Source organism: Phoenix dactylifera, unplaced genomic scaffold (assembly GCF_009389715.1).
Source record: "Phoenix dactylifera cultivar Barhee BC4 unplaced genomic scaffold, palm_55x_up_171113_PBpolish2nd_filt_p 000566F, whole genome shotgun sequence".
Classification (NCBI taxonomy): Eukaryota; Viridiplantae; Streptophyta; class Magnoliopsida; order Arecales; family Arecaceae; genus Phoenix; species Phoenix dactylifera.
The window spans coordinates 131,490-203,578 of NW_024067971.1; the positions used below are offsets into that span (position 1 = coordinate 131,490).

Below are 72,089 nucleotides of genomic sequence, written 5' to 3' on the forward strand. Positions count from 1 at the left end.
GACCTTGGTAGACACCGAAGGATTTTCCTGACAAGTCACTGTTAGTATAGTTCTTGCCAAGGCTTTTTAGGCCATTGACAATATCAGTAAACCTAGTGAACATGCATGTATTGTTTCATTAGAATCCATTTTAAATAGTTCATATTTATGAACCAAATATTTATTTTGGATTCTTTACTTGATTCGTGCCCTCATGGGTCACTTCAAGTCTGTCCCAAATCTCTTTTGCAGAATTGCAAGTAGAGACCCTATTGAATTCATTACGGTCTAAGGCACAATAAAACACATTCATAGCTTTAGAGTTTAATTGTGCCTTCCTCATGTCATGTTCATCCCAATCCTTTTCTAGTTTGGGTACCTTAACACCTCTACATATGTGGATGGGATGTATGGGCCATTTACTACAATGGTCCACATCTCATAGTCTTGGGCTTGGATGAATATTCTCATCCTAGCCTTCCAGTATGAGTAGTCGGATCCATTGAAGAAAGGGGGTCTTTGGGTGGACTGACCCTCAATGTGAGAAGATCCAAATGGGGTTGTCATTTTGATCTTTTAACTCTTGAGTGGAAGAGTTTTTGGCTCTGATACCACTTGTTGCCCAGATAGACAACCCAAGAGGGGGGGTGAATTGGGTTTTAAATAATTTGGCTAATTAAAACTTTGTGGATGATTAATTAAAAACTATTGCAAGTTATTTAATTAATGCTAAGTGCTGTGAGTATGTGCGGGGAAGAAGATGAGAGACAATCACACAAACACAAAGTTTTATAGTGGTTCGGAGCTAACCCTTGCTCCTACGTCCACTCCCCAAGTCTCACTTGGGAATTCACTATAACCCCCTTGGATTACAGCCGGTTGTTTTCAAGCTCACAACCAAACTTGTTGTTTTACGAGCTCACAACGAACTCGGTCGGTTTTCCCAGGCTCACCGACTAGAACCAACCCCGATTGTTTTCCGGGCTCACAATCAAACCCTTACACACGTTGGTTTTAACTTGGCTCACCAACCAACCTTAAACCCCTTGATTCAATCCCCGATTGAATCAAGTAAATACAAGAGATAGAAAAACAGAAAATAGCTTCTCAAAAAGCAGATTTAAAACAATATAATCGTAAAGGAGTTAGAAGCCTCAAACGCTTTTAAGCTGGTGAAGAGGTATGGCTTCTGGAACTCCGGTCTCCTCTTGAAAGAGTGTCGACTTGAATGCAGGAGGAGGAAGCTTTATTGTTGGGAAGAAGTTGTTGGAGCAGTAAATGCAGATCTTCCTTTTTCGTTTAAGAGCACTTGGAGAGCTTGAAAACTTGAATGCTTGGAGTGGAATGTTGTTCTCTGCCTTGCTACAGTCCTCTGTGGCTATTTAAGCCAACCCCCGGAAACTAGCCGTTACTCTGCTTTTTCTGCCGTTCTGCACACTCTGCGCAGCCTGACAATATGACCGTTGGTGGGTTGGAGTCGACTCGCGCGATCAGGAGTCGACTCGGCTGTAGCGGAGTCGACTCAAGCTTTTCCGGAGTCGACTCGGCAACTGTTCCAAATTTGAATTAAAGTTGCCGTCTTGACTGGGAGTCGACTCGTCTTGACCTGGAGTCGACTCGCCAACTTCTGGAGCTGACCTGGCAATTTTGGAGTCGGCTCATCCACTGAAGTCCGTGGATCCAATTTTGAATTTTGTCCACTCGAGTCGACTCGACTGTCCTGGGAGTCGACTCGAATCTCAGAGCCCGAACTCCCGATTCTCTGTCTTTTGGCTCATCCAGTCTTGGAGTCGACTCGAACTCCTTGGAGTCGACTCGGCTCTCAGTTTCCGAAAGTTGGTCTTCTGCCTTTTGACGTGAAGCTTGTCTTGGAGTCGACTCGAGCTGTCTGGGAGTCGACTCGAATCTCAGAGGCAGTAACATGGTCTTCTGTCTGTTGATGGTCGCTCAGTCTCGGAGTCGACTCGCGTACTGCGGGAGTCGACTCGAATCTCAGAGTCCGAAAATCGTCTCTGACTTTTTCTTGTGTTCCTCTGAGAGTCGACTCTTACTTCTTTGGAGTCGACTGCCAACCATCGGAGTCGACTCGCGTTCCACTGGAGTCGACTCGAATCTCAGACCCGAAAACTGCTTCTGACTTTTCTTGTGACTGCTTGGAGTCGACTCTTACTCCCTGGAGTCGACTCGTTGAACATTGGAGTCGACTCGCGCACTTCAGGAGTCGACTCGTTGACAGGTTCTGAGATGAGGCTTTCTGTTCTTCTTTCTGTTCTCAGTCGGAGTCGACTCGTACTAGTCTGGAGTCGACTCGAGCTCGTGCCAGTGAACTTGATATGCTTGGAGTCGACTCGTGATACTCGGGAGTCGACTCGAGTCTCAGACATTGGTTCATGCAGACTTCTTAACTTATCCAAAATACTATGAACCAAGTCTAGAAACACTTGGACAGGTTTTTCACTGAAACACTCAATTGAATTCATTAGTAATCACAAGATATACTCAAATGCTTTGAGCTCATCAAAATCAAATGGGGTTTTAATCAATCATCCACACCACTGCTCTATTGTTAGTAGCTGTGCGTCCACCAGCCGTGGGCTGTCGTTAAGGATGGCATCTCAGTCCACTTTACTTTTAAATTTGAAAATTGTAGTGATCCTCACCAGGGAAAAATATTCAACCTCATACAGCTACTTGCCCTTCTCCTTCAACACACGAGCCACCTAATCTGTCAAAACTTTATGACCAAAGCTCTGAGGTATAACTGTCGTGGTCTCCTAGGTGCACCTGGATGCTTCAGTTTTCTCCTTTGGCAGCTCCAACACCATGGTGAAGTAGCATTGTAAGTTTTTCAACTCCTCTTTGCTAACCTTATGGCTCATTCCAACTACATTCCAAGGGTGGGCTTGTGCCTCCTTAGCCCACGATTGGCCATTCTCGCAACCTTAGGAGATGCATGGCCCTCATTGCCCAGAGAACCTTTTGTTGTCTCCCTACTTTGGTCACCCATTCTTCATAAGATGGCATGAACCTCAAAGCAACACTCAGTACTTGGAGTCTTTCTAGACTCTTTCACCTCCTTGAGCATTGTTTAAGCTTTTTTATGTTTCAACAAACATACTCCATCTAATGGAATGAGTTTGAAGTTATCTAATAACAAAGTATCTAGTAATTAAATCATGAGGAAGACAAGCAGAGAAAGAAGGTTATACATAAAGAGCATCTCATACTCAAGCCTTCTTTTGCTTTTGTTGATAATAAATAATTATGATTTTAAGGCAGATCAAATAAACAAAGAGAAATTGTTGTATTTGGGAAAGGATTGTGATATTCTTTTTTAGGATTAAGATTCTAGTATTCATATACAATAGATGAAGAGTATCTGACTCAGATTATGAACATGAGTGATCAAGACATGAGATATCAAACCATTCCTTACAAAAAAATTTCTGAATGATGAGACCGAAAGGGAAGCTACAAGATCCCCACTTGCTTGAGAATGAAGCTACATTAAATTTTGAGTATGAAACTCTTTTAAGGAGACAAGAATGTGAGGCTTAGCCCATTTGGACTGGTCGGATTTGGATTAATCTAGCCCACAAGTTAGGCAATATGTTCCTACATGTGCTAGACAACAACAAACTCCCGACTCCTGGTGGAAGTCAAAATCATGAAAGCCATTAGAGGCTAGCAAACCCTAGCCTCTGCTCTATAAAAATGCTCTGCCAGCCATCTAGGCATCCACCATCCAACACTATCGACCTCCACTACCTCTTTCTCTCCTTCCTTCACTTGAGTTGTGCATGCCTTGTTTTAGTGCCCATCAAAGTATTGGTTGATTCCCATTGGAGATTGTAGTCGAACCCTTCCTAAAATCCTAGGTTATTACCCAAATCTATTTCCATCACTCTCTAGCACACAAGCTCTGCCACCGGCTAAGATTTTGTTGGAAATTGACCAAGAAAAATAGCCTTTTCTTTTCCTATTTTCTTCCTTGATAATGGCTTCTCTCTCTTCTTTTTCTCGCCGACCATTGATGTGTTGGTTGCACAAATTACCAATGATGGTACAGATTGTGTCCTTCGGCCACCACCACCAAAACCCTCTTCTCGTTTGGTATTTCAGCCAAAATTTTTATGTGTCGATCCCTTGTTTTCTTATATCTTTGACCTTTCACCAGTCATTTGTTGTCGGTTGTGACCTCCTGCCACCAGTTGTGACCATCAACATCTCGAACAGCAACTCATTGGTCATTTATCTTCGGCCATGACCTCTTGCCACCAACCGTGTCCACCAGCACCTACACAGCAACCCCGACCTCTCCTTCCTCTTCTAAGAGTGGCAGCGAACATCCTTATCCAATTTCCATTTCTCTTGCTTATCCTCTCTAATGACATCTCTCTTTCTCTTTCTATTGCCTAGATTTGCAACCCAAGAGTGGGGGTGGATTGGATTATTTAGAATTTTAATGCGTAATGAAAAACAACTTTTGCAAAGTATTTATGCGATATGTGAATAAATATGTGCAGCTAAAGCAATGATAAACACATACAGACAATATTGAGAAAATGCATAAGCATGAAAAATACAACTATTTTTATAGAGTTCTAGAGCCTACTCAACTCCTACATCCTCTACCTAAAGCTCCCTCCCTGGGAATTAAATCCACTATTCATTAATCCAACGAATACACAAACTTTAGTTCCTTATCAACTAAACAACCCAAGCTTATCCCCAAGCTAGTTTACACTTCTTTTCAAGACACAGATTAGTCTTTCCCAAGTTTCAACTTTTCTTGAAACATAACAATCCCAAATATAATCAAAAGAAATAGAAAACTTATAGAAATTGATTGCTCCTTGTTTGAGCTGATTTGAACCCTTTTAGCATGCTCGAATATTAGAGGGAGGCTTTGAATGATCACTTTTCTTGGTGGATTGAAGCCTTTTCTCTTTCTCTTCAATTGATTTTGGAGGCTTTTAAATTATGGACAGTTGGTGGAGAATGAGTTTTGATCATTGAAGTCCATTAGAAAGTTGTTGGGATGTATTAATTGCAAACTGCTCTATTCGAAACTAGCAATTATATTGCTGCCAGAATAGAGAGGTCGACTCCTCCTCCATAGGGGTCGATTCCTAAAATGGTCAGAAAATGCAGTCCTCTATTTTTCTCACTAAGGCATCCTAAGGTCTACTTCTACTCTTTAGGGGTTGGCACCTGAAGTCCTGGGGTCGAAGTAGATGAAATTTGGTTCCTTCTATTTTTGGCATTTGGCACTTTAGGGCACAACTCCTGCTAACTTGGGCGTTAACTCCTAGTTTGTGTCACTTAGCTTCTGAGTGCTAGAATCAACTCTTGGAGTGTTGGTGTCAGCTCCTGAAGTGTTGGAGTCAACTCCTCCCCACCTGGGGTCAACTTCTAGTGCTCAAAAAACTTAAACTTCTTTATTTGACTTGTGGGCATGAAGGGGTTGACTCTTCTTATGCTAAATTCAGATCCTCTACGACAGAAGCACCCAAATGACTTCAAACTTATCTCCAACTTCGAAATTTCATCCTTTAGGGTTCTTCTTAATTCTCTAAGCGTTCAAACTTGTGAAGCCTCTCTATAAAATAAATCAAACCTTTTCTTTCTTCTCTAACCATGCGTCTCCTTCCTTACTCAATTATTTTGTGATCATCGAAATCAATCCTTTAGATCAACACTCCCACTCTTGTTTCTCGCTCTACTCTAATTCTTCCTCTATTATCTTTCTAGAGTTTGGTAGATCCTAGTAGAGGATCCCTCCTTAGTCTCCTCAATCAATCTCAATAAAGGGGTCTGCAACTATCCTGTTAGTTGGGTAGCATGTTGAGACCACCTTGGTCTTTGTTGAGCACCATAGGATTTGGTTCTCATTGATCTCTTTTGAGTTCTTCATCTTAGCCCGATCTTTGATCCAATGAAGTTACTTTGATCGGATAGGCGTGGCATCGAACACCATCACCTGACTAGCCCTATCTTTTTCTATCCTAGTTTGCATATCCTCAGAGTACCCCGATCTTAACCTATTTGGATTTTTCAAGATTTTCTATTTTGTTGGACTTCTACAATGTTGATAATAAAATTTATTAGATTTTAATGAACTTGAATTGGGGTAGCTAACCTGCTTAATTGAAGTAAAAATTTAAAGCGAGAATAGGTAAGTTACCTAACACTTCATAATATTTTTTGGTAAAAATTTGTTAAAAAAATAATGGAAAATAATAATTAGTTTATTAAAATTTTTAAGGTCTTTACTTGATATTTGATAAAATGGGTCAAGCATGTTATTATTACTCTCCTAATTTTTGTACATTGAAACATTTATAAATAAATTATTTTTGAACATATGCCCTATTTTGAGTAATATATTTAAAATTTTGACTAGGTAATTTGTGAAATTTGCTTTTATATATATATATATATATATATATATATATATATATATATATGTATGTATGTATGTATGTACGTATGTATGTATGTATGTATGTATGTACGTATGTATGTATGTATGTTCGAAATTTGTGAAAAGAAATACATAATTTTTTAAGATTTGATGCAAATAAAGATTTCTTTCCTAGTTAATATTATGCTTCAATTTTTTATTTTAATTATTTATTTTTTAGCATACTTAGATGCCATTTGAAGCGTTTATGTTGTTTTGTCGATGCTAGTATGGCTCATTACCTTTCTTTTCTATTTTTAGATTTTGAACCCACGAATGGCTCGGGACATGGGGTAGTGCATTCTAGATTGCTTGAAATTGTAGTAGATTTAGCTATCTTTCATTATTCATGTTATTCGGATTTCTTATTAGTTTATTTTTTTTAGCAGTAATTTAGTTTTATGATATTTTTATTTGACGTGAATGCTATAATATGTTCGAACCTTATGACTCTTATTATCTTGGAATGTTTGTGAACGAGAATGATTTGATTGGATTTTCATTATTATATTAATTTTTGAGAATTGAAACTAGAAATCTTTCTATTATTTTGAAATTATTATGATTTGATTTAGTTGGTTAATCAGGTATCTTTGGTCTGCCTTATAGTATAAGTTATCCGTTATGCTGTTGACTCCAGGTCTATAATGAGGTGAGACTCGTATTTTGGTGGTGCTCTTTTTCTCTTTCCCTCACGGTGAGGTGGATTGGAATGTAGGCCAAAGGATCGGAGAGGCATGAGCTACACGCAAAGTTGAGAATCAAGGTCTTGGCCAAGAGAAACAAACAAATCTACTTGCATAACTGATTTATCTGGCGCCATGAAACGGGAAAAGTAATGAAAACTCTCACCGCCCGCAAACTGGCCAAACGAAAAGTTTGGACCATTGCTCTACCAAAAAGGATCCTATGGACATGAAAACAGGAGAGCAATTTGAGAAGAAAAATTCTTCCTAGTTCCAACCACAACGTTACCCATTGGAGAAGAAAGCCTGCCTACGCAAGTAGATAAGACTTGAGAATTTCGTTGCTCCAATGTTTGTGCATGTGACGATGGGTGACGCTTTCATTGTTCCATCATCAATCTAAGAAATAACGGAATCCTCACAATCCAGTAAAAGCCCTAACAATTGTTCACGACAAAAAAAAACTACCAATGAATGACATTTTCTGCTACTTTTCCAGTCCTCCTTCTCCCGTTCTCTCACATGCACGCAAAAACTTCATGCTTATACGATTCAGTGCACGTAACAACACCTTGTTAGTTTCTTGCTAAAAATTTATTCTAGTTAGTTAAAAGAAATATTTCCTTTCTTGTCTTGCAGGATTCTAAACTCTATATAAACCACCTAGATGATCCTCACTGATCAAAACCCGTGGTCTCCACATCCATAAAACACCTCTCAACGGTGGAGCTTCGATCTTGTTTGAGTTCTGAACAAGCTAAATTACTCTTATAGCAATCTCCAGGCCTTCCCTCAACCTTTGGTTTCAAAGATGAAGGGAAAGCAAGTGTTCTAACCTGCTTATCTCTCTTAGTTCTGCTAGCACTCCAAAATGGGGAGTGCATATGGTGGCCACGGGTTTTGTGAAGCCCAATGGAAATCATTTTTGTTATAGATGGCCAACCATTCTATTCGAACGGGTTCAATGCAATATTGGTTGAATGTACATGGCATCTGACCCGAATGATAGAGCGAAGGTGTCGCCTACTCTCCAGCAAGCTAGTAGTCTTAGTTTGAAAGTGATAGGACTTTGGCTTTTCAATGATGGGGGGTCCTAGAGCCTTGCAAGAATCTCCTGGCCAGTATATGAGGCTACATTCCAGGTATATATGCCTTTAGAAGCTCATCAAGGTTATGCCAACTCACAACAATTGAATACATACATGTAGAATTTTTGTTAAATATATACTGCATGTTTTCTTACAGGTCTATTAAAATATAAATATATATATATATATATATATATATATATATATATATATATATTTATAAGTTCATTATAACCTTGACGGATGTCATCTTCAGTTTCTCTTTGCTTAAAATGATATTATTTCAGGGGTTAGACTATGTTATAATCTGAGGCCAAGAAGAATGGAGTCTATCTGATTCTGACACTGGTTAACAACTGGGGTGATTTTGGAGGGAAGAGCAAGTACGTGGCAATGGGCAAGGGACCAAGGACAATCCATAAGCTCTGATGACGACTTCTTTAGGCAATGAGGTTGCTAAAGAAATGTACAAGAACCATATTAAGGTGCCAATTAAGCTTCTTTGCATAAGTTCTAAAATGTTCTCCCATGGGTTACCATTCCAATTAGACTTCATTTTCTTTAACATTTGGAATGGTTGCTTATCAATCCAACATTTAAACCAGACGGTTCTCACGAGGGTAAACACAATAACGGGAGTAGCATACAAGGATGAGCCTGCGATATTTGCATGGGAGCTCATGAATGAGCCCCGATGCCAAAGCGACCTTCTCTGGCAAAACCATTCAGGTTATTCTCACATTAACAAAATAGCCAGAGAAAGTAAAAAGTTTTGCCAAAACTTAGCTACTGTTGTCTGGATTGACAGGCTGGGTTCAAGAAATGGCTTCTTATGTAAAGTCCATTGACAGCAACCACATGCTTGACATTGGGCTTGAAGGGTACTATGGGGATGCGGCTCCAGACAGGAAGCAATATAACCCTGGTTACGAGGTTGGTACAGATTTCTCTCCAATAACCAGGTCCCCGAAGTTGATTTCACTACCATTCACTCCTACCCTGATCAATGGTAAGTGCTAATTAGGACCTTCTTCTTTAATTGTCCTCGAAGCTTAACCATGTTATCGAATAATTTTATGTGTTGGAAAGTATCATCTTTCAAGCTTGATACTTATATTGTTTCAAGGGTCATAAGGCCAAACCTATTAGCTTAATAATTTTGGACTTGGTTTGATTGAAAACCCCCCGGCAAACATATTGCCTTGCCAATGTACGTGAAAAGTATATGGGAATACCTGCAGAATATAAACTATCCATTCTTTGTGGCTGGTAGGGATCATGTTGATATGTATTTTATTTCTTATTGCCATCCCTCATTTTGCATTAGCTAATTTTTGAATTAAAGATAATTTCTTAAATTTTTTGTCCCTAAATCTTACAAATTTTTGAGATTGTAACATCTCCATAAATCTTCAAATTAATACCCCAAGCCATATTAGTCCTAAACACCACACTTTTAACCATACGTGTTTACCAATTATTGCAGGATCCCAGGATCAAGTGATGATGCTCAACTTGCTTTCATGAAGAGTTGGATACAATCTCACATTGAGGACTCTGCAGGCACTCCAAAAGCCATTCATAGTCTCGGAATTTTGGCAAATCTTCAAAATCATCAGGATATACTGTGGGATGCTGAGGGACTTCTACTTCAAAACTGTTTATTGATTCAATCTATTCATCAGCTAAATCTGGGGGCCCTTGCACCGGTGGACTATTCTGGCAAGTATTGGCAGAGGGGATGGATGGATTTAGAGATGGCTATGAAGTCATATTTTCTGAATCTTCATCGACAACAAGTATTAATCTCCCAGGAGTCTAGTATGATATCTAGCCTTAATAGCCCATCCATGTTTAAAAGAGGTGAAGCTTTGAGGAATTGAACACTTTGAAGTGATATGGGATATTGAATCTCCTACGAAGACACAGAAGAGAAATATTATATGCCTACTCGATAAAATCTCCATTTAAGTACTAAGAAAGAGATGAGCCTGATTTCATCAATGTGATGTATTTATTCTCTGAAATAAAGCCAAATGAGGAAAATAATATATGGTTTCTTATTGAAGCCAAAAAGGCAAATATCAACTTCAAATTTTAGACTTTGTTAGACAATTTGCTTTCACTTGCTATATGGGATTGGGAGACAAGCATTCAATTAAGATGCGTGCATAAATCAATGATGTTTTCTTCTCCCTTCCAGTTTTCTTCATCACTTATTGTAACAAGATTACTTATATGTTATACATCATAGGCATTAAGATATCTAGGACTAAATCCTGCCATTGTCGCGAATGAAAACTCTTACTAAGGTAGGAGCTATAGCAAATAAAATGTCACATAATAATTGTCTCATTAAAAATAATGAAGTTTACTAAACATGCTGCTTAATATTTCTAAGTGATGTCTAATCAAAGTATTGTTGTGTGTTTGGTACTTTTTTTTCTTTTGGAATGCTAAATGCATTTATGCAAGTTATATATGAAAAGTCTTAGTATCATCTATGAATCCACATCCCACGACAACAAAACCACTAATCAAGTTTGTTCTCTTATGAGATATAACTTGATCCATTAATGGTATATCTTTGTTTGATGGCCGACATAGTATTAAATTTAATTGAAAGGCTTTTTCATTATTAGCACATGATCTACTCTAAGAATGAGATATATTTTCTTCTATAGAAAAAAATTACTTATGTATTTTTTAGTAAGGTATTGGAAAAATGGTTGACATCATCACTTGTATCAAGAACTATAAAAGAAAATGGTGGATGTCTTCATCTCAGTATATATGTAAATTTGCAAGGACTACATAGCTTGGTCTAGCCTCATTTAACGATATATAACATGCCCAGAAACTTTTCACATTTGAAGCGCCTCTTGCTACAAAATTCCCAAGATGAGTGTGTGTTTTAAGTGTGATCTATTCATACATTGAATTAAAAATATTACAATAAAGTTTGTATAAGATATACAAATCTTAAGAGCTTGACAATTCTGCTATGAGGATCTAGTAGAGGTGCAATAGAATTAGGCATCTTAGGATCGCAAGGACTAGTGAATAATCAACTACCTAAAGCTTAGTCAATGCATTTTAAACATGAAAATTAGAGTATTTTATTAGCAAATTTTGGGCTAAACAAGCTATATTAGCGAATCAACTTAGCTCACTCAGTTCAATAACATTCTTCAAAAGTCAATGTTGTTTTTGTTCTCCGGTAAAGCAGATTTGTTTACTCAAATCCATTCAATCAAGGGTACTTGATAATGTTCCTTTCTTATCTCTTCAATCAAAGGAATGAGATTCTATATATGCTACAAACAATCCATGGCAATTAACTATCTAAACCTCTTCTAAAATTTATCATGACATCAAGGCCAGTTTTGAATAACATTTGGTCCATTTTCTCCTACTCGTTGTTGATCATTTATTTGACTCACTCATGCTTGTTGTTAACTTTTTGAGTCTAGTAGATAGCTAATAGTGATCCTATAGGATCAGGTTGGGTCATTTCAAAAATAAAGATCTATTGTACTTTATCCTATTGTATCTTATTATGGATATCAATTTCAACATCTGTACATATTATATCTATATTTGCAACCCCATCAGTGAAAAGTAGATACATACATACATACATACATACATACAATATAATACACCAAATACACCTAAATCTATTTTCGGCTATATATAGTCTCTTATAGCTCTTATATTATAGAATTTGAAGGTAATAAGTGACAACACCAATAAGTTTCCAACATTATTTTCCTAGGAAAATACTAAAACAACATAGAAATTTCATTAAAAAAAAATTACGTGGATGCCTTGTAACTTTTCTGCTAGATCTTTTACTAAGAATCTATCAGTGTGTTATGGTACTAGTAGGCAATGATCTTTTAGATTGCGAATGTTTTAAGGTAGCCAAGGACCCGACATGGTTACCTTTTGGGTTATGATTTTGGATCCAAGCAACTAGTTGGTTCAAAAGATTGGGTTAGATGTGGTCAATGAGAAAAAAATGATCAAATATGCCATTTTAAACTAGATTCAAATCAAACATATCCAGATCCAAACCTATATTTTTTGAATCTAATTTACGACCAAATAAGATTGGATTTTAGTCTGGTTAGCATTCAGCGATCCTTTTAATAGCTATAATTGTATAAATCAATGGTCAATATTGTAGAATCATTAAATATTTTCTAATAAAAATAAATATGACACTAACTTAAACATAAGTTCTCATTCAAATAAGAATTCCTTTAACAATGAGCTATGAAAATGAGCTTCTTAATGAACAAAGTTTCAGGCTATAATTTTGAATAACAAATACTTAATCTATTTTCCATCACTCGCTAAGCACACAAGCTCTGCCACCGGCTAAGAATTTTGTTGGAAATTGACCCCAAAGAAAAATAGCACTTTTCTTTCCCTATTTCCTTTCTTGATAATGGCTTGTCTTTCTTTTTTTCTCGCTGAATCGTTGATGTTGTTCGTTGCACAAACTACCAACGATGGTACAGATTGTGTCCTTCGGCCACCACCACCAAAACCCTCCTCTTGTCGTTTGTATTTAGCCAAAATTTTTTATGTGTCGATCCGTTGTTTTCTTATATCTTTGACTTTTTACCAGTCATTTGTTGTCGATTGTGACCTCCGGCCACCAGTTGTGACCATCAGCACCTTGAACAGCAACTCATTGGTCATTGTCATCGGCCATGGCCTCTTGCCACCAACACCTACACCAGCAACCCCCGACCTCTCCCTTCCTCTTCTAAGAGTGGCAGCGAACATCCTTACTCTGCTTACCATTTCTCTTGTTTTTCCTCTCTTATGATATCTCTCTTTCTTCCTTCTATTGCCTAGATATGCAACCCAAGAGTGGGGGGTGGATTGGGATTATTTTTGGAATTTTAATGCGTAATGGAAAACAACTTTTGCAAAGTATTTATGCGATATGTGAATAAATATGTGCAGCTAAAGCAATGATAAACACATGCAGACAATATTGAGAAAATGCATAAGCATGAAAAATACAACTATTTTTATAGAGTTCTAGAGCCTACTCAACTCCTACATCTCTCCCTAAACCTCCCTTCCTGGGAATTAAATCCACTATTCATTAATCCAACGACATACACAATCTTTAGTTCCTTATCAACTAAACAGCCCTAGCTTATCCCCAAGCCTAGTTTACACTTCTTTTTATTGAACCACAGATTAGCCTTTCCCAAGTTTCAACTTTTCTTGAAACTTAACAATCCCAAATACAATCAAAAGAAATAAGAAAACTTATAGAATTGATTGCTCCTTGTTTGAGCTGATTTGAAACCTTTTAGCATGCTCAAATATTAGAGGGAGGCTTTGAATGATTCACTTTTCTTGGTGGATCCTCAACTTAATGATCTAGAAGTGGTGGAGAGGGTCATTTTCAATGCTTTTGTATTTTAAGATCTTCAATGTAAAAGCCTTTTCTCTTTCTTTCAATTGATTTTGGAGGCTTTTAAAATTATGGAGAGTTGAGGGAGAACGAGTTTTGATCATTGAGTCCATTAGAAAGTTGTTGGAATGTATTAATTGCAGACTGCTCTTACTCGAAACTAGCAATTATATTGCAGCCAGAATAGAGAGGTCGACTCCTCCATAGGGGTCGGCTCCTAAAATGGTCAGGAAAATGCAAGTCCTCTATTTTTTCTCCACTAGGCAATCCTAAGGGTCTTACTTCTACTCTTAGGTTGACACCTGAAGTCCTGGGGTCGAAGTAGATGAAGTGGAATGAAATTTGGTTCTTCTATTTTTGGCCATTGGCACTTAGGGCACAACTCTACTAACTTGGCGTTAACTCCTAGTTTGTGCCACTTAGCTCCTCAGTGCTAGAATCAACTCTTGGAGTGTTGGTGTCAGCTCCTGAAGTTTGGAGTCAACTCCTCCCCACCTGGGGTCAACTTCTAGTGCTCAAAAAACTTAAACTTCTTTATTTGACTTGTAGGCATGAAGGGGTTGACTCTTCTTATTGCTAAATTCAGATCCTCTGCGACAGAAGCACCCAAATGATTCAAACTTATCTCCAACTTCGAAATTTCATCCTTTAGGGTTCCTCTTGATCTCTAAGCGTTCAAACTTGTAAGCCTCTCTATAAAATAAATCAAACCTTTCTTTCTTCTATCTAACCATGCGTCTCCTTCCTTACTCAATTATTTGTGTATCATCGAAATCAATCCTTTAGATCAACACTCCCACTCTTGTTTCTCGCTCTACTCTAATTCTTCCTCTATTATCTTTCTAGAGTTTGGTAGATCCTAGTAGAGGATCTCCTCCTTAGTCTCCTCGATCAATCTCAATAAAGGGTCTGCAACTATCCTGTTAGTTGGGTAGGCATGTTGGGACCACCTTGGTCTTTGTTGTGCACTATAGGATTGGTTCTCATTGATCTCTTTTGAGTTCTTCATCTTAGCCCGATCTTTGATCAGACGAATTACATTGATCGGATAGGCGGGCATCGAACACCATCACCTGACCTAGCCTATCTTTTTCTATCCTAGTTTGGGCATGAGACAAATCCTCAGAGTACTCCGATCTTAACCTATTTAGGGTTTTTCAAGATTTTCTATTTGTTGGACTTCTACGAGTTGATAATAAAATTTATTAGATTTAATGAACCTTGAATTGGGGTAGCTAACCTACTTTAATTGAAGTAAAAAGTTAAAGCGGAGATAGGAAAGTAACCTAACACTTCATAATACTTTTTGGTAAAAATTTGTTAAAAAAATAATGGGAAAATGATAATTAGTTTATTAAATTTATTTTCAGGTCTTTACTTTATATTTGATAAGAATGGGGTCAAGCATGTTATTATTACTCTCCAAATTTTGTACCTTGAAGCCTTTATAAATAAATTATTTTTGAACATATGCCCTATTTGTAGTAATATATTTAAAATTTGACTAAGGTAATTTGTGAAATTCCTTAATATATATATATATTATCTGTAGTGGTGCTGTGTGTGTGTGTGTGTGTGTGTGTGTGTGTAATATGTGAAAATTTATGAAAAGTAAATTTGTGAAAAAGAAATACATAATTTTAAGATTTGATGCAAAAATAAAGATTCTTTCTAGTTAATATTATGTTGCAATTTTTAATTTAGTCTATTTATTTTTTTAGCATACTTAGACTCATTTTGAAGCGTTATGTTGTTTGGCGGCTAGTATGGCCTCATAACCTTTTATTTTCTATTTTTAGATTTTGAACCACGAATGGCTCAGGACATGGGGTAGTGCATTCTAGATTGCTTGATGTTGTAGTAGATTTAGCTATCTTTAATTATTCATGTTATTCGGATTTCTTATTAGTTTCTATTGTTTTGAAATTATTATGATTTGATTTTGTCGGTTAACCAGGTATCTTTGGTTGCCTTATAGGCATAACTTATCCGTTATGCTGCTGACTCCAGGTCTATAATGAGGTGAGACCTCGTATTTCGGTGGTGCCCTTTTCTCTTTTCTCTCAGGGTGAGGTGGATTAGAATGTAGGCCAAAGGACCGGAGAGTGCATGAGCCGCACGCAAAGTGAGAATCAAGTCTTGGCCAAAAGAGAAACAAACAAATCTGCTTGCATAACTGATTTATCTGGTGCCATGAAACAGAAAAGTAATGAAACCTCCCACCGCCACAAATTGGCCAAACGAAAAGTTTGGACCATGCTCTACCAAAAAGGATCTTATGGACAATGAAAACTAGAGAGCAAATTTGAGAAGAAAAATTCTTCTAGGTCTACTACAATGTTACCCATTGGAGAAGGAAACCTGCCTATGCAAGTAGATAAGACTTGAGAATTTTGTTGCTCCAATGTTTGTGTATGTGACGATGGGTGACACTTTCATTGTCATCATCAATCTAAGAGTATAACTGAATCCTCACAATCCAGTAAAAGCCCTAACAATTGTTCACGACAAAAAAAAACTACCAATGAATGACATTTTCTGCTACTTTTCCAGTCCTCCTTCTCTCTTTCTCGCATATGCATGCAAAAACTTCATGCTTATACGATTCAGTGCACGTAACAACACCTTGTTAGTTTCTTGCAAAAATTTATCTAGTTAGCTAAAAAGAAATATTTTCTTTCTTGTCTTGCATGATTCTAAACTCTATATAAACCACGTAGATGATCCTCACTGATCAAACCCGTGGTCTCCACATCCATAAAACACCTATCAACTTTGGAGCTTCGATCTTGTTTGAGTTCTGAACAAGCTAAATTACTCTATAGCAATCTTCAGGCCTTCCCTCAACCTTTGGTTTCAAAGATGAAGGGAAAGCAAGTGTTCTACTGCTTATCTCTCTTAGTTCTACTAGCACTCCAAAATGGGGGTGCATCTGGTGGCACAGGTTTTGTGAAGCCCAACGGAAATCATTTTGTTATTGATGGCCAACCATTCTATTCGAACGGGTTCAATGCATATTGGTTGATGTACATGGCATCTGACCCGAATGACGGAGCGAAGGTGTCACCTACTCTCCAGCAAGCTAGTAGTCTTGGTTTGAAAGTGATAAGGACTTGGGCTTTCAATGATGGGGGGTCTAGAGCCTTGCAGGAATCTCCTGGCCAGTATAATGAGGCTACATTTCAGGTATATATGCCTTTAGAAGCTCATAAAAGTTATGCCAACTCACAACAATTGAATACATACATGTAGAATTTTTGTTAAATATATACTACATGTTTCTACAGGTCTATTATAATATATATATATATATATATATATATTTATATATAAGTTCATTTCTAACACTTGACGGATGTCATCTTCAACTTCTCTTTGCTAAAAATGATATTATTTCAGGGGTTAGACTATGTTATATCTGAGGCCAAGAAGAATGGAGTCTATCTGATTCTGACACTGGTTAACAACTGGGGTGATTTTGGAGGAAAGAGCAAGTACGTGCAATGGGCAAGGGACCAAGGACAATCCATAAGCTCTGATGACGACTTCTTTAGTAATGAGGTTGCTAAAGAAATGTACAAGAACCATATTAAGGTACCAATTAAGCTTCTTTGCATAAGTTCTAAAATGTTCTCCATGGGTTACCATTCAATTAGACTTCATTTTCTTTAACATTTGGAGTGGTTCCTTATCAATCCAACATTTAAACCAGATGGTTCTCACAAGGGTAAACACAATAACGGGAGTAGCGTACAAGGATGAACCTGCAATATTTGCATGGGAGCTCATGAATGAGCCCCGATGCCAAAGCGACCTCTCTGGCAAAACCATTCAGGTTATTCTCACATTAACAAAATAGCCAGAGAAAGTAAAAAGTTTTGCCAAAACTTAGCTACTGCTATCTGGATTGACAGGCTTGGGTTCAAGAAATGGCTTCTTATGTAAAGTCCATTGACAGCAACCACATGCTTGACATTGGGCTTGAAGGGTACTATGGGGAGTCGGCTCCAGACAGGAAGCAATATAACCCTGGTTACGAGGTTGGTACAGATTTTTTCTCCAATAACCAGGTCCCCGAAGTTGATTTCACTACCATTCACTCCTACCCTGATCAATGGTAAGTGCTAATTAGGACCTTCTTCTTTAATTGTCTCGAAGCTTAACCATGTTATCGAATAATTTTATGTGTTGGAAAGTATCATCTTTCAAGCTTGATACTATATTGTTTCAAGGGTCATAAGGCCAAACCTATTAGCTTAATAATTTTGAACTTGGTTTGATGGAAACCCCCGGCAAACATATTGCCTTGCCTATGTACGTGAAAAGTATATGGGATACTTGCAGAATATAAACAATCCATTCTATGTGGCTGGTAGGGATCATGTTGAAATTATTTATTCTTATTGCCATCCCTCTTTTTGCATTAGCTAATTTTTGAATTAAAGATAATTTCTTAAATTTTTGTCCTAAATTCTTACAAATTTTTGAGATTGCAACATCTCCATAAATCTTCAAATAATACCCCAAGCCATATTAGTCCTAAACACCACACTTTTAACCATACGTGTTTACCAATTATTGCAGGATCCCAGGATCAAGTGATGATGCTCAACTTGCTTTCATGAAGAGTTGGATACAATCTCACATTGAGGACTCTGCAGCACTCCAAAAGCCATTCATAGTCTCGGAATTTGGCAAATCTTCAAAATCATCAGGATATACTGTGGATGTGAGGGACTTCTACTTCAAAACTGTTTATGATTCAATCTATTCATCAGCTAAATCTGGGGGCCCTTGCACCGGTGGACTATTCTGGCAAGTATTGGCAGAGGGGATGGATGGATTTAGAGATGGTTATGAAATCATATTTTCTGAATCTTCATCGACAACAAGTATTATCTCCCAGGAGTCTAGTATGATATCTAGCCTTAATAGCCCATCCATGTTTAAAAGAGGTGAAGCTTTGAGGAATTGAACACTTGAAGTGATATGGGATATTGAATCTCCTACGAAGACTACAGAAGAGAAATATTATAATCCTACTAGATAAAATCTCCATTTAAGTACTACGAAAGAGATGAGTTGATTTCATCAATGTGATGTATTTATTCTCTGAAATAAAGCCAAATGAGAAAATAATATATGGTTTCTTATGAAGCCAAAAAGGCAAATATCAACTTCAAATTTTAGACTTTGTTAGACAATTGCTTTCACTTGCTATATGGGATAGGGAGACAAGCATTCAATTAAGATGCGTGCATAAATCAATGATGTTTTCTTCTCCCTTCCAGTTTTCTTCATCACTTATTGTAACAAGATTACTTATATGTTATACATCATAGGCATTAAGATATCTAGGACTAAATCCTGCCATTGTCGCGAATGAAAACTCTTACTAAGGTAGGAGCTATAGCAAATAAAATGTCACATAATAATTGTCTCACTTAAAAAAAATGAAGTTTACTAAACATGCTGCTTAATATTTCTATGTGATGTCTATCAAAGTATTGTTGTGTGTTTGGTATTTTTTTCTTTTGGAATGCTAAATGCATTTATTACCAAGTTATATATGAAAAGTCTTAGTATCATCTATGAATCCCACATCCACGACAACAAAACCAACTAATCAAGTTTGTTCTCTTATGAGACATAACTTGATCCATTTAAAATGGTATATTTTGTTTGATGGCCGATCAAGTATAAATTTAATGAAAGGCTTTCATTATATAGACACATGATCTACTCTAAGAATGAGATATATTTTCTCTAATAGAAAAAAAATTACTTATATATTTTTAGTAAAGGTATTGAAAAATGGTTGACATCACTCACTTGTATCAAGAACTATAAAAGAAAATGTGGATGTCTTCATCTCATATATATGTAAATTTGCAAGGACTACATAGCTTGGTCTAGCCTCATTTAACGATATATAACATACCTAGAAACTTTTCACATTTGAAGCGCCTCTGCTACAAAATCCCAAGATGAGTGTATGTTTTAAGTGTGATCTATTCATACATTGAATTATAATATTACAATAAAGTTTGTATAAGATATACAAACCTTAAGAGCTTGACAATTCCGCTATGAGGATCTAGTAGAGGTGCAATAGAATTAGGCATCTTAGGATCGCAAGGACTAGTGAATAATCAACTACCTAAAGCTTAGTCAATGCATTTTAACATGAAAATTAGAGTATTTTATTAGCAAATTTTGGGCTAAACAAGCTATATTAGCGAATCAACTTAGCTCAACTCAGTTCAATAACATTCTTCAAAAGTCAATGTTGGTTTTTGTTCTCGGTAAAGCAAATTTGTTTACTCAAATCCCTTCAATCAAGGGTACTTGATAAGGTTCCTTTCTTATCTCTTCAATCAAAGGAATGAGATTCTATATATGCTACAAACAATCCATGGCATTAACTATCTAAACCTCTTCATAAATTTATCATGAACATCAAAGGCCAGTTTTGAATAACATTTGGTCCATTTTCTCCTGACTCATTGTTGATCATTATTTGACTCACTTATGCTTGTTGTTAACTTTTTGAGTCTAGTAGATAGCTAACAGTGATCCTATAGGATCAGGTTGGGTCATTTCGAAAATAAAAGATCTATTGTACTTTATTCTATTGTATCTTATTATGGTATCAATTTCACATCCGTACAATATTATATCTATATTGCACCATCAGTGAAAAGTAGATACAATTACTACATACATACATACATACATATATAATACACAAATACACCTAAATCTATTTTCGGCCATATATAGTCTCTTATAGCTCTTATATTATAGAATTTGAAAGGTAATAAGTGACAACACCAATAAGTTTCCAACATTATTTCCTAGGAAAATACTAAAACAACATAGAAATTTCATTAAAAAAAAATTTACGTGGATGCCTTGTTAACTTTTCTGCTAGATCTTTCACTAAGAATCTATAAGTGTGTATGGTACTAGTAGGCAATGATACTTTAGATTGCAAATGTTTAAGGTAGCCAAGGACCCGACATGGTTACCTTTGGGTTATGATTTTGGATCCAAGCAACTAGTTGGTTCAAAAGATTGGGTTAGATGTGGTCAATGAGAAAAAAATGATCAATATCCATTTAAACTAGATTCAAATCAAACATATCCAGATCCAACCTATATTTTTTGCATCTAATTTACGACCAAATGAGATTGGATTTTAGTCTGTTAGCATTCAGCGATCCTTTATAGCTATATTGTTAAATCATGGTCAATATTGTAGAATCATTAAATATTTTCTAATAAAAATAAATATGACACTAACTTAAACATAAGTTCTCATTCAAATAAGAATTCCTTTAACAGAGCTATGAAAATGAGCTTCTTAATGAACAAAGTTTCAGGCTATAAATTTTGAATAACAAATACTTAATCTATTTTCCATCACTCGCTAGCACACAAGCTCTGCCACCGGCTAAGATTTTGTTGGAAATTAACCAAGAAAAATAGCCTTTTCTTTCCCTATTTCCTTTCTTGATAATGGCTTGTCTTTCTTTTTTTCTCGCTAATCGTTGATGTTGTTCGTTGCACAAACTACCAACGATGGTACAGATTGTGTCCTTCGGCCACCACCACCAAAACCCTCCTCTTGTCGTTTGTATTTCAGCCAAAATTTTTATGTGTCGATCCGTTGTTTTCTTATATCTTTGACTTTTTACCAGTCATTTGTTGTCGATTGTGACCTCCGGCCACCAGTTGTGACCATCAGCACCTTGAACAGCAACTCATTGGTTATTTGTCATCGCCATGCCTCTTGCCACCAACACCTACACCAGCAACCCCGACCTCTCCTTCCTCTTCTAAGAGTGGCAGCGAACATCCTTATCCTGCTTACCATTTCTCTTGTTTTTCCTCTCTTATGATATCTCTCTTTCTCCTTCTATTGCCTAGATATGCAACCCAAGAGTGGGGGTGGATTGGATTATTTTAGAATTTTAATGCGTAATGGAAAACAACTTTTGCAAAGTATTTATGCGATATGTGAATAAATATGTGCAGCTAAAGCAATGATAAACACATGCAGACAATATTGAGAAAATGCATAAGCATGAAAAATACAACTATTTTTATAGAGTTCCAGAGCCTACTCAACTCCTACATCCTCTCCCTAAACCTCCCTTCCTGGGAATTAAATCCACTATTCATTAATCCAACGAATACACAATCTTTAGTTCCTTATCAACTAAACAGCTCTAGCTTATCCCCAAGCTAGTTTACACTTCTTTTTATGACACAGATTAGCCTTTCCCAAGTTTCAACTTTTCTTGAAACTTAACAATCCCAAATACAATCAAAAGAAATAAGAAAACTTATAGAAATTGATTGCTCCTTGTTTGAGCCGATTTGAAACCTTTTTAGCATGCTCAAATATTAGAGGGAGGCTTTGAATGATCACTTTTCTTGATGGATCCTCAACTTAATGATCTAGAAGTGGTGGAGAGTTCATTTTTCAATGCTTTTGTATTGTAAGCTCTTCAATGTAAAAGCCTTTTCTCTTTCTCTTCAATTGATTTTGGAGGCTTTTAAATTATGGAGAGTTGGGGGAGAATGAGTTTTGATCATTGAAGTCCATTAGAAAGTTGTTGGAATGTATTAATTGCAGACTGCTCTTACTCGAAACTAGCAATATATTGCTGCTAGAATAGAGAGGTCGACTCCTCCTCCATAGGAGTCGACTCCTAAAATGGTTAGAAAATGCAGTCCTCTATTTTTCTCACTAAGGCATCCTAAGGTCTACTTCTACTCTTTAGGGGTTGACACCTAAAGTCCTGAGGTCGAAGTAGATGAAATTTGTTCCTTCTATTTTTGGCCTTTGGCACTTTAGGGCACAACTCTTACTAACTTGGCGTTAACTCCTAGTTTGTGCCACTTAGCTCCTGAGTGCTAGAATCAACTCTTGGAGTGTTGGTGTCAGCTCCTGAAGTGTTGGAGTCAACTCCTCCCCACCTGGGGTCAACTTCTAGTGCTCAAAAAACTTAAACTTCTTTATTTGACTTGTGGCATGAAGGGGTTGACTCTTCTTATGCTAAATTCAGATCCTCTGCGACAGAAGCACCCAAATGACTTCAAACTTATCTCCAACTTCAAAATTTCATCCTTTAGGTTCTTCTTGATTCTCTAAGCGTTCAAACTTGTGAAGCCTCTCTATAAAATAAATCAAACCTTTTCTTTCTTCTCTAACCATGCGTCTCCTTCCTTACTCAATTATTTTGTGATCATCGAAATCAATCCTTTAGATCACACTCCCACTCTTGTTTCTCGCTCTACTCTAATTCTTCCTCTATTATCTTTCTAGAGTTTGGTAGATCCTAGTAGAGGATCCCTCCTTAGTCTCCTCGATCAATCTCAATAAAGGGGTCTGCAACTATCCTGTTAGTTGGGTAGCATGTTGAGACCACCTTGGTCTTTGTTGTGCACCATAGGATTTGGTTCTCATTGATCTCTTTGAGTTCTTCATCTTAGCCCGATCTTTGATCAGACGAAGTTACTTTGATCGGATAGGCGTGGCATCGAACACCATCACCTGACTAGCCCTATCTTTTTCTATCCTAGTTTGGGCATGAAGACATATCCTCAGAGTACCCCGATCTTAACCTATTTAGGTTTTTCAAGATTTTCTATTTTGTTGGACTTCTACGATGTGATAATAAAATTTATTAGATTTTAATGACCTTGAATTGGGGTAGCTAACCTGCTTAATTGAAGTAAAATTTAAAGCGAGAATAGGTAAGTAACCTAACACTTCATAATACTTTTTGGTAAAAATTTGTTAAAAAAATAATGGAAAATGATAATTAGTTTATTAAATTTATTTTCAGGTCTTTACTTTATGTTTGATAAAATGGGTCAAGCATGTTATTATTACTCTCCAAATTTTGTACCTTGAAACCTTTATAAATAAATTGTTTTTGACATATGCCCTATTTTGTGTAATATATTTAAAAATTTGACTAGGTAATTTGTGAAATTCTTATATATATGTGTGTGTGTGTGTGTGTGTGTGTGTGTGTGTGTGTGTGTGTATGTATATATGTGAAAATTTATGAAAAGTAAATTTGTGAAAAGAAATACATAATTTTTAAGATTTGATGCAAAATAAAAATTCTTTCTAGTTAATATTATGTTGCAATTTTTAATTTAATTATTTATTTTTTAGCATACTTAGACTCCATTTTGAAGCGTTATGTTGTTTGGCGGCTAGTATGGCTCATAACCTTTTATTTTCTATTTTTAGATTTTGAACCACGAATGGCTCAGGACATGGGGTAGTGCATTCTAGATTGCTTGATGTTGTAGTAGATTTAGCTATCTTTAATTATTCATGTTATTCGGATTTCTTATTAGTTTCTATTGTTTTGAAATTATTATGATTTGATTTTGTTGGTTAACTAGGTATCTTTGGTTGCCTTATAGGTATAACTTATCCGTTATGCTGCTGACTCCGGGTCTATAATGAGGTGAGACCTCGTATTTCGGTGGTGCCCCTTTTCTCTTTTCTCTCAGGGTGAGGTGGATTAGAATGTAGGCCAAAGGACCGGAGAGTGCATGAGTGCACGCAAAGTGAGAATCAAGTCTTGGCCAAAAGAGAAACAAACAAATCTGCTTGCATAACTGATTTATCTGGTGCCATGAAACAGAAAAGTAATGAAACCTCCCACCGCCACAAATTGGCCAAACGAAAAGTTTGGACCATGCTCTACCAAAAAGGATCTTATGGACAATGAAAACTAGAGAGCAAATTTGAGAAGAAAAATTCTTCTAGGTCCTACTACAACGTTACCCATTGGAGAAGGAAACCTGCTTATGCAAGTAGATAAAACTTGAGAATTTTGTTGCTCCAATGTTTGTGTATGTGACGATGGGTGACACTTTCATTGTCATCATCAATCTAAGAGCATAACTGAATCCTCACAATCCAAGAATGCCCTAACAATTGTTCACGACAAAAAAAAACTACCAATGAATGACATTTTCTGCTACTTTTCCAGTCCTCCTTCTCTCTTTCTTGCATATGCATGCAAAAACTTCATGCTTATACGATTCAGTGCACGTAACAACACCTTGTTAGTTTCTTGCAAAAATTTATCTAGTTAGCTAAAAAGAAATATTTTCTTTCTTGTCTTGCATGATTCTAAACTCTATATAAACCACCTAGATGATCCTCACTGATCAAAACCCGTGGTCTCCACATCCATAAAACACCTATCAACTGTGGAGCTTCGATCTTGTTTGAGTTCTGAACAAGCTAAATTACTCTATAGCAATCTTCAGACCTTCCCTCAACCTTTGGTTTCAAAGATGAAGGAAAGCAAGTGTTCTACTGCTTATCTCTCTTAGTTCTACTAGCACTCCAAAATGGGGTGCATATGGTGGCACAGGTTTTGTGAAGCCCAACGGAAATCATTTTGTTATTGATGGCCAACCATTCTATTCGAACGGTTCAATGCATATTGGTTGATGTACATGGCATCTGACCCAAATGAAGAGCGAAGGTGTCACCTACTCTCCAGCAAGCTAGTAGTCTTGGTTTGAAAGTGATAAGGACTTGGGCTTTCAATGATGGGGGTCTAGAGCCTTGCAGGAATCTCCTGGCCAGTATAATGAGGCTACATTTCAGTATATATGCCTTTAGAAGCTCATAAAAGTTATGCCAACTCACAACAATTGAATACATACATGTAGAATTTTTGTTAAATATATACTGCATGTTTTCTACAGGTCTATATATATATATATATATATATATATATATATATATATATATATATATATATATATATATATATATAAGTTCATTTCTAACACTTGACGGATGTCATCTTCAGTTTCTCTTTGCTAAAAATGATATTATTTCAGGGGTTAGACTATTTATATCTGAGGCCAAGAGAATGGAATCTATCTGATTCTGACACTGGTTAACAACTGGGGTGATTTTGGAGGGAAGAGCAAGTACGTGCAATGGGCAAGGGACCAAGGACAATCCATAAGCTCTGATGACGACTTCTTTAGTAATGAGGTTGCTAAAGAAATGTACAAGAACCATATTAAGTACCAATTAAGCTTCTTTGCATAAGTTCTAAAATGTTCTCCATGGGTTACCATTCAATTAGACTTCATTTTCTTTAACATTTGGAGTGGTTCCTTATCAATCCAACATTTAAACCAGATGGTTCTCACAAGGGTAAACACAATAACGGGAGTAGCGTACAAGGATGAGCCTGCATATTTGCATGGGAGCTCATGAATGAGCCCCGATGCCAAAGCGATCTCTCTGGCAAAACCATTCAGGTTATTCTCACATTAACAAAATAGCCAGAGAAAGTAAAAAGTTTTGCCAAAACTTAGCTACTGCTATATGAATTGACAGGCTTGGGTTCAAGAAATGGCTTCTTATGTAAAGTCCATTGACAGCAACCACATGCTTGACATTGGGCTTGAAGGGTACTATGGGGAGTCGGCTCCAGACAGGAAGCAATATAACCCTGGTTACGAGTTGGTACAGATTTCTCTCCAATAACCAGGTCTCCGAAGTTGATTCACTACCATTCATTCCTACCCTGATCAATGTAAGTGCTGATTAGGACCTTCTTCCTTAATTATCTCGAAGCTTAACCTTGTTACGGAATAATTGTATGTGTTGGAAAGTATCATCTTTCAAGCTTGGTACTATATTGTTTCAAGGTCATAAGGCCAACCTATTAGCTTAATAATTTTAAACTTGGTTTGATGGAAACCCCCCGGCAAACATATTGCCTTGCCTATGTACGTGAAAAGTATATGGGATACTTGCAAATATAAACTATCCATTCTTTGTGGCTGGTAGGGATCATGTTATATTATTTATTCTTATTGCCATCCCTCATTTCTGCATTAGCTATTTTGAATTAAAGATAATTTCTTAAATTTTTGTCCTAAATTTTTACAAATTTTTGAGATTGTAACATCTCCATAAATCTTCAAATAATACCCCAAGCCATATAGTCCTAAACACCACACTTTAACCATACGGTTTACCAATTATTGCAGGATCCCAGGATCAATGATGATGCTCAACTTGCTTTCATGAAGAGTGGATACAATCTCACATTGAGGACTCTGCAGCACTCCAAAAGCCATTCATAGTCTCGGAATTGGCAAATCTTCAAAATCATCAGGATATACTGGGATGTGAGGACTTCTACTTCAAAACTGTTTATGATTCAATCTATTCATCAGCTAAATCTGGGGGCCTTGCACTGGTGGACTATTCTGGCAAGTATTGGCAGAGGGGATGGACGGATTTAGAGATGGCTATGAAATCATATTTTCTGAATCTTCATCGACAACAAGTATTATCTCCCAGGATCTAGTATGATATCTAGCCTTAATAGCCCATCCATGTTTAAAAGAGGTGAAGCTTTGAGGAATTGAACGCTGAAGTATATATTGAATCTGCTACGAAGACTACAGAAGAGAAATATTATTATCATACTAGATAAAATCTCCATTTAATACTAAGAAAGAGATGAGCTGATTTCATCAATGTGAGTATTTATTCTCTAAAATAAACCAAATGAGAAAATAATATATGGTTTCTTATTGAAGCAAGAAGGCAAATATCAACTTCAAATTTTAGACTTTGTTAGACAATTGCTTCACTTGCTATATGGATTGAAGACAAGCATTCAATTAAGATGAGTGCATAAATCAATGATGTTTTCTTCTCCCTTCCACTTTTCTTCATCACTATTTTTACAAATTACTTATACATCATAGGCATTAAGATATCTAGGACTAAATCTTACCATTGTCCGAATGAAAACTCTAACTAAGGTAGGAGCTATAGCAAATAAAATGTCACATAATAATTGTCTCATTAAAAAAAATGAAGTTTACTAAACATGCTGCTTAATATTTCCAAGTGATGTCTATCAAAGTATTGTTGTGTGTTTGATACTTTTTTTTTTGGAATGTTAAATGCATTTATGCAAGTTATATATGAAAAGTCTTAGTATCATCTATGAATCCACATCCCACGACAACAAACCACTAATCAAGTTTGTTCTCTTATGAGCATAACTTGATCCATTAATGGTATATTTGTTTGATGGCCCGAAAGATCATAATATTTAAATTAATGAAAGGCTTTTCATTATTAGCACATGATCTACTCTAAGAATGAGATATATTTTCTTCTATAGAAAAAAATTACTTATATATTTTTTAGTAAGGTATTGAAAAAATGGTTGACATCATCACTTGTTATCAAGAAGAACAAAAGAAAATGGTGGATGTCTTCATCTCATTATATATGTGAATTTGCAAGGACTACATGCTTGGTCTAGCCTCATTTAACGATATATAACATGCCTAGAACTTTTCACATTTGAAGTGCCTCTTGCTACAAAATCCCAAGATGAGTGTATGTTTTAAGTGTGATTGAATATTAATATTACAATAAAGTTTGTATAAGATATACAAACCTTAAGATCTTAACAATTACTATGAGGATCTAGTAGAGGTGCAATAGAATTAGGCATCTTAGGATCGCAAGGACTAGTGAATAATCAACTACCTATAGCTTAGTCAATGCATTTTAACATGAAGATTAGGGTATTTTATTGCAAATTTTGGGCTAAACTGGCTATACTAGCAGATCAACTTGCTCAACTCAGTTCATTAACATTCTTCAAAAGTCAATGTTGGTTTTTGTTCTCGGTAAAGATTTGTTTACTCAAATCCCTTCAATCAAGCTTACTTGATACGGTTCCTTTCTTATCTCTTCAATCAAAGGAATGAGATTCTATATATGATACAAACAATCCATGGCATTAACTATCTAAACCTCTTCTAAATTTATCATGACATCAAGGCCAGTTTTGAATAACACTTGGTCCATTTTCTCCTGACTCGTTGTTGATCATTATTTGACTCACTTATGCTTGTTGTTAACTTTTTGAGTCTAGTAGATAGCTAACAGTGATCCTATAGGGTCAGGTTGGGTCATTTCAAAAATAAAGATTTATTGACTTTATCTATTGTATCTAGATATGGGTATCAATTTCAGCATCCGTACAATATTATATCTATATTTGTACTCATCAGTGAAAAGTAGATACATACATACATACATACATACATGCATATAATACACAAATACACCTAAATCTATTTTCCTATATGTAGTCTCTTATAGCCTTATATTATAGAATTTGAGAGTAATAAGTGACAACACAATAAGTTTCCACCAATAAGTTTCCAACATTATTTCCTAGGAAAATACTAAAACAACATAGAAATTTCATTAAAAAGAATTTACGTGGATGTCTTGTAACTTTTCTGCTACATCTTTCACTAAGAATTATAAGTATATGGTACTAGTAGACAATGATACTTTAGATTGCAAATGTTTTGGTAGCCAAGGACCCGACATGGTTACCTTTTGGGTTATGATTTTGGATCCAAGCAACTAGTTGGTTCAAAAGATTGGGTCAGATGTGGTCAATGAGAAAAAAAATGATCAATGGGCCATTTAAACTAGATTCAAATCAAACATATCCAGATCCAACCTATATTTTTTGCATCTAATTTACGACCAAATGAGATTGGATTTTAGTTTGGTTAGCATTCAGCGATCCTTTTATAGCTATAATTGTATAAATCAATGGTCAATATTGTAGAATCATTAAACATTTTCTAATAAAAATTAATATGACACTAACTTAAACATAAGTTCTCATTCAAATAAGAATTCCTTTAACATGAGCTATGAAAATGAGCTTTTAATGAACAAAGTTTTAGGCTATAATTTTAAAGAACAAATACTTAATAAATTTAAGAATGTTGTAAAGGAGCATCTAAAACAAATGATGAATACTTTAACAAAGTGAGAGAAGGTGAGGAGATGAGGCTTATGGAGTGATGGAGAAGGACTAGTTTACGCTACTAGAGTTTATTCAATAAATTGGAAAAAGACATTTAGGGAGAGGGGAAAGAAATATGATTCAAGTATACATATCAACTCGATCAATCAGCTTGGTTCATTTTTTATTGATCCAACTTAGACCTAGTTGACTTTAGAGCTAGGTTGCGTTAAGTGGGGTCAAAATTGTAAAATCCAAACCCATCCTATAGTGAGAATCCATTGGATGGGTTGCACTATAGGCATAACCTTTTTGAGAAATTTCTATGTCACCATGGCTTGCCATGATTTCCACGTAGTGTTTTCTTTACTTAGTGGGTTGGATTCTAGAACTACTAAAACAAGCTATTTAAGATAAAATTAGATCCATCAAAGATTCATAAAACTAAATAAACATAGTGATTTGTTGGTTATGTTTGTATAAGCATGTTATTTTAAAAATGTAATGAATCATGGCCACATCTAGAAAGGCTAGCAAGAAGTTGTAATTGTTAGATTATTGTATGCTTTAACAGCAATTTGCATGTAAATTGTAAATATTGAATGGATTAATGCATGGATTTTTCCTTTCTTACAGTTATGCGAAAGTATACGGATGCCATACATAGACCACAAAGCTAGAAAAAAGTCTAGTAGTATTCTAAAGGGTTTATACATGTTGATGGAGTAGTTTCCATAGGATTGGATTTATCTAGTACTTAAAATTTGTTCACCACAATGGATGACGTTGGGCACGCACCAATATGGCTATTGACGTGGACAATAACACTACAGAATTTAGCAACGAAACTTAGAAGTGATCACAACAAACTTTTCATCAAATGTTTTAATGATGAAAAGCAATATTGTTAGAAACAATAGCTCTTTTGTAACTATTTTTCATTTTGTCACATAGAAGTCGTCACTACATAGAGCTTTTTTAGGCGAAAAAATTATTTTGGAGCCAAAATGGATTTTGGTCAACTCACTAATGACGATGTTATGTTTCATCACTAAAACTTATGAATTTAATGATATTTTAAAATAGTCATTGTAGGTAGATACCTTTAATGACAAGCTTATAGAGTGGTCCTTAAAGTCTCTAACTTTAATGACGATACGTAATGTTGTCAATTTTGATGCCGAAGTCGATGTTGGTCAGCTCAATTGACAATTTCATAATTCATGACTAAAGCTTATATCTTTAGTGATGCTATTTCAAAATGGTCACTATATATATACCTTTTAATAATGTGCTGACAAGTGGTCATCAAAAATCTATATCTTTAGTGACGATAAAATATGTTGTCATAATTTTTTATACCAAAACTGATGTTGGTCAATACACTAATAATGATTTTATGATCATCACTAAAACATATATCTTTAGGGACTATATATTAAAATATTCACTATAGGTATATATTGTTAATGACAAGCTTATAGAATGGTCATTAAAAGTTTATGTCTATAGTGACAATATTATGTCATCACTAAAATATGATATATTAATGACAAATTGATGATATTCCTTTGCCGTTATCGCCAAAGATGACCACCCCTCCATCTTTTGACGTGAGAGAAATAAATTGTGATTCATCTCCTGTTATGTGTCTTGAGTAGCCACTATTCCAAGTACTATCTTCTATTTGACCCATGGCCTACTCGACTTACCTATAATAATAATAAAAAATCAAGTTTTGATTTAGGTTCCTAAGCTTTCTTTGGGTCCTCTTGATGGTTGGAAAATATGCTCCTTTAGGAATCCATATCCTTTTATATGTAACTTTACTTATGTTGCCACTTAACCTAGAATTACAATTGAAGGATTTGTCTAGCATGTTCTTCTATATTAATATGTTGTATTACTAGAGTGATTGCTTGATGGTTTAACAAACATATTTTTTAGAAGTTTCTATTCTTAAGGATTATAACCAATCCTACCTTGTTATAAACAACACATGACTCTCTAAGATCATATTTAACTTTTCAAAACTTAGGGTGAATTCATCGATAATTGGTTAGTTTATCTACTTCTTTTCTTAAGTTCTAATTTTCTTTCTAATGATAGTTTTCTTCTAAATTTTATACCTTTCATCAGTCAGAAGTTGATTTTTCAGATTTAGTTCTTTATTATTTAATTCGAGTTTCTTTAATTTATCTATCAACTCATAAAAGGCTTCTTTAAGCTCATTAAAAGTAAAGTCATCTTTGTGTTCATAGTTACCTCATCCTCATGCATCATGAGGCAAAGATTTGCAATTCTTGATCTTCCTCCTCTAAATTCGACTCGTCATTGTCACTCCAAGTCGCAACCATGGCCTTCTTCCTTGGCTTCTTCCGAGGCTTCTTGAGTAGTGGGGGCAACCTGCTCTGAAATAGCCTGATTTCTTACACTCATATCATATCAGGAGCTGCTCTTTTTCTGTTCTTTGCTTGGATCTCTCTAGCCATTGGCCTCTTTCTTGTTCCTTGTCTTTTTCTCCTCACCTGAACTTATTGGTGATTAATGCCATCTCCTCATCATCTTCAGCATCTTCTGTGTCCTCACTCTTCTCTTCCTCCTAAGCTACAGATTTGACGGCAATTTTCCTCTTCTTTTTGATGCAACATTCTTGGATATTGATTGTTAGTTTGGATTTGTTAATTATTAAATTTTAGGTTTAGTTATTATTTAGCTGTGTTGTATATGATATCAAGATGGAATGCATTGCATGCTTGTGAGAAAGCATTCCATAAGGACGAAGCAGTTGCTGCATCCCTCTCACAAATTCGGATCGGGGTAGTAACAATGATGCTCTTGAAAAACACTTAAAAGACCTCAATGTTGGCCTTAATTTAGCTAATCTAAAGTTCACCTCATCTTATATGTGGTACTTGAGCATTGTCTCACTCATTCACAAGTTTCAATTTCACCATTTCAACCAAAGTAGGTAAAAGTCATTTGCTAGTCAACTTTTCATTTGTCTTCGCTAATATTCCGAGTCTAAGATGCAAATCATAGGAATGAACAAGAAAAATAAATATAAGCAAAAAACGGTGCGTTATTATTGTCACTTATATCACTATCCCAAGCACAAAAAATGACCTTGCTTATCAATGAAAACTTTGTCGTTTGGATGCTTACATCAAAACCATTTTGAGCTAACACAAAAATAGAAATAATATTTCAACTCATGTTGGACACAAAAACTATTTGTAAACAATCAACCTACCCAACAATCAATCTACGGGCTCCCGAGTCTAAAATATTTGACAAGGTACTATTTCTTTGAGCATCTTGTTTTCACTTGCTTTGTATTTCTCAAATTTTCATAGTGGCCTCTAGAAAACACCGACATGGTGATGTGCACCTAAATTCACCCACCAACCTTTAACATCTTGGTCAACAGAAAGGCACTCGAGAATAATAAAAACAAGGTACCTTCTACCACAATTGATTTCTCTCTTGCCCATTTGATTACGATGGTAATTGCTTTCAAAGGGTTTTGGATTACAAAATTTAAATATTATCTTTCAGCTGAACTATTCAAGTTTTCCAAAAGAACAACCTCTTTACCTTTATTTTTAAAAATATATATCAAATTTTATCAAATCTTTTGCTAAAATTATTGTTATGAGAGTTCTTATTATCATTTTGCTTCAGGGTTTAGACAATATTCATTTTTCTTATCTCTAATTCTGTGTTCTTGCTCAAGTTCTAGTTGCAGTATAGGACTAACCATTTTCTATTATTGATGGAGGCAAGTGATTGAAGATGATTGAGACTTAATTTCTCAAATATTTCATTTCCAGTCCTTAGCAATCACAAGCATCTTATTAGCTTGTTCTATGACAGCATCCCCTTCTTTTTATTTCAATGATCTATTAAATGAAAGTTTGCTACGCCACCTAAACAAAATGGTGGAATTATTTTATATGTTGAAAATTTGATGGTATGACCCATGGAAATATGATAAATCCCCCCATTTTCATATTTGCATAGCTGATATGTCCTGTTTGTTGGAGGAAAGATAGATGGTTTTCATTTTTTATTTATTTCATTCTAAGTTCCTATCAATTTTCTATTGAGGGAAACTTTGCTTCCACATTAGGTTATATTCATCCGCGACGATGTGTTACCTGCTTTCAAAAATTTTACGTTCAAAGCCTCGAATTGAGCTGCACTGCAATGGATATTAAGGTGATTAAGATATTAATTCTAGTAAAGTATAACTCAAAAGCAGAATTTGACTAAATATCTATGGAGGGCATACAGTTGAGAATTTCTTGCTTTCTTGTTGTATCATGTTATTCATAAAATGTACGTGGCTCCATACAATAGCTTTCACTTGAAATGTATTCTATGTGCATGTAGATAATATAAGATCTATGCCTCCCAAACAAAGCATAAGTTCGTCGTTAATTTGATTAGAAAGAATGTCGAAAAGGGGACTATTTGGTACTAGATGAATTACAAAACTACGGTATATGCAAATGAACTTTTGCTTGAATGATTTGGAGATGACAACTTATCCTAGAAACTCTTTTCCACAAAACAAATTTGTCTTTCTCACTTAATAGTGTGATTATAGAATTTAGATCCTAATCCAATTCTCGGTTTGAAATTAATTTGGGTTTTTATGAGTTGACCTACATTGCTTCTACTGGTGAACTTCTGATGAGCATGGAATTTGTTTTGTTTTTCACAACATGGTGACTACCAGTTAAATTGGCAAATTGGCCACCAAACTAATGTTGGTATCGAGATATAACTGATTGATAGTTGAGTATAGACCCGTAGATTTGACTTTTTAGAAAGCTAATTTTGTCTTTATGAGCAGATGGGTGTCACTAGTGCAAGAAAGCTTAGGTGAGCAAGAACCTAGTTTTTCTGGGTTACATGACTGCAACTTGACTTAGCAAACTCTTAAGACCATCAAATTATTTTTAGCTTGCATAGTTTACTGAGTAGCAATGGAATCTGTCGCTCCCAACTGATCCATGTGAAGATAACTTTGGCTTTTATGAGTTTGGAACCACTTCTACAGTTCTACTAAAAAACTCTTAGGAGCAGTGAAAGGCTTCGAGGACTTGATAATTACCGCTTCTGTTAACAAAATTTGGTCGACACCAAATAGATTTGGCTTTAAGGGCTCGTTTAGTTTGCGAAAAGCATTTTTCGTCCTAAGAATATAATTCCTGAAAAACAGATTTCCGAAAAAAAGAATGGCTGGAAAAGTACTTTTGGCATATTTGATTGACAATAAAAAGTGACAGATTTCCAGAGTGCTTGATGTTTGGTTGACCATCCACTTCCCTGAAAAAGTTATGTATAATTCTTATTATAGCTTTAATAAAAACTAGGTCTTTAATACTTCTTTAAAGCTGAAGAGTTTTTTTGAAAAAAATAAAAATAAAATAATTTTCGGTTCGAAGAAAAGTAATTTTCTTATATTTTTTATGAAAAAGACTTTTTCATGAAACGTGGAAATTATATTTTTATGAAAATACAATTTTTTTATTTTTTTTTGAAAACTACAATCAAATAAAGGACATCTCATTATTTTTTTTTTTTTTTTTTTTTTTTGCACGAATCAAACAAGCCATGAGGGTTATCCAACGGCAACAAAGTTTTAAGAGCTCGCTATTAGTTTTGGATTTTTCTCGTTTTCTAGAAAGATAAGGCCATTCTACAACCACTTCCATCACTCAAGTTGGCTTTTCCGACTTGCTAATGCCACCTGTACAAGCAAATTTAAAGACCTAACTAAATTTGATTTTCAATTATCACCTGTCTTATCAAATTTTCTTTCCACCACACTAATTTTGTCTTTATATTTAATTGACTGTCAGTAATAAATGAGATGGAGACAAATAATAAAAACTGTTTCGCATTTATGGACCTCCTCAATCCCTTACTTTCTCCTTGCCTTCTACGAATCCACAATATTTGTACCACAAACCTGCCCAACCAATATGAAAACCTATACTAATTTAGTGGCGTACTATTACGCTTGGCACCAAATAATTTTGGCTTGCGTTTTCTTTTTTGAAAATATAAGATTATTGTTTAACCACTATCATTACTCAATTTGGCTTTTTGCGACTTGTTAAAGTCATTTGTACAAGCAAAACCTGATGAGCTAACAAATTTTGGTTTTCTCCGCTTTATGATCATCACTTTTCTAATTCCCACAAAACTAATTTTGTCCGTCTTTCTAATTTGATTACTAGCCGATAACGCAAAGCTACGTCATGACAAACAGTAAAAACAACTTTACAATTATGGACTTCACCAGTCCCCAACTTTCCCTTGCCTTCTATAAATTAGGCTTCCACTCCATTACCTCTACATTGCAAAGCCCATCACCAAACTAATTTGAAAACCTAGACTATGGCTCCTCCTACCACCCTCAATGCTGCTCCACTTGATATTGTTGAAGTCAACCAGAAAGGAGTAAAACACCAATCAGAGCTTGCACCCTACCAATCCATTGTGACACCCTCCTCCATCTCCACAATCCCTATCATCAACCTTCATGGCCTAGATGACCCATCGGCTAAAGCTAGCATCATAAAGGCTATAGATAAGGCTTGCACCGACTGGGGTCTCTTCTTGGTTGTCAACCATGGTATCGAAGAATCAACAATAGAGGAGATGCTTGAATGTGTCAAGGCTTTCTTTACCCTTCCATTGGAGGAGAAGATGAAGTACATGGCAAGGGATCTTACCATTCCTGTGGACTATATTTCACAGCCCAACGGCACTTCGCGAGAAGTTCTCCGCCACCAAGGGCGCCCTACTAGTGATGAGATCATTCTCCTTTGGCCCTCAAAACCTTCCAACTATAAGGATGCAGCCAAGGCATTCCTAGAGGCAACATGGCGACTAGCCATGAGGCTAGCAAGGGCTATTTCCAAAGGGCTAGGCAAAGATGAAGGGTATGTTGAGGGCACAATGGAAGATGGTTTCCAATATATCTTATGCAACTATTATCCACCATGCCCCAATCCCACAGCAAGCACTTGGGATGGGTCCACATACCGATCAATGCCACATGGTGATACTTACGGACAATGTAGATGGGCTGCAATTAAAGCACATAGGGAAGTGGGTTACTGTCCCAAATGTGCCTGGGGCGCTAGTGGTGTTCCTGGGGACATCCATGGAGAAAGCGAGCGAGGGAAGGTATAAGGCCGCAGAGCACCAAGTGATGGTGAATGAGAAAACTGCACGGATCTCCCTTGGCAGTGGGCAATGGGACTGAAATCAAAGGTCTGGACGCCAGGCTACATCTTTAGTGGCTTTAGCAGACTATTCCTTCGTCTCACTTGCCTTGGGTCAAATAATCATAGGAGAATCCTTACTTCTATGTGTCATCGAGTCTATGGTGTCAATGTGGTTGTGTGGTCTGCCCATGTCTTTTATGTTATGGTATGAAGCTAGTTTTATCCATCTATAAACTAATATATTCATGTTCGCAAAGTTAAATTTTATTTCTAGGCATATAATAATGCCAAATAACTCATATATAAGATGTGCCTCCCTAGCTCCATCAAATTTTCACAATCTGGTATTTCATATATCAAATTAAAATTTAAAAAAAAAAAAAAAAACTTAAGACATCAGGAGCTTCTATAGTGACAATTGAGTTTCTCTAGCATGGAAACATTTTATATAGAGAGCCCTCGCAAAATTGTTAAACGGAGTGTTTGATAATTTATTTCATGAATTTCACTTTTTAAGTGGCACATGTTGGCTATTTAAGAAAGGAGGCAGGTAATTTCGATGTCCTGACATATATATTATTTGTCGAGGCTATCAAACAAGCATGTCCCTCTTGAATAGCTCATTTTTAGTCCAAAAGTTATAGTTTAAAAGGACACTTCTTTGGTAAGCATACCTAGATCGATATTTGATAGCTAGCATGTGCTTAGCCGAACTATGTTACGAATAAGATTAAATAATTAATATCTGGATTATATAATTCTTGTTCCATTTTGCATAAAACATATATATCTTCTTAGAGAATTAGTATATTTTTTTTATGAAAGAAAGTTTTCATGACCTATGATGCTCTAAACATACACTTAAAAGACCCCAATGTTGGCCCCAGTTTAGCTAATCTAAAGTTCAGCTCATCTTATATCTATGGAACGTAGCATTGCCTCATTCATTCACAAGTTTCAATTTCAACATTACATCCAAATTAGGTATAAGACTTTGCTAATCAAACTTTTCATTTGTCTTCCTAATATTTCCAAGTCTAAGATGCCAATCATAGGAATCAGCTAGAAAAACAAATATAAGCAGAAAATGATGCATTATTATTATCACTTCTATTAAGCATAAAGAGCTTGAGATTAACAAGAAGTCTATCCCAAGCACAAAAAATGACCTTGTTTACCGATGAAAACTTTGTCGATCAGATGTGTACATCAAAACCTATTTGAGCTAACATGAAAATAGAAATAATATTTCAACTCATGTTGGACATAAAATAAATATTAGTTAAATAGTAAACCTGTCCAACATTCAATCTATAGGTTTCCAAGCCCAAAATATTTGAATAGGTACAATTTCTTTTGTGCATCTTGTTTTCACTTGCCCTATATTTCTCAATATTTTCAAAGTGGCCTCTAGAGCAGGGAACAGGGTGATGTGCACCTAAGTCCACCCACCAACTTGACATCCTGATCAAAAGAAAGGCACTCGGGAATAATAAACAAGTACCTTCTACTCAATTGATTTCTCTCTTGCCCATTTCATTCTAATGGTAATTTGCTTTCCAATGGTTTTGCATTTCAAAATTAAACATTATCTTTAGCTGAACCATTCAAATTATTTTGAAAAAAAATGTCGAATATTTTGTTGAAATTATTGTTATGGGGGTTCTTGCTATCATTTTGCTTTGGGGGTTTATTCAACAATAGTTCATTTTTCCTATCTCTGTTTCTATGTTCTTGCTCAAGTTCTAGTTGCAGTATAGGATGGTCCATTACATTTAAAAATTTTGCAATCAAGATTACAGCTATGGTAACCATTTTCTATTACGGATGGAGGCAAGCTATTTAAGATGGTTTGAGACATTCTCTCAAGCATTTCATTTCCAGTCTTCAGCAATCACAAGCATCTTATTAGCTTGCTCTATGACATCAATGCTCTTATTATTTCAATGATCAATTAAATGAAAGTTTGCTACGCCACTTGAACAAGATGGTGGAATTATTTTAAAAGTTGAAAATTTGATGGCTTGACACTATTGCAATTTGATAAATACCCCCCATTTTCATATTTTTGTACCTCTAATGTGTTCTGCTTGTCTGAAGAAAGATAGATGGTTTTGTTTTTTTTTTTTTTTTTTTCATTCTAAGTCCTATCAATCTTTCTATCAATAGGGACCTTTGCTGCCATACTAGGTTATGTTCACCCATTTTGTTGTGTTACCTGCTTTCAAAGACTTTATGTTCAAAACTTCGATTTTGAACTGCACTATAATTGATATTATGGCAATTCAGGATATTGGTTCTAGTGAAGTATAACTCAATCAGTAATTGATTGAATATCTATGGAGGGTGTACATTTGACAATTTTTTGCTTTCTTGTTGTATCACGGTTATTATCATAAAAATAAGGTGGCTCTATACAATAGCTTTCACTTTTAAATATAGTCTATGCACATATAGATAATAGAAGATCCATAGCTCCCCACCATAGAGCATAAGGTCCTCGATAATTTGATTAGAATCAACATCGAAAAGGGGACTATTTGATACGCAGCTATATTGCAAATACTATGAACTATGCAAAATAAACTTTTGTTTTAAATGCCTTGGCCACCCGTGCAAACAAATCTGAAGATCTAACTAATTTTGATCTTAATCACTCAGTGATTATCACCTATCTAATCAAATATTCCTTACACCAAACTAATTTTCTCTCATAGCTATTTGATAACCAGTTGTTCACGAAATAGAGACAAATGCTGCCTTCACAATTATGGACTTCCCTAGTCCCCAACTTCTGCAGTACCTCTACCACTACAAGGCCCATCACCAAACTAATTTTGAAAACCCAGACCATGGCTCCCCCTGCTTAGCCTCATTGTTGCTCCATCTATTATTACTAAAGTCAACCAAAAAGGAGTAAAAGAACCTCTTGGGGCCTGCACTCTACCATTCATTGCGACACCCTTCTCCTCCTCGATAATCCCTATCATTAACCTTCATGCCCTAGATGACCCGTCAGCTAAAGCTAGCATCCTAAACGATATGGATAAGGCTTTATACCGACTAGGGGTCTCTTCCTTGTTATCAACCATAGTATCCAGAATCGACAGCAGAGGAGATGCTTGAAGACATCAGGCCTTCTTTGCCCTTCTACTAAGAGAGAAGATGAAGTATATGACAAGGGATTATACAGCACCTATGGATAATGTTTTCCAACCCAATGGCACTTGGTAAAGAAATTTCTCCACGCACCAAGGGTGCCCGACTAGTGACGAGATCGCCTTTCTTTGGCCCTTAAACCCTCCAACTATAAGGATGCTGATGAGAGCACAAAAGTGCGAATTACATATCACTTAAATTAGTATTATTGCTAACAAATAATGATAAAAGTATTGTATTTATATTATATTTTTTGTAAGGTGCAGGTGATTGTAAATCAAAGCAAAAATGTGCATTAGGTCCAAAAAGATGCACCACCACGGATGACCAGCCAACCGTGTGAGTCAACCCCAGTTGCACACTTGAAGGAGGCTAAGTTCAGTCGACCAGTTCACTGCAACCGATTCCAGTAGCCCAACGCAAAGTGTGCAAGCTCAGCCATCTTGCAGCTTGTTGAGTTGATTTCCGCATCAGCCTTCCATCCCAGCATCGAAGCAGGGAAAGCATCCATCCCTCCGTGATCCACGCGGTGAACCGGCGACCAGCTCCTTCCAACGCCGTATCCCAACGAGTGCCCACCGAGATCAGCGCCTCCCCTCAATCCCGCAGCCGTCCGCTCACCCTCCAGCTCCAGCTACCGCGATCGGCTCCGAGGCACCAATCAATCCAGCCACCTGCCGCGTCTCATCCCAGAACACCCAAAGCGCCACTGATCCCACCCTTCCAGCCGAGATCAGCACCCATTCCTTCCCGTCCAACTTCCGGAACTCGCATTCGAGCATCCCGCGTCCATTGCTCCCGATCCGCATCCCAGATCTTGCACGGCCTTCCGCGATCAACCTCCCCAGCATCTGGACGTCTTCCATTTCCACGGTTGAAGCGCATCCCGACTTCATCCACGCGTCCCAGCAACCCGTTTCAGCCTATCCTCCAGCGAGTACACGATCACCGCCCGGCCTTCCGCGATCCCATCCCTTCTTCCGGAGTCCGCGTCTCAGCCTTCCTCTCAGCCGAGCCCAACACCCATTCATCCGCCTCTTCCAGATTTGCAAGCAATCAGCCCGTCCGCGCATCATCCGCACCAACATCAGCCCAGCCATCCGCAAAGCACGATCCATGGCGTCCGCTCCTCTCCACGCGCGATCAAGGGAATCATCAATTCCATGGGCTCTGGAGATCTATATGAAGGGGGAGCTCTCATTCGAAAAGGGGCCATCGAAGAAGAAGAACAGGGAGGAGGCGGGAGCTGCTGCGGTGGAAGGAAGGAAACAGAGTAGGAGCTCCAGCCATTTGGGAAGAAGAAAAAAAAAAGAAAAAAAAGAAACAGGGTATGCCCTATTTCGGAAAAGAAAAAGAAAAAAAAAATAGTGGAGTTGATGTTAGTAATGGCTTGCTAACTCTTTTGGCAAAGGGTGATGGATGAATCCTTGTCATGTTGCTTTCATCAAGTATACTCTAATCTTTTATTCTAATTATTTTATATCTATTGGTATGTTTTGAATTCTTGAATATTTATTTATTTGATAGATCTTTTATGGTTTATATATATATTGATGCATGGATTGTTTCGATTTTTGATTTGTCGTAGACGTAACTGGCACGATAAATACTTAGATGTTGAATTCATGTTTTCAAATTGTATACTCCATGATTAGAACTACTCTATCTTATTAATCTTTAATCAAGAATCGCCCGAGTTTATTTATTGAAAGTAATATTGTTAAGGAGGATTCCGGATCCCTAGCCTTCTCTATATTCTTGAACTTTGTTTAATTATCTATTAATCCTCTGCTTTTAAATTTTGAAAATCAACTGAAAATTACATCTAAAAATTAAGCTAATAATCTATAGATCGTTCCCTGAGGAATCGATCTCGGACTCCCGAGTTATATTACTTGTGCGATTCTCCTGCACTTGGGAGAGCAATTTTTCGAAAGCACCAAGTTTTTGGCGCCGTTGCCGGGGAACGGATGAGTTATTAGTATAATTTTAGATTTAATTTTTACCTTAGTAGTTAGTATTTTTCTTTTGAAAAAAAAAATTACTACTATTTTTAATTCACTGCACAGTCTGCATCAAACTCTGATATCATAGAAATTAGCCGTCTGATTGAACTCAAATTTTGTCAGCTGGTGCAAGACATATTTTTTAATAATCTGAACGGTCTGATTGACATTCTAAGACTTTTAAGATCATTAGATTAATACGAAACCTTGCTGCTTTCTGCTTTGAATTTTCTGCATTTAATTTTTTTTAAAATAAGAAATTTATTGTTATCATATCTTATTAACCCTTGTTGATAATTGAAAATTGAAAAAAAAATAACTTTAAGAAAAGATCAAGTGTGATCATTCAAAATTAGAAAAAGAGGAAAAATCTAAAATTTAAAAAAATTTAAATTTCAAATTTCAAATTTCAAATTTGAGACTTCAACTCATAAATTTTAAAAAAAATAAATAAATAATTTACTTGATCACCTATTCAATGAAATTTAATGTCATGTCATAAAACATTAAAACAAAAAATCTCTTGATTGTTGCATATAGTATAAGGCATCAGCATAAAATATTTTAAGGGCAGAACCCATTTAAAAAGATAAGGTCGGGATTTCATCACTCGTCCTTAGCCCAAAAATCACCCCAGTGCATAAATATCCTAAGCTTAACTAAAATCAACTAGACGTTGGCCCCTAAATCAATAGGACGAAGACCACCGAAAGTTGCACCAATTTCGCTCTGTGGCTTAGTTGATGTCTAGGCAAGATTTGTCCCTATAAGGGAGACAGTTCATCTGTTCGAGGCAAGTGGGTTTTAAGTGGGACCTTTGCAAACGCATCGTGACCCCTCCACTTACCTGGGAGCTTACCTGGTCAACTCGGTTCATTAGACTGGATTGGAGGCTTAGGTGCCCTCTTCAAACCAGTGAGGAGCTGTCTAGAAATTTAAGAAAAATATTAGAAATTGAGGTGTAATGTTTTGTTGCATGTTTGATTGTGAATAGATTTTTGTTTTAGGGTGTCGTTTTAGGTTATCTTTAGTTGGTACTTATATTTTTTTTAAAAAAAAAAAAGAGAGGGAAATATTTTGCATGCTAAAGTGGAATAGGGACGACACTGGTCGATTAAGTCGTACAACTTTAGATCATCCCTTAGGACATACTCCTGAAATTCCTTCTCAATATCTCACACCTTGTGAGATGGCTGATTTAAATGAAGATGCGGGGAGTCACCACAATCGAGAACGAGAACCCCATGTTATGACTCTAAGACAATACCTACAACCGGCTAGGACTAGTCAGCCTTCATGCATAATTTTTCCTGATAATGTAGGGCATTTTGACATCAAACCAGGGGTAATCCAATTGCTGCCCAAGTTTCATGGGTTAGAGTCCGAGAGTCCGTATCTTCATTTAAAGGATTTTGAAGAATTGAGCATTACATTTAGAGTGCCAAATGTCACCGAGGATGTCCTCAAGTTGACATTGTTTCCTTTCTCTCTAAAGGATAAGGCCAAAACATGGCTAAACTCTTTTGCGACCTAGATCAATAAGAAATTGGCAAGATATGCAGAGAGAATTTTTAAAGAAGTTCTTTTCCACACAAAGGACCAACTTTTTGAAAAGACATATCAGCAATTTCCAACAAAAAGATAATAAAATATTTTATGAATGTTGGAAAAGATTTAAAGACCTTCTTCTCTCATGCCCTCATCACGGATTCGAAACTTGGAGAACCATTAGCTTCTTTTATGAAGGTTTATCTCCACAGTTGAAACAGTTTGTAGAGACCATGTGCAATGGTAGATTCTTAGAAAAACAACCTGATGAGGCATGGGAGTATTTGGATTCCCTTGCTGAGACTGCCCAACTTTGGGATAACGGGGATAGAAATAACAAGTCTTTGCCTAAGCCCACTAGCTTTGTACAGGGAGGCCTTTACAACCTCAGAACTGAGGATGATCTTCATGCTAAAATGGCAGCCCTCACTAGGAAGGTAGAAGAAATTGAGCTTAGGAAGGTTGAGCCTGTCAAGACAATAGAGCTTAGAAATGAGTGTTGTGGTATCTGCGATATGTCGGGTCATACCACTACAGATTGTCCCACCATACCGGCATTCAAAGAAGTCTTGCACGATCAAGCAAATGCGATGAACTCCTACCAAAAGCCTTATAACGATCCATACTCGAATACCTATAACCCTGGTTGGAAGAATCATCCAAATTTTAGGTGGAGAAATGATCACTCTCAACAGTCACACCATTCAGCTCCTCCACCTACACATCCTACTTATGCACCATCACCTTCTCAAAAGCCAAATATCGAGGATACCTTGCAATCCATACAAACTTTTCTACAAGGTCAAGCTAATATCAATGCTCAAAATACTCGAAATTTTGAGGACATAAGGAACCAATTGTCAATGTTGACTACCGTCCTAAATACCCAAGAGAAAGGTAAGCTTCCAGCTCAATCCCAACCTAACCCACAAGTGCACGGTAGTAATAATACGGCTCCTTCTAGTTCGCATACAAAGCATGCAAAAAGCATCATGACTTTGCTTAATGGGAAAGTCATTGATCAAACCGTCCAATTGAGACCGCAAGTCACGTCTAATTCTGATGCTCCCAAAGTCGATGAAAGGGACAAAGAAGAAGTTGAGGTCCCAACTTCTACTAAGAAAGTTGAATGTCCTTTTCCTCCACCTTTTCCACAACGGTTAAAGCCGTTGCAAAAGCTCGAACCTAATTCTGAAATTCTTGAGCTTTTTAAACAAGTAAAGATCAACATACCTCTTCTTGATGCAATCAAACAAGTACCCTCATATGCCAAATTTTTGAAGGACTTGTGTACTGTCAAACGCCGATTAAATGTTAAGAAGAAGGCATTTTTAACTGAAAATGTGAGTGCTATATTGCAGCACAACATTCTCCCTAAATATAAAGATTCAGGTTGTCCAACAATCTCATGCATCATAGGTGACTTTAGGATAGAGCGAGCATTGTTAGATTTAGGGGCGAGTGTGAATTTATTGCCATATTCTGTATATGAGCAACTTGGTTTAGGTGAGTTGAAGCCAACCTCCGTCACTTTGCAATTAGCTGACAGGTCAGTTAAAATTCCAAGGGAGATTAGCGAGGATGTATTAGTCCAAGTAGACAAGTTCTACTTTCCTGTCGATTTTATTGTATTGTACACACATCCGGCTTCGAATTCACAGTCTCAGATTCCGGTCATTTTAGGACGTCCATTCCTTGCAACTTCTAATGCATTGATTAATTGTAGGAATGGCGTCATGAAGCTTTCTTTTGGTAACATGACCTTAGAATTGAACATTTTTAATGTGTGCAAACAATCCAATGATCCCGAAGAGAGTAAGGAGGTTGATTGGGTTGAAACCATCGCAGAAGATTATTTGTTAGCTAAAGCAATTAACGACCCATTCAATGATAGCTTAATTGATTGGCGTCCTAATGGAACCAATGATGATGATTTGTCAGTCACACCTATTGTGGATAATCTGGATATCAAGATGGTCAATGGGTGGAGACCAAAAGAAGGAGAATTTGTGAGATTGTCGCCTCGAGAGGTGAAAATAGTACCATCCCATGAGCAAGCACCCAAGCTCGAATTGAAACCCTTACCAAAGAAACTTAAGTATGCTTTTCTTGGACCCGAAGATACTTTTCCTGTAATCATCTCGTATGGACTTGATCATACCCAAGAAAGAAAATTAATTGATGTTTTTAAAGAATCATAAAGGAGCCTTAGGGTGGTCTATTGCCGATTTGAAGGGAATTAGCCCCTTAATTTGTACGCACCGGATATATTTGGAGGACAATGCCAAAACCACAAGGCAAATACAACGAAGGTTAAATCCTACAATGAGAGATGTGGTTAAGGCAGAAGTCCTCAAGTTGCTTGATGTGGGTATTATTTATCCAATTTCCGACAGCAAGTAGGTAAGCCCTACTCAAGTCGTTCCTAAGAAATCGGGTTTGACGGTAGTAGAAAATGAACAAGGTGAACTAGTTCCAACTCGTGTCCCGACGAGTTGGCGCATGTGTGTTGACTACCGAAAGTTGAATTTGGTCACACGAAAGGATCACTTTCCTCTACCCTTCCTAGACCAAGTATTGGAGAGGGTTGCAGGGCATGATTTCTATTGTTTTCTCGATGGCTATTCGGGATATTATCAAATTGAAATTTCACCGGAAGATCAAGAGAAGACTACCTTCACTTGTCCTTTTGGCACATTTGCTTTCCGACGAATGCCATTCGGGTTGTGTAATGCACCTGCAACATTCCAAATGACACGAACGAAGGGATTACAAAGCGAATACCAACAACGTGCGGCTCGGTCTATCGAAGATAACCGATCAGCCTTCCTGGCGTGGGTACCTAGTCTCTATGACTTAGGTCACGCCTAACAACAATAATGCAGCGAAACACAACACCAGAAAATACCACGAAGGAGAAGAAGAAATGTAGGGGAAGAGAACTTTATTGAATAACCACTCAACTGATTACAATAAGCTCTCTTGGCCTCTCCAGCTCTACCGGATACCAATCCCTCCCCTTTGAGGGTCCTCTTATAGAGGAGCAACCTCCAGTTACAAGTCCCTCACGAACTCAACTTCCCATGCACAAGATAAGGATGAATTCTAGATAAGATAGGAAAACCCCCATTCCCGCAGGATTCTGTGCAATCAGATAAAACCGCCAAGTTCATGCCTCAAACGAACTCGGATTACCATGAAACTAGATTCGTTGGATTTAGGACGAAAAATGCTTCCAGATGGCACCTTTTCCACTTTGAACGGACTTCTGTAGAGTTTCCGAAATGCCCCTCAAAGTGAAAACGCGTGGAAACAGCGTTACAGCCACGTCCTCTAACCATACACGTTTTCAGTTATAAAAACGTGTTAAAACGTGTCCCTTGCCTTCTGGAACTTATGCCACGTTCCTCCATCAGTGGCACACATTTCCATGCATCCCAATTTTCCGGATTCAGTCCATGCTTCGAGATAAGCCCACAACGCTGAATCAGTCTTGTTGCAGCAGCTTTTCTCCTAATGATGAACCAACATGTATTCTCAACAATACACGCCTTGGAGCACGTCCCACGGCCCCATGCTCTTGGGTATTCCACCTACATCTTGCACACGTTTCCCTAGGTGATCCTAGGGCCCAGATTTGGTCTCCAAGTTGCCCAAATCTCTAGAGAGCACCGTCAGACCTCGAACCCGTCCAGCGACCTGATCTGGTTTATACCTTGATCCGCGTCCGGTCCAGCCCCGATTCGAGGAGCCGTGACACCCTCCCCCACCTAAGCCGAAGTCGCCCCTGACGAGGCTAGGCGGTACTCGTTGATGATGTCTTCGAACTGCCATAGTTCGTCACCATATTCCCAGCTTGCTTCTGAATCTGATAATCCTTTCCATCGGACTAAGTATTGCACACGGTTACCCTTTTTCCTGTCCGCCTTGATTTCAGAAACCTTCTTGGTGTAATGAACTCGTACGGCCACTGGAGCTCGCCCGCTTCGAGCCCGGGAAGGGTCAGTTGTGTCCTCTTTGAATGGTTTCAACAAGGACACGTGGAACACCGGGTGCACTTTCAGCTTGGAAGGCAGCGACAATCGGTATGCTGTCTCTCCAATTCGATGTGTGATGATGAAGGGACCTTCATACCTCCTCACAAGTGCTTTGTGGTAGCCCGACTTCAATTTCATGTGATGATAAAGCTTCACCAATACCCGATCACCAACCTAAAATTCAGCTGCCCGCCGCTTTATGTCAGCCCACTTCTTCATCCGTTTGGTCGCCTTCCACAAGGAGACCTGAACCAAATCTGTATCCTCCTTCAGATCCCTCACGAACCTGTAGGCGGTCGGACTATGTCCCTTGTAGTCCGCTGCGATACTTCCCGGAGTGTCTGGTTGCAGCCCTGTAATCACCTCGAATGGTGATTTACCTGTCGACTCCGATCGCTGTAAGTTGTAGCTGAATTGGGCTTGGTCCAAGAGTCGCACCCAATCCCGCTGGTTGGCACTCACATAGTGCCTCAAATACATCTCCAATAATGCATTGGTTCGCTCTGTTTGGCCATCGGTCTGAGGGTGGAAGGCCGTGGACATCTTTAGCTCCGTTCCGAGTATCCGAAATAACTCCGTCCAGAACCTTCCCGTGAAGCGAGCATCACGATCAGAAACGATACTCCGCGGTATCCCCCAATATTTCACCACATATGTAAAGAACAACCGCGCCACGTCCTCCGCATGGCAAGTAGTATGTGCTGCAATGAAGACTCCGTACTTCGAGAAGCGATCCACCACTACCATGATAGAGCTGTTCCCATCCGCCAGAGGTAGCCCGATGATAAAGTCCATGGAGACACTCTCCCACGGACGCTCTGGTATAGGTAATGGCTCCAACAACCCTGCAGGCCGTCGATGTTCAATCTTGTCTTGTTGGCATAGTAGACAAGTGCGAACATACTCCTCGATGTCATCCCGCATCTTCGGCCAATAGTAGTTATGTTCTATGAGAGCTTGGGTCCGATGCACCCCCCGGTGTCCCGCCCACATAGAATCATGGTGTTCTCGCAACACCTCGCGCCTCAGCCCTCCACCTGAAGGCACGTAGACACGTCGCCCTCGTGTCAAAATCAGCCCTCCTTCGGTCCAGAAACAGCGCGCCTTGCCGTCTTTGATGAGTTCACCCATGGAAGTGGCCCATTGATCCTTCTCCATCTCGGTCTTGACCCTCTCCATTAGGTTACTTGCTGGTCCGGAAAAGGAAGAGACTGCAGCCAGCTGTGCCTTTCTACTCAAAGCATCAGGGACTGAATTAGTTCGGCCCGGCTTGTACTCGATGTCGAAATCGAATTCAGCCAGAAACTGCTGCCATCTCGCCTGCTTGGGGGTGAGTTTTGGTTGGGTCTGAAAGTAGCTTGTGGCCACGTTATCCGTGCGCACCACAAACTTAGATCCGAGGAGGTAATGACGCCAGGTTCGAAGACAGTGCACAATTGCAGTCATCTCCTTTTCATGAACCGTATACCTGCGCTCGGTGTCGTTCAACTTCCGACTCTCGTAGGCCACTGGGTGCCCTTCCTGCATGAGCACCCCTCCAATGGCAAAATCTGATGCGTCGGTGTGGACTTCAAAAGAAATAGAAAAGTCCGGTAGCACGAGGACCGGCTCCGCCGTGACCGCCTGCTTGAGACGATCAAACGCCTCCTGACATTGGTTTGACCACCGCCATGGTCGATCCTTCTTTAACAAATCCGTCAGTGGGGCGCATAACTTCGAATATCCGGTGATGAACCTCCTATAGTAATTTGCCAAGCCAAGAAAAGAGCGTAAGTGTGTAACACGTGTAGGTACCTCCCACTCGGCTATGGCTGAAATTTTTGAGGGATCCATCATGAGCCTTCCATCCCCAATGATGTGCCCGAGGAACGGCACCCTCTGCTGCGCAAACACACACTTCTCCTTCTTCACAAAGAGTTGGTGCTGCCGTAGGGTAGAGAAGACTTGCCTCAGGTGTGCCACATGCTCATCCAATGCCCGGCTGTATACAACAATGTCATCCAAGTATACTACCACGAATTTATCGATGAAGTCGTGGGGTACACGCTGCATCAAAGCACAGAAAGTTGCTGGTGCGTTGGTGAGGCCGAAAGGCATGACAAGGTACTCGAAGCTCCCGTACCTTGTCACACATGCAGTCTTCTCAATGTCCTTCTCCGCCACGCGAACCTGATAGTACCCGCTGCGAAGATCCAACTTGGAAATCCATCGTGCCTTGTCAAGTTGATCGAACAAATCATCAATCCGAGGAATGGGGTACTTGTTCTTCACGGTGAGCTTGTTGAGGGCCCTGTAGTCGATGCAGAGTCTCAACGAACCATCGTGCTTCTTCTGAAAAAGTACCGGTGCTCCATACGGACTCTTCGAAGGTCGAATGAACCCGCTGTCCACCAACTCCGTTAGCTGCCTCCTCAGCTCCTGGAGTTCAGGTGGGGCCATCCTATATGGTGATTGAGCTGGTGGACGTGCTCCATGCACCAAATCAATCCGATGATCGATTTCTCTTTCTGGCGGCAATTGCTTGGGTAACTCGGGGGGCATCACATCCCCGAATTCAGTGAGAACACCCTCGATGGGCGCTGGAATCTCGTCTCCTTCCAGTAGTTCTTCCTCCTGAAGGGACGCAATATATGTTGGAAGTCCCCTTCTCAGCCCCTTAGCAAGTTGCATCGCCGATAGGACTCGCTGCGGAGTCCCTTTAACTCGCTTCCCTGGAACTACGCAAGCTCCACTCGGATTCAGGACCACCACCACATCTGAATCCGGCTTTATCATGGCTTGTAGCTGGGTAAGCAAAGACATGCCGATGACCACCTCGTAGTCGTCGATCGGGGCGACCACCGCTGTCACCCGTCCGGTCCATGCGCCGAATTGGATCTCAACATCCTTCGACGTTCCACTGGTAGCCACTTCTGTGGAGTTGACCGCCTTGAACGTGTGTTCATCATGTTCAATCTTCAGATTTAACCTCTTTGCCGTAGCTAGGTCCACGAAGAAGTCAGTGGCACCCGTATCAATGAGTGCCTGGAAGATGTGACCACCAATGCAGATAGGTGCATAGAGCAGACCTCGTGGCCCCTTGGCCTTCAGGGCATTGAGACTGAGTGAGCCCATCCTTTGGTCGGTCTCTTGCTTCTCCTCCACCGCCATAGATGCTATCTTGCCCCTCAATGGACAGTCCTTCACCTTGTGCGGTCCATTGCAAATATAGCATGAGATGGTGCTGGTACCTTGCGCCACCCCTTTGCCCTTCGCTTGGGAAGCCCCTCCACTCGAGGAGCTCAGATTCGAGCCTTTTGTACCTCCTTTGTGACCTGATTTCGCTCCCCCACCTTTGCCCTGTTTCGATGCTTGGGCTTTGGGAGCTGTGGGTTGAGTCTTGAACTCGATGAGAGCCTCCGCTTGAGCTATCGCCTCGTTCAAACTCTGGACTCCTCTTCGCTGCAATTCCATCTTTGCCCACGGTTTGAGCCCGTCAAGGAAAGTGAAGAGAGAGTCCTCGTTGCTGAGGTCTGGTACCTCCAACAACAATTCGCTGAACTCTCGCACATACTCACGCACATCGCCCTTTTGCGTGAGTCGCCGTAGTCGTGCTCGAGCATCATCCTTAGCGAACGCGGGGAAGAATTGCTTTCGAAGTTCAGTTTGGAACTGTACCCAAGTGGTGATTGGAACAGCCCCTCGCTTCACATCGTCGGCCCGACGTCGCCACCAAAGCATCGCCACATCCCTCAAGAACATGGCCGCCGTGCTCACCTTCATGGCTTCTTCCCTCACGCCGGTAACCTGCAAGTATTGCTCCACGGCGAAAAGAAAGTTATCCACCTCCTTCGCGGACCATCGTCCGCAGAACTCTTGTGGCTTGGGAACATCAAGCTTATGCAGGGGGCGCGTAGCCTCTCTTGCGACCTCCATTGTCAATGGAGAAGAGGATACGCCTGTGGTGGTACTCTCCTTCAAAAGGTCAACCACCTGATTTTGGAGAGCCTTCACCATGATCTCCAACTCTTCGTTACGCCGCAACACTTCCTTATAGCGCCGCTCCATATCGAAGGAAATCTGGTTCAGCTGAGCGGCGATCTCACCTCGGAGGGTTGCGTCCCTACCCTCAAGGTCCTCCATCCGTCCTTCAACCTCAGCTATTTGGGCCTCGCACCTCCGTAATCGATTGTCGGCGGAGATAACCGGAGATGCAATACGTAACCCATACAGAGAATCATCAACTGGATGCGCTCCACCCATCGCCGTGCCTCCTCCTGAGGCTGGATTGGGATCCATGGTCGAGGATGATGCGTCCGCCATTCCCACCTTGGAAGTTACCGTAGAGGTCGTCTCCTTCATTTCTGGTATGGCTCTGATACCAAGTGACACGAACGAAGGGATTACAAAGCGAATCCCAACAACGTGCGGCTCGGTCTATCGAAGATAACCGATCAGCCTTCCTGGCGTGGGTACCTAGTCTCTATGACTTAGGTCACGCCTAACAACAATAATGCAGCGAAACACAACACCAGAAAATACCACGAAGGAGAAGAAGAAATGTAGGGGAAGAGAACTTTATTGAATAACCACTCAACTGATTACAATAAGCTCTCTTGGCCTCTCCAGCTCTACCGGATACCAATCCCTCCCCTTTGAGGGTCCTCTTATAGAGGAGCAACCTCCAGTTACAAGTCCCTCACGAACTCAACTTCCCATGCACAAGATAAGGATGAATTCTAGATAAGATAGGAAAACCCCCATTCCCGCAGGATTCTGCGCAATCAGATAAAACCGCCAAGTTCATGCCTCAAACGAACTCGGATTACCATGAAACTAGATTCGTTGGATTCAGGACGAAAAATGCTTCCAGATGGCACCTTTTCCACTTTGAACGGACTTCTGTAGAGTTCCCGAAATGCCCCTCAAAGTGAAAATGCGTGGAAACAGCGTTACAGCCACGTCCTCTAACCATACACGTTTTCAGTTATAAAAACGTGTTAAAACGTGTCCCTTGCCTTCTGGAGACTTATGCCACGTTCCTCCATCAGTGGCACACATTTCCATGCATCCCAATTTCCCGGATTCAGTCCATGCTTCGAGATAAGCCCACAACGTTGAATCAGTCTTGTTGCAGCAGCTTTTCTCCTAATGATGAACCAACATGTATTCTCAACAATACACGCCTTGGAGCACGTCCCACGGCCCCATGCTCTTGGGTATTCCACCTACATCTTGCACACGTTTCCCTAGGTGATCCTAGGGCCCAGATTTGGTCTCCAAGTTGCCCAAATCTCTAGAGAGCACCGTCAGACCTCGAACCCGTCCAGCGACCTGATCTGGTTTATACCTTGATCCGCGTCCGGTCCAGCCCCGATTCGAGGAGCCGTGACACAAAGATGCATGCTCAGCATCTTTGAAGACATGAACGAGAAATTTTTGGAAGTGTTCATGGACGACTTCTCCATTTTTGGCGACACATTTGATGATTGCCTGTCACATTTACAAGCTGTCTTAGCTCGATGTATGGAAAAGAATTTGATACTGAATTGGGAGAAATGCCACTTCATGGTGCCAAAGGGAATTGTCTTAGGACATATTGTTTCATCGAAGGGCATGGAAGTAGATAGAGCTAAGACTGATTTAATTGCTAAGCTACCTGCACCCAAGACGGTTAGAGATGTTAGATCATTTTTGGGTCACGCCGGATTTTATAGGAGGTTCATCAAGGACTTTAGTATCGTAGCTCGACCATTATGCAACCTCCTATCCCTTGATACATCGTTCAACTGGACTAAAACTTGCCAAGATGCATTCGAGAAGTTAAAGTTTATGCTTAGCACTGCACCCATCGTTCGACCACCCGATTGGTCATTACCTTTTGAGATTATGTGCAACGCTAGCGACTATACGAGAGGAGCTGTCCTAGGACAGCGCAAGGATAATAAGCCATATGTCATTTACTATGCAAGCAAAACCTTAAACGATGCTCAAATGAATTATACTACCACCGAGAAGGAATTGCTTGCAGTAGTATTTGCCTTAGATAAATTTCGCTCTTATATCCTTGGTGCTCCTATTGTTATCTTCACGGACCATGCGGCACTAAAATATTTGTTGGATAAGAAAGAAGCCAAACCACGCTTAATACGATGGATACTTCTACTCCAAGAATTTGACATCACTATCAAAGATAAAAAAAGGAGTAGAGAATGTGGTTGCTGACCATTTATCACGATTAGTTTTTAATGATTCGGTGCCACAGTTTTCCATCAAGGACTCATTCCCTGAAGAGCAGTTGTTTGCACTCTCTATTGTGCCATGGTACGCTGACATTGTAAATTTTCTTGTTACGAACCGGATTCCGGAGCATTGGGGTTCGACAGATAGAAAAATTTTCTTGCGCGAAGTAAAGAATTATTATTACGACGAACCCTATTTATTTAAATATTGCAATGATCAAATCTTTAGACGATGCATACCGGATCATGATATACAAAGCGTACTTTCTTTCTGCCACACTAATGCTTGCGGTGGACACTTTGCCTCTAAGAAAACTGTTGCAAAAATTTTGCAATATGGTTTCTATTGGCCCACTATGTTCAAAGATGCCCACGAGTTCTGCAGGACATGTGATCCATGTCAACGTATTGGAAGTCTAACTCGTAGGCAAATGATGCCTCTTCAACCCATTACTATTATCGAAATTTTCGATTGTTGGGGCATCGATTTTATGGGCCCATTCCCACCATCTTTTGGATATGAGTACATTTTAGTCGGTGTCGAATATTTGTCCAAATGGGTAGAAGCTGTTGCTTGTAAGACCAATGATCACAAACCCGTCCTGAAGTTTTTAAAAGAAAATATTTTTTCACGATTGGGATGCCTAAGGTCATAATTAGTGATGGTGGAAAACACTTTTGTAATAAGCCTTTTGAGACATTATTAAAAAAGTATGGTGTCACCCACAAAGTTGCTACCCCATATCACCCGCAAACTAGTGACCAAGTAGAATTAGCCAATAGGGAGATCAAGTGTATTTTAGAGAAAACGGTGAACCCATCACGAAAAGATTGGTCCTTGAAACTATCAGATGCATTATGGGCATATCGTACTGCATACAAAACCAATCTTGGCATGTCTCCCTACCGGCTAGTCTACGAAAAAGCGTGTCATTTGTCCGTAGAAATAGAACATAAATCGTATTGGGCAATTAGAAAATTGAATTTTGATTTACAAGATGCCGGTCTAGCTAGAAAATTGCAATTAAACGAGCTTAATGAGATTCGCAGGGATGCTTATGACAATGCTAAAATTTGCAAAGAACGAATGAAGATCTTACATGATAAATCAATTTTTAAAAAATTTTTTGAACCATTGCAAAAAGTTCTTTTATATGATTTCCGCTTACATCTGTTTCCTGGTAAGTTGCGATCGAGATGGACAGGTCCTTACATTATAAAAACTGTTTTTCCACGTGGGGCGGTTGAGATTGAGAATCCACGGGATGGTAGAATTTTTAAGGTAAATGGACATAGGCTAAAACCTTTTCTTGAGAATTTTGCAGATGAAGAGGATTCCTTTTCCTTGGGGGAGCCTTCTTATGACTGAGCATGAAGGCAAAGGTATGTATATATTAGTTAGGATTATTTTTCTAGTTTTGTAGGTTTTATTTTCTGGATATCAACAGCTCAAGGTATTTTCTTTCTCTCCAATATTATTTTCTCTACTGTCTCTCATATAAATATTTCGTGTATCTATTACATTGAAGACAATGCAATGTTTAAGTTGGGGGGAGGGAAGTATTTTCAAAAAAAAAAAAAAAATTTATTTTTGCATTTGATTTATTCTATTACTTTCTTTTCTAAGCAAATGCACATGTATTTTCATATTGAGTTTGTGCAACTATTACGGCAAGGAACACATGCATATTATGACTGATCAGAGACCTATTATTAGATTCCCGCACATGTACTTAATGATTATAGGAAGGCCTCAGGAGTTCATATTTGTTAAAAGCATTTTTATTAAGCCGTATCTGTAAAAGAAGTACGAGTATCCTTGTCCGTACTATAAGGTTCATGAATTGGTTTTCACATAAAGATAGAGGTTGAATACCCTGGCTAGATCACCTAAGTGCCTTATGTTCCGACCTTGGTTGACCTATAGTCACGATGCAGTCACGTTATATGGTTCAGTTTACCTCCTTTTGTTTTATATCAAAAAAAAAAAAAAAGTCTGACCTTGTGGCGTAGTCTGGTTCGAGTAATTAAGCCCGAGGGGTGTTTTACCTAATGCCTTGAGCCAACTGGATCAGGAGTCATTGGCCGAAAACTCGCTACATGGATCTTACTAGAGCCTAAGGGGGTTGGACTATTGTAATCGTCATATTTGTTTAAAAATAAAAATAAGCATGAATAAGGTTGGTTGGACTGAACCCAGTGACATATGGTAATGGCTGGTTTGACTCCATTAATTTGGAACTCTGTGTACTTTGGACGTTTAGCTGGGCTTGATAGCTCCTTCTTTATATTCGAACCATTTTTGACAAATTTAGACAACATGAGATATTCTGAAAATTTGATAGATCAGGCTCTAATAAACTGTAGTAAACACTTGTGAACTTGAGTAGTACACCTAAAAATTCAAGTAGTGCTATGTTGTGGTGGAGGTATTAGTGCTCTAAGAAAGTCATACTCTTTTATGCACACTACACTTTCATATTTTCCTTGCTTTCATAGTTGCCACGCTTGAAAATATATATTAATTACATGGGTATTAGCTTAGAATTTAGGACCTCATGTCATATCATTCATGATGTTTGTGGGTAACATCTCTACAAACCTTCACGAGACAACACTCGTCCACTAGGGTAACCTAGGGGTTTAACGGCTTGTTGCACGTGCTAAGTGCAATCGTGGTGCCCTACGAAAATGGGTACGTATCTTAGTTTTGTATCTTTAGCTTCAATATAAAAAAAAAAAAAACATAGGTTAAAGCACACCTTTTGCACTCTCATTTTATCATTTGCCCGTTAATTACTAGAGACTAGTAATAAGTTAGTTGGGGGGTGTGATGAGAGCACAAAAGTGCGAATTACATATCACTTAAATTAGTATTATTGCTAACAAATAATGATAAAAGTATTGTATTTATATTATATTTTTTGTAAGGTGCAGGTGATTGTAAATCAAAGCAAAAATGTGCATTAGGTCCAAAAAGATGCACCACCACGGATGACCAGCCAACCGTATGAGTCAACCCCAGTTGCACACTTGAAGGAGGCTAAGTTCAGTCGACCAGTTCACTGCAACCGATTTCCAGTAGCCCAACGCAAAGTGTGCAAGCTCAGCCATCTCGCAGCTTGTTGAGTTGATTTCCGCATCAGCCTTCCATCCCAGCATCGAAGCAGGGAAAGCATCCATCCCTCCGTGATCCACGCGGTGAACCAGCGACCAGCTCCTTCCAACGCCGTATCCAACGAGTGCCCACCGAGATCAGCGCCTCCCCTCAATCCCGCAGCCGTCCGCTCACCCTCCAGCTCCAGCTACCGCGATCGGCTCCGAGGCACCAATCGATCCCAGCCACCTGCCGCGTCTCATCCCAGAACACCCAAAGCGCCACTGATCCCACCCTTCCAGCCGAGATCAGCACCCATTCCTTCCCGTCCAACTTCCGGAACTCGCGTCCGAGCATCCCGCGTCCATTGCTCCTGGATCCGCATCCCAGCTCTTCGCGGCCTTCCGCGATCACCTCCCCAGCATCCGGACGTCTTCCATTTCCACGGTTGAAGCGCATCCCGACTTCATCCACGCGTCCCAGCAACCCGTTTCAGCCTATCCTCCAGCGAGTCCACGATCACCGCCCGGCCTTCCGCGATCCCATCCCTTCTTTCGGAGTCCGCGTCTCAGCCTTCCTCTCAGCCGAGCCCAACGCCCATTCATTCGCCTCTTCCAGATTTGCAAGCAATCAGCCGTCCGCGCATCATCCTCACCAACATCAGCCCAGCCATCCGCAAAGCACGATCCATGGCGTCCGCTCCTCTCCACGCGCGATCAGGGGAATCATCAATTCCATGGGCTCTGGAGATCTATATGAAGGGGGAGCTCTCATTCGAAAAGGGGCCATCGAAGAAGAAGAACAGGGAGGAGGCGGGAGCTGCTGCGGTGGAAGGAAGGAAACAGAGTAGGAGCTCCAGCCGTTTGGGAAGAAGAAAAAAAAAAGAAAAAAAGAAACAGGGTATGCCCTGTTTCGGAAAAGAAAAAGAAAAAAAAAATAGGGGAGTTGATGTTAGTAATGGCTTGCTAACTCTTTTGGCAAAGGGTGATGGATGAATCCTTGTCATGTTGCTTTCATCAAGTATACTCTAATCTTTTATTCTAATTATTTTATATCTATTGGTATGTTTTGAATTCTTGAATATTTATTTATTTGATAGATCTTTTATGGTTTATATATATATTGATGCATGGATTGTTTCGATTTTTGATTTGTCGTAGACGTAACCGGCAAGATAAATACTTAGATGTTGAATTCATGTTTTCAGATTGTATACTCCATGATTAGAACTACTCTATCTTATTAATCTTTAATCAAGAATCGCCGAGTTTATTTATTGAAAGTAATATTGTTAAGGAGGATTCCGGATCCCTAGCCTTCTCTATATTCTTGAACTTTGTTTACTTATCTATTAATCCTCTGCTTTTAAATTTTGAAAATCAACTGAAAATTACATCTAAAAATTACGCTAATAATCTATAGATCGTTCCCTGAGGAATCGACCTCGGACTCCTGAGTTATATTACTTGTGCGATTCTCCTGCACTTAGGAGAGCAATTTTTCGAAAGCACCAGATACACCTAAGGCATTCCTAGAGGCAACCAAGCAACTGGCTATGCAGCTAGCAAGGACTAGGGTGGTAATCCCACCTAAAAAGTCATGGGCTTGGGTGGGCCAGGCAGGCCATTCAGCCTGTGAATAGGTCTGGGCTAGATAGAGCTGCATGAATCACACCCCAAACCCAATTGGCTCAAAAGTCTCCAATTGGGCCATTAACTAATCTTTTAGTTTAGTGAGTGAGATGGTCAACTGTCTAGCTTTTTCCCAACAAAATGCAAGGCCTATGGGCAATTCTAGTCTTATTGACGTGAAGGTGAAATAACAAACACGAGTGACGGAAATCAAGTAAGCCTAACCTTGTATAAATCTTAGAAGATAACCACAAAACATCATTATTAATCCTAAAACAACTAAGTGCATGCACAAGTCACATTCATGTATCCAATTTAGATCAGATCTGAGTTGTGACTTGCACCACTAATGAGGTCGTTTACATTGAGCAATGCACAGGGTGCACAGTTGAGTTGGCTGATCAACCTCTATATATAAGTAGATTGAATAATTAATCAATAGCTAAGGATCAAGAAGTGTAGGGTTAGTGTCTTAAATGAGAGAAATTCCAAAATTTAATTAAAATAAATAGCATAAAATTAATGGAATAAGTAGAAAGTATCATTGATTGAAGAAAAAAAAATTCAGAGAAAATTTGAACTGTATGATCGTTGCAATTTGAGCAAGACGAACCTCCACTCCGAACTCTCAATTGGAAAGCTCCTAAAAGTAGGTTGAGCTTCTACCCTTGAGCAATTATTGTCTCAGTCCTCTATGTTAGAAGTAGGATAAATCTCCAATCTAAAGAAAAGATTTTTGATATAAAATACAGACTCTATCCCAAAATTTGACATACTCAGTATTGATAAAAAGCAAATATATTGTCAAATTATTGGAAAGCCTTACCTTATTAATTTTTATGGCTTTTATCCTCGAAAAGAATATTTCATCATACTCAATGTTGCATAATCACTAGGTGACAAAATTGTAAAAGAATTAAGCTTGGAGCCCCCAAAACCATCTAGGTGCATGTCCTCTACTATGAAAGCATACGACATTGCGCATATATCTCCATCATTAGTTTTACCATATGTAAATGATTGCATGCATTTCATGTTTTCTCTGTCACATTCAACTTATGTACTTATATACATGGCATATTCAGCTCTTGTTACACAAAATTCACTATAATAAATAAAGACTATAGAAATAGAATTTTAGTAACACTTAGCAAAATCTATTATTATAAATGCACTCTAGTAATGTTTTTAAGAAATGCCAAAATATATAATATTGTAGTGATTCATTAGAAGTATTACTAAAATTATTATGTAGCAATAGTACCTTATAACCACTACAAGGAATTGTATTCTAGAGTAATAGTTTAAAAAATAATCATAGAAGGTCCATAATACTATAGTAGTTATTTATGGATGTTGCAAAAAATTATATATTGCTACGATACCTTGTAAGGACAATATTTCTGATTAAATAGAGCTTAATTGGTAATATATATATATATAGTTTCATTGTAGAATACTGACTATTTGTCGATGAAATAAATTTTGCTACCCATACATCAATGTATAAATACTATTTTTCATTGTTAATTATTTGTAATTTATTTTCATGACAAATTAGTATCTATTGCAAACTAATTTAGATTTTGTGTAATGATAATATTTCATCACTAAATATGTGCTTGAGTTTTTTAGAAATAATAATATATTTAATAAGTTTTAGAACTAATGATGTTTCAGCTATATATATATATATATATATATATATATATATATATATATATATATATATATATATATATATATATATATATATATAATAATTTTTAATGGGTTAAATATGCTATTTTCAATATATATAATAATTTTTAATGGGTTAAATATGCTATTTTCAACTACATTTGGATAGATCTATTTACTGAATAAGTTCCATGATCAGTCAAGTAAATAGTTGGACAAGTGTAGGTAAGGTTTAGATTTAGATTTTTTTTTTCTACTTCATAATAGTTGTATATATGTTAGTGAATATTAACTAATAAAAGATGTATTATAAATAATTTATTAATATAGGGGTGCATAATAGATAATAATTATTAATGAACAAGTTAATTTAACAACTATATGAAAATTATTTCTAATAGATAATCCACTATCAATATTGCAAGTGATGCACCATAACCAAGTAATGGTCTAAGATGTAATTATTAGAAACTTGAATGGAGACTGATTGAACCAAGGATTTGGATCATTGATCAAACCTAATTTATATTAAAAATATATAAAAAATTAATACTAGTTAAATAAAATATATAATATAAAGTCTTAAAAATATTCTGTATTAAATATCATTACTGTTTAATTCTAGCATGAATAGAAAGAATCAAGAATTGTCTACTTTTAAAGGATGTTAGAAAAAAAATGTAGACAATTATAGAAATATATTGAAATTATTGATTTTTAAAATATTTAAAAAATATTTTTTAAAATATCATAAGAATAAAATGAAGTTATTCTTTTTTTTGTTTTCTATCAAAAGAAGAGAATTGAATATTTTTGAAAATAATTAATTACTAAGGTATAAAATGTCATAATATATTTGAAATGAGTATATTGTATAATATGAATAAATTTTAAAAAAGTGTCATAAAACATAACTTCATACTGGAAGCTAATATTGCTATAGTGCCTAAGCACTAGGCAGCAATCCAAGAAATTTTATGTTGAATCCCAATTTTTTTATATTTAAAATTGTGAGCATATATCTAGATATGTATCCGAATCTGATCGAATATAAGGATTAATTTCCATCCAAATCCAATCAAAGATCGGATATGAACATAAATTTAGTCGGACAAATATCTGACTAATTTTTAGCCTTATTTTCAATGAAAATATTTTATTTATTTGCATGTATAGTGATGGATACAACCATTATAGCAAGTTATACCGATAGTTGCAAACTATTGCTATAGGATGACTTAAAATCATTGCCATGGAGTTGCTTATATCAAAGGTCACATCATAGCAATAATTTTTAGCAACGCCGCCTATTTTCATTGTTTACTAACTGCTAATATAGGTTTTACCAATGGTTTGCTATATTTTTTTACTATGGTTTCATCCGCTACTGTAGATCTTTTTTGTTATGGTGATCTTAGAATAAACACAATAGTTTCACGTAAGAGGGAATTAAGTTTGTATCTATCTTTAAAAAAATAAAAAATTAGCTATTGAGATAGCATGATCTAGGTGGAACAAAATTAGATCAATGCATTGTAAAATAAGCTATTGAAGGGAAAGAATTAATGCTAACCTTAAATTTTCAGGTTGAAGAGTGCCATTATACAATAGTCCTTAAATGTATGTAGGATAAACTTGCCTACTTATTGCTTTGTAACATGTCTTCTATATTATGTTAAGTATTTTCCCTTCAAGATATTTTCCTTCTAGCTGCGGGTTAGTGTTTACTTAGCTTTGCTTTGTTGGCAATATTTCTCGGTTTGCACTTTATCATCTACTAAATATTCTCCTCTAGTAGAACACAAGCATCTAAGGATAGGGTTTGCATGCATTGACCTCCTTCTTTGTTTCATTGGATGTACATTCTATTCCTATATATGTGAGATTTTGCTTTATTACTTTGTATATTTGAATATCATATATCTCTTTTTTTAAGAATTTCATAAAAATATTTTATTTTTGGATTGCCCAATGCCTTGAATGGATTGGATCGTTTCTCCTTCTACCAACGAAATGAAACCATCGTCATTTTGAATGCTTCTCTGATCCTGAAGAAAATTCTTCCACAGTGGACTTTGATAAGTAAAATTTTATGTAAGTATTTATGGAATTTTCTCCTATCTGAAGAAAAGATTCGTCGAAATAAATGGGAAACAAAGACAAAAATATTAGATTGCCCCTCAAAAAAACTTAATTAAGAGGGGATCTTCCCCAATTCCCCGAAGATTGAGTTTCCGCTTTCTTTATATTTATAGTGGATACCCTTCGCAACTATATTGTTGGCCAAGAAATGATCTTCTTGTAATCTGTGCTTGGTTCTATTTTTTCTCCAACTCTCACTCTGGTTGATGGCAAGGTGAGGGTTGTACCAACCCCTATGTTACAAGCTTTCGGCGATTTGGAGTATCCAACCATCGGCTTCCTTAAGTCATGAAGGATGGCAGCGATGCTTTCTTTCATTGAGATCCTTTTTCTTCTTTATCAATATGAATTAAACTGTAGATGTTGACTCCCATCTTTGCAAAAGACAACAAATGAGATCACTGACCAGGAGTCTTTAACTATATCCCATAGAGTTGCTATTCCTGACTTGAGGAACCCCCAACATTTCCACTGATTTTCAAGGATTAAGCTAAGCCTTGGTCTCTTGGATTGCATGAAGGTGTGCTACTCACGAATGTCTTGCAAGCAAGTTTTTTTATTCACTCCCATTTGCTTTTGCTCTAATCTCCTCTGGGTGCATCCCTATGGGCTCGTTTGGTTCGCGGGAAGCATTTTCCTTCCCAGGAATATGATTCCTGGGAAACAAATTCCTAGGAAGAGGATGCCTAGGAAAGTACTTTTGGCATGTTTGGTTGACCATGGGAAAGTGACAAATTTCCAAGGTGCTTATGTTTGGTTGGCCATCCACTTTCCTAGGAAAGTCATATATAATTCCTATTATGCCCTTAATAAAAAATAGTTTTTTAATACCTCTTTAATGCTTCTTTAATGCTGAAGGGACTTTTTGGGAAAAAGTAAAAATGGAGTGATTCCCACCTCATAGGAAAGTAACTTTCCCATGTTTCTCATGGGAAAGACTTTCCCATGAAATGTGGGAATCACATTCCCATGGGAATACAACTTTCCCTTCTCTCTCCTTTGAAAACTCCAACCAAACAAGAGGCATCTCATTACTTTCCCGTTGACCACACTTTCCCCCCTTCTTTTCCCGCGAACCAAACGAGCCCTATAAGGTAACAACAGTTCTTTCTTCCCTTAGGTCATTGACTCTTTATTATGAAATCTATGTCACATGAATCTTTCTTGAAAGGGTCCTTGATCTTTTGAATTGAAAAACACATTCCTCCCATCCTTCTAGATTCCAACAAATAAAATGTCAAAAGGGCCAAATGATTCTATAAACCAGTGCTGCCTGATCATTCTCTAATTTTGATGAACCATATGCTAATTGACTTTGAAAGAAAGCACCTGCTTCACACTTACTTGTGTGGGCCCTACACCTTCCTCTTCCCTATGGTTGAAATAATATGGTTTCTCAATCTCTCCTTTTAGCATTGGAGGAGAAACTCCAAATACATGATGACATTGTTTGCACAGACAGATTTCTTGGGTGCTGAGATCCAAATTTGAGCCTAGCGGATTTGATGAAATATATTTAAGCCACGAGTTTTTTATTCTTCTTCATCTTTTTTCAAAAATTTGATTACAATGTAGTTGGGGGCCAGTGGATCCAACACATCGGTATCAATACCTCTTGTTCTTAGTTACAATTTGAATCTCACATAACACCATGCGGAACCCACTAAACAACACAAATTAGGCAGTTCAACTGAATCAAGAACTGAAATAGCCATCATGGATAATCTTGCAACTTCCAATTCAATGGTGGCTAAAGAAATGAGCAAGCCACTCTTCGATAAGAAAAAAAGTAGGGCATATAGGATAGTAGAGACGGTTTAAAAATATACAATTTTTATGATAAACAATCTTTTATATTCATTTTTAAAAACCAAATAAAATTAAAAATAAATAATATGTTTGTTAATCTCACATAGCAATTTTGGTCTATTATAGTAGTCCATGAAATAGGATCTTCTCTAAGTTAGGGGTGGCAATAGTATCAAGTCTGGTCATATACAAGTCAAGTTAGATGTTGGTTGGGTCAAAAAAGTCCAAATTTGAACCTAATCTATTTGTTAAACAGGTCAGAATTTTAAATATAATCTTGTTAAATTTAACAAGCAGGTAACTGATGGTGTGCGTGCAGAGGGCTAAGCATGAATTGCAAAAAAATTTATGCGGAAAGAATGGGTTAAATATTTTAACCCAAAATATACTTGATATTTTAGATATTTTGACTCTGGTACCAGTCGAAGACAGTCTTCAACTACACATCAAATGTGGCGCGGGCTCAGTCCCAATACTACATAGGGTGACACCCGCGTGTGCCTATCAATGCACTCATCACATGAGCTCCCGGGTGGAGAGCCACGCTTCGTCACATGATCACACGTAAGAGTTTCCGGGAATCGGATAGTCTCCACTAATCCTTTGCTTTGACACCAAATATCACAAAGCCCTCAGATCCCGAGGATTGTGTGATTCAAATAAATATGCATAAATTATAATTTTTTGTAATTTGAAAATTGAGATCATATCTCAACCGTAAAAGAGATCAGATCTCTTACCTTTAGAAGGGAATTCCTTCAAGGATGCTTCGCAGCCGCACAAGCATCCGGCCTCGATGACTCGTCCACGCGAAGCTCCGGAATGATCAGCTTTCCGGGGAGTGCTAGCTCGCAGGGAGGCAGAAAGTTGGCTGAAAGGGAGAAGAAGTAAGAAGATGGACCTTCATAGCTCAAGAAATCCTTCTTGGGCTTTCACCTTCAGAGCTTCTCTCTCCTCTCACTCTTTTTCTCTAGTGCTCTTGATGTCGAGAAGAAGGAAGACGGGTGGCCTATTTATAGGCTAAGAAGAGGGTGAGGTGTCCCTATGAGGTGTCCGATGAGGTGTCCTGCCAGGACACATGTCACACATGCAAGAAAAAGAGGTGTCCTGCTCCGCCACGTGTCACGCATGCAAAAGGGTGAGATGGCCTGGAGGGCGATGTCATAGATGACCTCATAAGGCAGATGAGATCATGGATGACATCAGGAGGAGTGTGAAATGTCCAGGCCCGCCACATGTCACACATGCAAGCAAGAATATGCTTAAGAGCAGGCGGTCGGGATGTGGGTCCCACATACAGTATGTGGGTCCCACCTAAGTAGGACTGGGTCCCACATACAGTATGTGGGTCCCACAAAGGAAAGGGAGTCCTAGTCATACTAGGATCATAATTGATTTCAATACAATTTGACTCAAGCCAAATCTGATTTGGTTGGAGCAAATTAGACATTTTCACCAAACCAATTTTGGTGTCAATTACGGTTTTACCAATTTCAAATCATATTTGAATTTGAGCAAGCCCAATCTCTATTACTTAATCAAATTGAGTCTAATCAGTGATCCAATCACCAATTAACTTCTCCAAGCAATAATTGCTTAGGGCAATCAGTCAATCACATTGACTATTTTACCTCTAGATGATTCTTAATCGTCAATCAGTCATTTGATCAATTCAGAAACTTCTAAGCATGTGACCTTATAGGTTCGAACCTAAGCCGGTAGTAAAAGAACACTTCCTGCACTAATCGAAGTAACCATCTAGCAATGGGACCTGACGACCGGATAGGCCGAATAGATGCAAAGCAACATTCTAGAACCTTTTGGACAATGGTTACCGTATAATTTATCCTCTTCACAAATGCCTAAGACGGATTAAGAGTCTGTCAACTCTAAAACTATCCATCCAGAAATGTGTTTCAATTCAATAAGTCAAGTGATAGTGATTTGACTTTTTCTGGTCAGGGTACTACTTAATTGAAAACACAAGGCATTCACCCTTATTTTTAAGGAAGGTCAATCCCATCTTGATCTGCAACTAACTACCACAAGTACTTGACTGGACCCAGAAACCTTCTATCGCTGGATTAGAAATCCAGGTAGTCCGACACCAAAGTACAGTGAGTTGCTTGCAAGCCACCGGTTGCAATCTCAGGTGTAAAGGATACATATACCCATATCCACTCGGAACAACTCTTGATAAGAGAGAGTCTGTCAATTGGTCATGTTCAGTGAACATACACTACCATTCACCTATATACCATACTAGTATCTCTATACTCTTTGGTTTGGAAGACAACCAACAAATATGATACACAATGACCTACGCCCGATAATACTATCGTCCTATTAATTGTATATCATACGGTCATGAACATTTAAGGACATGTGTGACAAAATTATATTTCATTACACAAAGCAGTCCTAAGGACTTCATCACATCGGAGTTTGTGAAGATGTTCTGGTGATGAATAAATACCATGTTATTTATAATTGATTCAAATACATTTACAATCAACAATTGATTGGATTTAGGACACGATTCCCAACAACTCCCACTTGACCTAAAGCCAATCAGTACAGTATCGTATACTCATCTTCAAGTAATAATGGTCAAACTCCTTTACACTGAGGGCCTTAGTGAAGGGGTCGGCTAAGTTATCCTTTCCGTCAATCTTTTGAAGATCAACGTTACCTCGTTCTACATTCTCACGAGCAAGGTGATACCGGCGCAGAATGTGCTTGGTGTGCTGATGTGCCTTTGGTTCTTTAGCTTGAGCGATGGCCCCAGTGCTATCACAGTATAGTGGGACTGGTCCATCAAGGGAGGGTGCAACTCTGAGCTCAGCAATGAACTTCCGCAGCTACACAGCTTCCTTCGCCTCGCACACAGAATCCGCTATAATAGTCTGCTTGGAACTCTTCCAATCGATAGCCCAACCATACAGGATAAAAACAAATCTAGACACACTCTTGCTATCATCACGATCTGACTGGAAACTGGAATCAGTATATCCCACAAGTTTCAAGTCAAAATCTCCATAGACCAGCCACTTATCCTTAGTATTTCTCAAATACTTGAGGATAGATTTTACAACGGTCCAGTGGCTCTCTCCTGGGTCAGACTAGTACCTACTCACTACTCCTAGCGAGTGTGCCACGTCCGGTCATGTACATATCATGGTGTGCATGATGGACCCCACAGCCGAAGCATAGGGAATCTGATGCATACGGTCTCTCTATAGCGGAGTTGTCGGACAATCTCTTTTCGAGAGGAAAATTTCAGATGCTATCGGAAGATAACCCTTTTTAGAATTCGTCGTGCTGAACCTTTTCAGCACGGTTTTAATGTACAAGGATTGGGACAGACCGAGCAACCTCCTAGATCTATCTTTATAGATCTTCATCCCAAGGATGTAGGATACTTCTCCCAATTCCTTCATGGAGAATTTGTGATGAAAGCCATATTTTTTACTCCCTATAGTGCAGCGATGTCATTTCCTATTAGGAGAATATCATCCACATATAGTACAAGAAATAAAACTACCGTACCATTAGCCCATTTGTATATGCAAGATTCCTCTTCGTTCTTAACGAAGCTATAAGTTTTGATAACCCTGTCAAAATAAATGTTCCAACTCCAAGATGCCAGTCCATATATGGACTTTTGCAGCCTACACACCTTACACTCATCTGCAGAAATAAAATCTTCAGGCTGTGTCATATATACATGTTCCTCTAAATCTCTATTTAGAAAAGCGGTTTTAACATCCATTTGCCAGATCTTAAAGTCCAGATAGGCCGCAATCGCAAGCATGATCCGAATGAATTTCAGCATTGCCACAGGCGAAAACGTTTCGTCATAGTCAATACCATAACGCTGATGAAATCCCTGGGCAACAAGACGGGCTTTATAGGTTTCCACCTTTCCGTCTGCGCCTCTTTTTTTTATGAAAATCCACTTACATCCTATGGGTTTAAATCCTTCGAGTGGGTCAACCAATGTCCATACATCATTGACCTTCATGGATTCCATTTCAAATTCCATGGCTCCAAGCCATTTATCAGAGTCAGACCTTTGCATAGCATCCATATAAGTGACAGGATCCTCATCGTTCTGATCGAGACCAATGGGATCATCGTCCCGGACTAGAAAATCGTAGTATCTATCCGGTCGATGCGGTACTCTACCGGATCGCCTAACAGGTGCAACCTTAATGGGTTCTGAGTTTGATCTAATCAAATCAGACTCTAACGGTTCAGTTCTAGTTGTCTGATCCTCTACCTGTTGAACTTCATCAAACTCAACCTTAAAGCTGTTCGTTCCTTCACCAAGAAATTTCTTCTCCAAGAAGATAGCTCTATTGCTGACGAACAACCTTTGTTCATTAGCCTGGTATAAATAATACCCTTTGGTTTCTTTTAGGTAGCCGACAAAAAGACATTCTTCCGACCTAGCTTATAGTTTGTCTGCTTTCAAACGACGGACGTAGGCTGGAGACCCCCAAACTTTAAGATGAGAGAGTACAGGCTTTTGACCGGTCCATATCTCATATGGAGTTTTAGTCACAGATTTACTGGGAACTCTATTAAGAATATAACAAGCGATCTCAAGTGCATAACCCCAAAATGATAAGGGCAAAATTGTAAACCCCATCATGGATCGGACTATGTCCAACAGAGTCTGATTCTTTCTTTCAGACAAACCATTATGCTGCGGTATTCCGGAAGGGGTCCACTGAGAGAGAATCCTATTCTCCTCCAGATATGTCAAGAAATCACTAGAGAGGTATTCACCATCTCGATCAAATCGAAGTATCTTAATATGTTGTCCAGTTTGTTTCTCTACTTCATTATGGTATAATTTGAACATTTCAAATGATTCATACTTGTGTTTCATAAGAAACACATACCCATACCGAGATAGGTCGTCGATAAATGTAACGAAATAGCTGTATCCACCTCTTACAATAGTGCTCATAGATCCACATACATCCGAATGTACAAGACCTAATACAGCACCAGCTCGTATACCTTTTTCAGTTAAAGGCGACTTGGTCATCTTTCCAAGAAGACAAGACTCACAGGTAGGTAATGATTCACAATCATTAATATTTAAAATATCTAGTGAGGCCAACCTGTTGATCTTGTTCTTGTTAATATGACCTAGCCTACAATGCCAAAGGTAGATATCAGAAACATCATCAGATCTAGGGCGTTTATTTGTAGTATACATTACACTAACAGGTTGTGACAATACATAAATGCCATTATTTAATCGTCCATTGATTACTGTAACACCATTCATAATGATATCACAATAATTCTTCTTTCTAGGACAATAGTGACATTCACCAAGAGCAATTATGTGAGAATTTAAAATAATTTGAATATTACCTAATGCTAGAACTGGAATAGTTCTTCCATCTCCAATATTTAGGAATTTTTCATTGTTACCGAAATTCTCAATGACTTGCAGTCCTTTCAACGTATTACAAATATTAAAAGGACACCCGGTATCCAATACCCAAGTCATAATATCACATACAGAGAAATTATAAGGTGTTATCATATAACCACCTTGACCAGCAACTCTTTGCTGACTTCTCTCACTAGCACTCGAGTTAGCCTGATTCTTAATCAAAGGTTTAGTCGGCTCATCACTATCCAATAATGATAGGGAGAACTTATAAGAGGACATTTCTGCATAAAGGATAAAACCAAGGCCTTATTAGTAAATGAATCAATTAATCTAAAGACATGAATTTTAGTCTAAAGATCCTCCCACTATTTTATACGAATCAGGAATCTCTACCTCTAATCCAAAGAATTACTCTTAATTCTTTAGTGGGCACTAGAATCCAATAGGCTGCACCTGGGCCCGGCTTTGGTCGGTATCAACCAAATACACCTAAAGGTAGGTTCAAAATAAATTATTTTAACTAAACAACTTCTAGTGATTATTTTGCCCTAGGAATCACTTCAGCAGGTGTATATCGACAATACTGAAAGTCCCGGTTATATCCAACCATTAACATGTAGCAATCAATGCAAACTATCTAATAGATGGTCAAGCCCGACTTTGGCCGGTATCCAACCGGACCACCCATTCCAATAGTTTCAACTGACTCATCATTATTGTATGACAATTTCAATGGCCGATACGCACTAGTACGCGCACGTGCCTCCAATGTATATAGACGCATTGGACTCATAATCACACAACTAATGGGAGGCTATGACATGGTCATCTCCATTAACCATATCATTTTATGCATCTAATAATTTAGAGGATTTTTATAATAAAAAGCTGACTCAATCCAAATCCTCCCACTGACTTCATAAGTCATGTATCATAGAAAATAGATTCAAGTCAGTGCACCTAAATCAGTTCAACTGATTTTCTTACAAACATGGGTTAATTAGAGTCAATCAGAGATCTAATCAAAAGAGATTCACCAAGATGGCAAGGTAAGTGAGATCAGCGGAAAGGTATGTCATTAACTTGACTGGACCGAAACCCAGCAAGTAGCTCCCAATTAAAAACCTACTGATTATAGTTGTCTTTGGCACCAACTGGTTTATCAATTTCAATTCGATCAATATCATAACTCAAGCACAACCACGAAGCCTAAATCAACATCCATTTGGTCTAATTAAAGACATGGATTTGATCAACTACAACTATTGCAAAGATCAAGAGTAATCTTGACCCAATCTTAGAAATAACTTTAATTAGATTAGATCAACTACTCTACCAAGTTTGATTTCAACCATTGAGTTCAAATCAATTGGATTTGATTTAGCTAACCCATTACCCCACGAATTATGCAATATCAAATCATATTTAAAGTCTAGGATCTATATCATTACTCAATTCATAATTAAGTATATTGCATTATTCACGTCTTATCTTTGTTTGCATGCTCCATAACTTTAAATCCTTAAAACAATTTTAAGATTCAAGTTAATCATGCAAACAAACATGTTTATTCATCATATGAATAATACAATGAATATAATCAGTTTACATCATATGTAAAAGATCACATCTTGTATAGATATTTGATATCACAAAGAACCTAGACGGGCTCTGATACCACTGATGATGTGCTTGCAGAGGGTTAAGCATGAATTTCAGAAAATTTTATGCGAAAAGAATGGGTTAAACATTTTAACCCAAAACATGCTTGATATTTTAGATATTTTGACTCTGGTACCAGTTGAAGACAGTCTTCAACTGCACATCACATGTGGCACGGGCTCAGTCTCAATACATAGGGTGACACCTGTGCGTGCCTATCAATACACTCATCACATGAGCCCCGGGTGGAGAGCCACGCTTCGTCACATGATCACGCGTGAGAGTTTTCGGAAATCGGATAATCTCCACTAATCCTTTACTTTGACACCAAATATCACAAAGCACTCAGATCCCGAGGATTGTGTGATTCAAATAAATATGCATAAATCACAACTTCTTGTGATTTGAAGATTGAGATCATATCTTAACCGTAAAAGAAATCAGATCTCTTACCTTTAGAAGGGGATTCCTTCAAGGATGCTTCGCAGCCGCAAAAGCGTCCGGTCTCGATGACTTGTCCACGCGAAGCTCCGGAATGATCAGCTTTCCGGAGAGTGCTAGCTCGCAGAAAGGCAGAAGGTTGGCTGAAAGGGAGAAGAAGGAAGAAGATGGACCTTCATATATAGCTCAAGAACTCTTTCTTGAGCTTTCACCTTCAGAGCTTCTCTCTTCTCTCTCTCTTTCTCTAGTGCTCTTGATGTTGGGAAGAAGGAAGAGGGGTGGCCTATTTATAGGCCAAGAAAAGGGTGAGGTGTCCAATGAGGTGTCCTGCCAAGACACATGTCACACATGCAAGAAAAAGAGGTGTCCTGCTCCGCTGTGTGTCACGCATGCAAAGGGGTGAGGTGGCCTGGAGGGCGATGTCATGGATGACCTCAT

The 72,089-nt window shown here is 38.1% G+C and overlaps 2 protein-coding genes, 1 non-coding gene and 2 pseudogenes across 3 annotated transcripts; 4 read left to right on the top strand and 1 right to left on the bottom strand.

The window, feature by feature from the left end:
• The first annotated feature begins 8,015 nt into the window (after nt 1-8,015).
• On the top strand, nt 8,016-10,041 carry LOC120106561 (annotated as a pseudogene).
• Nucleotides 10,042-16,569: 6,528 nt separating this feature from the next.
• On the top strand, nt 16,570-18,640 carry LOC120106562 (putative mannan endo-1,4-beta-mannosidase 9). The gene is made up of 5 exons (XM_039119528.1): nt 16,570-16,851; nt 17,065-17,259; nt 17,378-17,500; nt 17,580-17,782; nt 18,250-18,640. Exons 1-5 carry the CDS (start codon nt 16,690-16,692, stop codon nt 18,638-18,640), a joined length of 1,074 nt encoding a protein of 357 aa, XP_038975456.1. The 5' UTR covers nt 16,570-16,689.
• A 5,519-nt stretch (nt 18,641-24,159) lies between these two features.
• On the top strand, nt 24,160-27,061 carry LOC120106563 (annotated as a pseudogene).
• An 8,877-nt stretch (nt 27,062-35,938) lies between these two features.
• Nucleotides 35,939-36,837, top strand: LOC120106564 (flavanone 3-dioxygenase 3-like). The gene is made up of 2 exons (XM_039119529.1): nt 35,939-36,542; nt 36,589-36,837. Exons 1-2 carry the CDS (start codon nt 35,964-35,966, stop codon nt 36,835-36,837), a joined length of 828 nt encoding a protein of 275 aa, XP_038975457.1. The 5' UTR covers nt 35,939-35,963.
• Nucleotides 36,838-43,566: 6,729 nt separating this feature from the next.
• On the bottom strand, nt 43,567-43,675 carry LOC120106572. Its single transcript, XR_005508694.1, has one exon. It is a non-coding gene; the product is annotated as a small nucleolar RNA R71 (small nucleolar RNA).
• Between the last annotated feature and the right edge of the window lie 28,414 nt (nt 43,676-72,089).

Bases quoted from the DNA above. Each gene is read 5' to 3' on its own strand.
- LOC120106562 (XM_039119528.1), top strand. From the start codon at position 16,690: ATGTACATGGCATCTGACCCGAATGACGGAGCGAAGGTGTCACCTACT. The intron at 17,260-17,377 runs GTACCAATTAAG...CATTTAAACCAG, and splicing joins TGTACAAGAACCATATTAAG to ATGGTTCTCACAAGGGTAAA. The intron at 17,501-17,579 runs GTTATTCTCACA...CTGGATTGACAG, and splicing joins TCTCTGGCAAAACCATTCAG to GCTTGGGTTCAAGAAATGGC.
- LOC120106564 (XM_039119529.1), top strand. From the start codon at position 35,964: ATGGCTCCTCCTACCACCCTCAATGCTGCTCCACTTGATATTGTTGAA. The intron at 36,543-36,588 runs CAATATATCTTA...CCAATCCCACAG, and splicing joins GCACAATGGAAGATGGTTTC to CAAGCACTTGGGATGGGTCC.